Source organism: Anastrepha ludens, chromosome 4 (genome assembly GCF_028408465.1).
Source record: "Anastrepha ludens isolate Willacy chromosome 4, idAnaLude1.1, whole genome shotgun sequence".
Classification (NCBI taxonomy): Eukaryota; Metazoa; Arthropoda; class Insecta; order Diptera; family Tephritidae; genus Anastrepha; species Anastrepha ludens.
In genome coordinates, this window is record NC_071500.1 from 44,631,789 (window position 1) to 44,703,877 (window position 72,089).

At 37.0% G+C, this 72,089-nt stretch overlaps 1 protein-coding gene across 1 annotated transcript; it reads left to right on the forward strand.

The window, feature by feature from the left end:
* Window positions 1-8,525: 8,525 nt before the first annotated feature.
* On the forward strand, window positions 8,526-51,339 carry LOC128861812 (acid sphingomyelinase-like phosphodiesterase 3a). Its single transcript, XM_054100188.1, has 5 exons — window positions 8,526-8,586; window positions 9,420-9,488; window positions 15,955-16,114; window positions 43,388-43,596; window positions 50,584-51,339. Exons 1-5 carry the CDS (start codon window positions 8,526-8,528, stop codon window positions 51,018-51,020), a joined length of 936 nt encoding a protein of 311 aa, XP_053956163.1. The 3' UTR covers window positions 51,021-51,339.
* Window positions 51,340-72,089: the final 20,750 nt, after the last annotated feature.

Here is a 72,089-nt window from a genome sequence, read left to right on the forward strand (position 1 = left end):
TATGTACTGTACATATGTACGTCCATATGTAACTAGCGACTAAAGTAACTAAGCACTTTTCCAACCGCCAAGATGAGCACAGTTTAGTTGATTTAGTATAAAAGCGCAGCTATGTTGTGTAAGCCCCAAATGTTAGTTGTTTAAAGTTGATTTTAGAGCTCCGTTATCCAAGATTTACTGGGATTACCCAGCTGCTTTGTTTATTAGAGAATTCACAGAGAGAACGTATGTTCGAATCTCGGTGAAACACCAAAATTATGAAAAATATTTTGCTAATAGCGGTCGCCCCTCGGTAGGTAATGCCAAGCCTCCGAGTGTATTTCTGCCATGTAAAAGCTCCTCATAAAAATATCTGTCGTTCGGAGTCGGTTTGAAACTGTAGGTCCCTCCATTTGTGAAACAACATCAAGACGCACGCCACAAATAGGAGGAGAAGCTCGGCCAAACACCCAAAAAGGGTATACGCGCCAATTATATATACATATATATTAAAAAAAGAAACATTTTTAATTGCAAATTTCTCAAACTGTTCTGAAATATCAAAACAATTAAACGAACGTGATAGTGCAAACTAGCATTGCATCCAATCTTCCTTGTATTTCTCTTTAAAAGTTTGATTATTTTTCATTCACAATAGATATTAACAAAAATATTTCGGGAATCCTCCTGGTCCACTTAAATTATGAGATTTAAGTCTAGTCAATCCACATTTTTTGCACTGAGTTCCTGAAGCAATTCCGAATTAAGTCATTAATCCCGATTAACCCCACCATCTATCTAGGCTATTAGATTCTACTTTCAGTTTTCATAGAAACTTTAGGATTTATTCAGTAAGTAATCACGACTGCACCAGCCATATTGGCCATCCTCCATGTTTACAATGTTTTGTTTTATGTATTTGTGTGCTTTGTTTTTTTCCCGCTTTAATACGTTTCTACATATTGGGTTGGGAAAGAAGTTGGCAGCGATTTTACCGAAGACTTTTATTTAAACAAAAAAAACAAAGTATATCAATTAGTGAATCAATTATATGTTGCTGATTACAACCTCTTCCCGCCTCTCCACCAATTTGTTGAGGCCGTTCCGCCAAAAATCGCATGGTCTGGTGTGAAAGAATTTGATGAGTCAGTTTTTAAGGACCTCCTATCGAAGGTAACGCCCTTCATATGGTTTGACAGGGAGCGGAAAAGTTGGTAATCGGTCGGTGGAAGGTCCGGGGCATACGGCGAATGCTGAAGGACCTCCCATTCGAGCTCGCGGAGTACGGCTTTGCCGACTTGTGTAACATGGGATCTGGCGTTGTCATGAAGGAGTATGGTTTTACCATGTCGATCAGGTCTTTTCAGTCCCATAGCCTCATTCACGTGGTATAGCTGGGCAATGTAGAGCTCTCTGTTGACCGAGGTACTCTTTTCGAAAATTTCCGACTTACGGCGCAATTGCGGTCAACATTTGAAAGGGATTACTTTAAAATATAAATGTCATAAATGGTTCTACATAAAAATAATAAAGCTTTGAATTTCAATTTAAAATCCCATACTTTTAAATTGATCACCATTTACTTTGTTGTTATTAGGACTCGCTAGAAAAGAAAAGACTTGCTGACAAAATTGTTCAACTTTGTTTAATTCTCTTAATAATTTTTCAGACTAAAATCTTACTTAAAGGGAATGTATTATGTTTTAATTCTTCAAGCAACATCGCATTTATGTACATACGTATATATACATAAGTACTCGTATACTTTTATGTATTGACATACATATGTAAATTCATCTCTCAAGAGCATAAAACTTCAATAAGCAAATTAAGCTAAGTACGTTCAACATTTAAGAGCTTTAATTGTAATCGAATTTTGAAATAAAGTAGACAAATACTTATTACGCATAGAATTGAATATAAATTATAAAAATGTTGAATTGAAATCAATGTCTTTTATTTAAGGAAGTGAAGTGTGTCGCCATGCGTTAGTGAGGTATATGGAGGAAAGAATTCAGAAGGTGTGACCAACATCAGACCGTTAACTGACTCAGCGACTTTGAAGGAATCAGCTGATATGCTGACACAACCAGGCTTATGATGGCGGTTTGTTTACTGCAAAGCTGAGATTGTGTTGGTGGAATGAAGAATAAATCAAGACTGTTTCCACTAATGTTACATCGTTGCCGTATAACAACAACTGATTGGATGAGCTTAAGAATACCTGGGGAATGAGCGGGCAGAACTTTACTCTCAAATCCCTTATGACGTGGCAGTCGAAGACACGCTCACAAGTTTGCTTCGGAAGGGAAAACCTGGTAACCTATCATCCGTGTGCGGGGTAGTAGGTTTATTGGATATAGGAAAGTGTGAGGCGCAAAAGCACCAGAATTTCAAAACCATCTACGTGGGTAGTACGCCCTGCTATCAAATAGTAAGCTTACCAGTACTAGCGAGGTGACTGACGAATTGAAAATGTTAACGTTAAATCCGGCAATTGCAAGGGAAGTGGGTTGGCGCAGGACTAGTGCCGACCACTGCAGTTTAGTGAAATCGTTAGTTCAGAACTATTTACATACATATACATATGCATACATAGATGAACCCAGAAAAGGCTTTAATCTGCTAGTCTTTGAAATAACGCAGACAACTTCAAACAATGTGTTTTTGCCATTCCCTGTGCACATTCGAATTTTCTTAATTTTTTTTTTTGTTTTGTTGAGTGGCTTCAGGCAGTTTCGCATCCTTTTACTTTCTCCCACATGCATATGTGTGTGTGTACATTGATGTTATTTCGCGTTTCCTTTCAGCGTATTTGTTCAGTTGTTCCACGAATGTCTTTGCTGCTGCTGCTGCTGTTATTTTATTTAAAGTCAACTTGGCAGTTTGTTTATCGTTTTATTACTTGCTGCTACTGTACTTCTTTCAGTATTGTTTTTGTTTTGTTGTTGTTCACTTACTAGTGTTTTTTATTGTGAAGCAATGTGTTGTTGGACAAAATATCCGCTTGCAATTAAAGTCACATCAAATCGCATGTCCGGAAATTTGATGTCATTTGCAGAAATTTGTGTTGAAATGCAATCCAGTTTTTTTTGGAATCGTTTTGTTGTTATGTAGTTTTTCGCAGATAAACACAAACAATAACAAATAATGTGTATAACCATGTGCAAACAGATGTCGAAAAAAGGAAGTAATTAAAAAGAGGAATTGCAATACGATTGAGACAGCGTTGCCACATTAAGCGAAAATGTTTTTTCATAATTTTTGTAAAGATATACAAAAAACCCGAAACTTTATTAGGTTGAGAACGACCTTCTGATCCTTGTAGCGCGTTTATATTTCAAGCATTTTTTTTTTGTACTTTTTATGACTGATTGTCGAACTGATTTCTGCAATTTATCAATTTAAAAAGTTATATATTCATTCATGATTTTTTCTTTACTTTTGGTATATTTCTTTATACGCTCACACACAGGGTTATGAAAATCGGACGAAGATGATGTCCGCAGCTTATCGCTTAGTAAGTTTTTTTCCAAAAAATGTGATAATCACATACCACTATTTCATTTTTTAAAGAGATATTAACCTGTGGTCTGATACAAGGTTGTTTTTTGCAGCAATGATATATTTAAAGCTCAATTTGCCCCTTCTGGTAAAGATAATTTTACTCACTTTATTTAGATAAAAAAACCCACTACCCCATAGATTGAACTGAGATAATTGGTAGCTTCAGTGTTGTCAAAATAAAAATAAATAAATAATTATCGCGTACACTTCTGTCAGGTGCTTGGGCGAGCTTCTCCTCCTATTTGTGGCATGCGTCTTGATGTTGTTCAACAAATGGAGGAACCCTTAGTTTTAAGCCAAGTCTGAACGACAAATGTTTTTTTATGAATAGCTCTTTCTTGGCAGAAATACACTCTGACGTTTGCCAATGTCTGCCGAGGGGCGACCTCTATTAGAAAAACTTTTCTATCATTTTGCCATTTCATGCACTTCACTTTCGAAAACAATCAAAAACATATCGCCATCTGAAGAGCAAATTTTATAAATGCAATAAAAACGCGAAGGTAAATTTTTAATTCATGATTGGAATAGAAATCGTGCTCCATAAATAATGGGAAAGTCTGCTCCTTCGAACAAACTAATAATATACACAAAAAAAATAATTTTTGTTCTGTTTTTGGATATCAACCGTCCTCTTGTATGGCCCATCCTTTACATTTACAGATGCACTTGGAAAGTCGGAAGCCATTATTATTCAGATAGTTTCTGATGGATTTGGTGATATGGCATGACGCCAAATCTGAACCATTTTTGAGTTATTTGATTTCAAAGATTATTTAAAACTTTTTTTTCTGTATGTCTACTACCTTCTGAGCCTACCCGCTGAGTTGGAATATTATAACTTTTTGGATAGTATTTAAAATAATTGGCAGAATAGTTTCCATGATTTTTTTCTCAGTTATATTTTTATTAAGTAAGAAATATTTAGTGAAAAATGAAAGCTCGTGAGCACAGCACTTTATTAAAGTTTTATTAATCGGTTTTATTATTTAGCATACCCCTTATCTAAAAACAGGAGACTCCTTGTCTTGGCCGTCTGCCCGATAATATAAGCTAAAACTTTCATTGTCTCTGAGTTTTGTTTTATTCCAAAATGCCAGGTAACCAGTCCAAATTAAATTTTATTGAGATGTGCACGAGTACATAAAGCTCTGACTGAATGTAGCAACTTTACTTATTTCAATTGCATTGTGCAAGTTCAAAATTTGGGCAAAGATTTTGACAGGTAAGACCTTAAGTAAGACCTGAATTGAGTCCTTCGAAATTTAATGGTGTTTTTTGTTGTTTTTTTTTGTAGGAAATTTTTTCATATTAATATACCATTATCTCGAAAACTGGAGCCAATCTGACCAAAATGGGGGAGCTGTTGAGTTTAGAAGACCGCAATTAAGTACAACCTACTATCGAAACGTACTATCGAAACTAAGTAGAGTTTTGAGCACAGCGTTATTATTGACAAACTTAAGTCCTCGGTTTCATTTTCTTCGCCGGTTTCGCTTGAAGTTGTCACTTTCCCTTTTTGCTATATTTTTTATTTGTCCGGGTTTTTCAGCAATTCTGCGATCTCAAGAATGTTAAAATGCAGGATTGCACAGATGGAAGAAAAAAATGGAACGGAATTTAAGGAAAGCACGAACAGACTGTATGACCATACTGGAAGTGTTTACTTTTATTGCCATTGCCAAAACTTAGCCCCGCCCATTTCATTTTAATAAGTTCTAATAACAAAAAGCCGAGAAATCACATTTTAGGTGTAAAGCAAAATTGCCAATTGAAATCAAAAATGAAAATTTGCAAGTAACTGAAGAATACATACATAGACATAGGTTTATGTGTGAAAAAAAATATAATAATAATAATAAATTACGTCATAAAATCACCTTATTCTGTGAAATTCATTCAGAGTGGATTAGCGGTTCACGGACCACACAACCTTCCGTATTCCCTTATCCCTTCTGCCGTTTTATAATTTGCCGGAAAAAGTCCTAAGTTTAGTTTTTTGAAGTGAAACTTCTTACGCGTCGATGGACGAGCGAGAATGGAGAGTAAAATTTCAAGGCCAGCCACGTTTTGGGCATTTTCGTTCCGCGAGAGAGAAAAAAGATATAACGTAGAGGAAAAGTAGAGAGAGAGGCGCTTGTTTGTTGGTGCAAACTTGTAGGAAATATATTTTTGGGGCCTACTTTTTGGTGTTATATTTCCTTGGTGGATACTGTTTGGAGCGTTTTTTGGTTCCAATTTTTTTGCCGTTTTTTTTTTTTGGTGCCTACTTTTTTTTCGCTTGTTTCCGTTTCCTGACTAGTGCTTGCGCGCACTATAAAGTGATATCCATTCCGGCGGCGCATTTATTGTTATTGCCTTACGGTAATTTGTGCCGTTGATGCCGTCCTGGAATCGCTGTGTTTGTGCGGGTGATAAACGCTCGGAGTAGTATGCGTTGTTGCCACGGTTTGTGTCCGGCGTTTACCTACACCGGTCGACCCTTCTCCGTTTTTTGGTAAATTTTGCCTATTTGTATTCTCTGCGCAAATGTTGTGAATTTATTTAGATATATTTTCTTTCTCTCTCTATCTCTACTCTCTCATTCTCTCTCGGGCCTCTCCGTCTTTCCTTGTCTGCCCTTAAGTTTCACTTCTGTTATGTGTACTACGCTACACGCACTTTTTTCTTTTTAATATATTTTATTCTGCAGTTAAACGAGTAGTTTTCTATTTCCCCTTAGAATAATAAACTTTCGAAATATTTTAATACTTTGTCATGTTGGACATCTCTCTCACTCAAACTTTTACGATTCATTTGCAAGAGGAAACATTTTGTACCCATTCTACTTTGTTTCTTAATCACTTGGTCTGTCTAAAACATATGCACTTATTTCTGAAATTATTTTCGCTCATACTGAAAGTATAATATAAAATTGTTCGATATAATGGGAGAAGTCATCCATACGGTAGCCCCGATAATTGATATACATACATATGTCGACATAAAATGACAACGAAACATCAAAAATCTTATAGAACAAACCTTAGCCCAAACAATATATTTGGTCTAAATAATACATTTGGTGTAAGCAATAAAATTGGTCGAAGCAATATCTTTGGTCTAAATAATGCAAATGGTCTAAAAAAATTATGCGGTATCGCCAGCCTTTAACGAATGGCGATATTTTAAAAATGTGATATCCGTGATATGTGTAATATCAGCAAATAAGGGTTCAAAACACGGACGAGGGGAAGATCAATTTGTTCAATGTAGTTAAAATTTGAGAGTTGCGTTTCAGAAAGCATTAAATATTCTTTAGATTAGTAAATTATATTTCAAAACTCATTAAATGCTCTCCACAGAGTGGCACAGGCAATGTGAGTGATTCATATTTATTGCAAAAAATTTAACATATCTTTCAAAACGAAGGACGTTGCTAGACATCCAGTGTTTTTCTGAAGTGTCTTTTGGAAGTGTTTAGTTTGAACAGCAATCACAGTTCTTCTAACAAATTTTAAGCAGAAAGTCTACATTTTACTAAAATGAGTTCAGTTTTCTCAGGAACAAGTAGTTCTTTCTATGAATCAGTCAAAATGATGGAAATGTGATGTGATGCATTGAGGCAGCGCAAAAATTGATAGTACTGCAACATATTCTTGGTGAAAAATATATGAATGCGGGAAAACCATGATTCTGATGGAGGACATTTGGCGGCCCCGTGTTTCAAAATTTATTTTTTATAGTTAAAACCAGGCACTGAAAATGGCAAAATGAATGAAACGAATGGAACTTTCTGAATATAGCTCAACTTATTTTGTCACTTTTAAAGGAAAATAAAGACTGGAAGCCTCGCTAAGCACCTACTTTAAATACCAGTCGTTTCGACTGGTTTTGGTAGAAATAAGTACATTCAAACAGTTCGTAAATCTAGTGTTAATTTCGATTTTCGAAGACCATGTGCAAATCGATAAATGTTGGTTTGGGTATGGGTCAAGTAGAGGCGCCTTGTTGAAATCAAATGTCATCTGTATATTACCAAATATTCTATTTCAATGTAATCGGTTAAATGGCCCGGTAACATCAGATCGTTCAAACTTTCTGACCGAAAGGCGTTTCAAAACCTTTAAGTTTATCCCATTTATAGCTTTGTAAGATGATAAAGAGAAATCGTCAATATAAGCTCACCAGACGTTTTATTTTTACAAGCATATTTTTGTATTCCATCTCATTCTCAAAATTTCTTAACTTTTAAAGGCTATTTATTTAAATTTTCTCTTATATTGGACACTCATTTGTTTCTTGAAAGATGAAACATTACCAGGTTTGCAATTTAGCTAAGATGAAAAAGAAAATTTTGAGGGGAACTTTGGCTGATACGTCACTGGGGGACTCGAATTCTCCACAATAATTTCACACCCATTCGCAAACTCGTCCAATCAGTCGTTGTTCAGCCGGCAACAAAGTGTCATTGGTTGATGTTTTTCGTATATCACCAACACAATCTCGGTTATTTTGTAAACATACCTCAAGTGACGTCAGCCCATCAGCTGATTCTGTTAAATTCGGGCAGAGCCAAAGAGCTCACTTTTGAAATATTTTCATAATGGTCTTTCTTGTTAAGCTTAATAGTAACGTTGCATACGAAAAATCGAGAACAGCAAGCACTATGTCAAAGGACAAAGATTACGTTCAAAAAAGAAAATTAACGTTCCCTTATAAGAGTTAAAAGTAAAATAGAGCCGAAAGTGGCCTTTTGCAGCATTTTTCTAATTAAATATATTATTCATTAAATAATATATTCATACTAATAGCAAAATCAAGTTATAAATATCTTTTAGAATGTAATGCTTTCTTTAACGAAGGTGTAAAGGTAATGGGAAAAGTCAAATAATAAGTTGATTAAATTTATTAAATATGCATGAGACGTACAGTTTGCAGTTTTCAATTATTTTTCATTGGCGTTGTGTGGCAACTCTGCCAGCAAGAATACAAATGAAATGAATGCCAAGCGCAGCTCCAATGTGAAGTGTGTCCCCGGTGACGCTGATAGCTATAATTGTAATGGGCTTATTTGTTGTCACTGCTCTACAGCTTCTATGCTTAGTTGCTGCTAGTCCTTTTACGGTTGCCAAGAATGTAAGTAAACATACGTACACATGCATATACGTAGCCTATTCTCACTGAGCGGGTTTCTCATGCTCATATCAATGCAGCTTGTTTAACTGTCGCTTACAAATTGTAATACGCTTGTCTCATTTGTCAATGCGGACACACAAATGTGTACATACTTTTACATAGCCATGTACACATATCTAAATAAGTACATATGTAGGACTACAAATTCATGGAAGCTCTGCTCAATATACCAACTTAACCCACATACATATACACATACGCAGCTTTGTATTCCCAAAGCTGCTGATCTGCGCCCATATAAATATATACACATAAATACTCTTACACATACATATACTTTTTTGTACACATCAACCTTCCCACCAATTTTATTCCACTCGCTTCAACTTTTATTCTTCGTTTATTTCCGAGTCCGTATTGTCTTGATTTCTTTTCAGCTTGTCGCCTTGTGGCCTTAAATGTCCGCTCTGACGTTGAGTGATATTTTAAATTATTTTACTTTGAGATGGTTGCTTGCCGCCATACATATGTACATGTGCATGTGTAGTTGTGAAGTCTCGGCGTTGGGTCAAGTGCTCGTTTAACCGCATTAAAATTTAATATTCTATTTCAAATATAAGTTTATTTTGCCATGAAAAGTACATTTGGTAGTAGAGTATTTTGTGGACAGCTTGTGGACATCTTGTCACATAACTTCTTCTGATTTGCCTAGCTTGCATTTTCTTAAATATTTTATTTGTTTCTTATTGTTCCAGGCTACTTTTGGCACATCACAGATTTGCATTTGGACACATTTTACTCGACGCAAGGAGATGTTATGCACAGTGAGTATACAAGTTATAAACTTCTGCATAAAATAAATTTACATTCGTTGAAAAAGTGTCACATTGACACCTTTGCATATCATTCGTATAACAAAACTGGAGGACAGAGAAATTACGTATATAGAGTTATTTAATAAGAGGTGTTATTTTGATATTCAAAGAAAAATGCAATTTTTTAATATAAATGATCGGATGCTTATTTCATTATAAAGAGGAAAGTATGCCGTTAATACTGAAAAATAACATCAGGCAAATGAAAGCGTAGACGTGGCATGCTTATGTCCTCACGAATTCCATCTTTGAGGTCTTGAATTGACCCTGAGCTGTTAGCGTAGACCTTCTCTTTCACATGGCCCCAAAGAAAAAGTTACAAGGTGTAAAAGCATAAGATCTCGGTGGCCAATTGTGATCACCTCTTCGAGAGATAACACGGTCCGGAACATTTTTCCCCGTAAATGATCAATGGGTTCGTTGCTTGTGGGGCACGTAGCACCTTCTGGTTGAAAATAGACGTTGCCCAGATCAATACCATTCAATTCCGGCCTTAAAAAATCGTTAATCATCTCTCCAGCTTAACGCCTAACACCTCTTATTGGAATAGAATCAGGGCCGTCGAGAGAAAATTCGGGCCTGGGACTAAAAACTTACGGATACTTATACAAAAATTTAAATAAATTAGAAGCATGTGACCAAATAAATGATTTGCATGGAAAATATATTTAACGTGTAAAAGCAGAAACAGTCAGCATCAAGCGGAATACCATATACCATATTTGTGATAAAAGCCAATAATAAAGGAGTAGTTTCTAACAAAAATGGGGGAAAATATTTTCTTCCACAATATCTTTATTTTTATTTTTATTAAGTGCTGTATGCATGTAAAAAATGCTGGAAATTACTTGGGGTCTATCACCCTCTCTGATGCATTGGCGCTACATGGTAGTAGTTAGGCCGATATTGCTGTATGGGGCCTTAGTATGGTGGGCTGCGACAAGAAAGCTGGCATACTTAATGCCACTGGAAAGGAGTCAACGACTCGCTGCTCTGTGCATATCAGGACCAATGAAAACCACTCCAACGGCGGCGCTGGAAATGATACTCAGCATGCCACCTATTGACCTTATGGCGAAAAATCTGGCAGCGAAATCTGCGAGGAGGTAAGTGGCTGCTGGACTTGTAGAACCTTCGAAACCTTCGAACATAGTTCAATAGGAAAGAGGAGTTCAGGTTCCATAGACTACATGACTCCGTACTTTAATTAGGAGAGAAGCTTTTGTACTACAATTGAAAAGGATGGATGGCACAAAGGCATGAAGTCTGGCCGTAGGACTTTTCATATCTACACAGACGGCTCTAAAGCTTCGGACGGAGTGAGAGCGGGCATTTACTGCTCAAAACTAGGGATTAGGCAGCCTATCAAGCTGCCAGACCAGTGCAGTATTTTCCAAGCGGAAGTTTTTGGAAGAACTCAATAATTAATATATACATGGACAATCAGGCAGCAGCAATAAAAGCAATAAGCTCATATTGTATCAAGTTCAAAAATGTTCAAAGGAACAGGAAGGCCATAGAAAAGCTAGCCGCAAACAGAAGGATGCACATCTATTGGGTACCTGGTCACAAAGGCATTATGGGAAACGAAATAGTAGATGAGATAGCAAAAAGTGCTGTTAGACTACCATTTGAGCAATATACTAAAACCGCTATATACAGTATACAACGAAATAGACGACTACATGAAAAAACTAGTGGAAGATAGGTGGACTAATCTGACCATATGCAAAACAACAAAAGTCTTGTATAGAACTAACGACAAAAAACTGACTCAATTCAAACTAACGCTCTCGCGAAAGGACTACAGAACTGTCGTAGGTATACTGACAGGTCATAATCTATTGACTGCACATGCGTACAAGATAGGGATTGCTAACACGGAAAAATGCAGCAAATTCAGAGAGGATGTTAAGGAAACTTCTGTGCGTTTGGACGGCATTAATAAAAACGCGTTTAAGATGCCTGTGAGCCCCACTGTTTGAGGGTCTGGAGGACGTCTCAAAAGCGGATCTTCCAGCTCTGCGTAAATTCGCCACAAGCGTTGACATCCTACATAATGTCTACTTTCAGTATTCATAGAAGTCGGTATTCACCTGGTATCGCTTGGGACCAAAAAGTCTATGAGTGGCTTAATACCAACCCTTATTAAGCTGTAAATTTGAAATATCTATAAGATAAGTTCAGTTCTCCAAAAATATAACTTTCAGCAAGAAAAAAAAGAATGCCCAAATCCAGCGCAGCATTGCTTGCATACCTATTGATCCTCCACACCTTTGACGAACTATTCCATTGACTATATCGGACTGCAAAAGCACGATTTTAATGGTGGCAATATCAGCCGCTCTAAATGTTAGCGAATGCGGCAACAATTGTGCACACAGCTCTCAGAAACCCAATAATTCAATCACATTATATACTCGACGATCTCCGAAAATGATATCCTCTATATTTTCTCAGATTTCCGGTGCTGCTGCCCTTGACGTGGATTGTTTTCAAGATTTGTACGGCCACGTTTAAATTCAGCACCCCATCTTTCTACTGTACTAATTGATAACGAAAAGTCCTTCAAAGTTCGAAGGATAGAACATTAGCTCAGAAATTTTCTTTACTTTTAAACCTTCCAAAAATAAAAATTCAATCACTGTACGATACTTGATTTTTTCCAGTCTAGAAAATACTGTGGCGCGTCGACTGATAGATTGAAATGAAAATTTACATACGCTCAACTGAAGAGTGTACCAACTTAATAAATAAAATGTTTGCTTGTGGCAACACCCTCCGCAAAACTTATGGAACAACCTAGTAATCGCTAAAAAACTTATAATCGCCACACAGTTATTGTTTTAGATGCACTGTTTGTACAGGGTGTGCAAGGTATACAGGTGGCAGAATTAATAATAGAGATCTTAATTCAAAAAATATTGTTAATGATCAAAATTTGCAAAATTCAATCACTTTCGCAAAGAGTGGGCAACAGTTTTTTTTTGTTTTAATTATTGATCGTCGGATACATATAGGAATCTGGCCTCCATCCTCCATGTCAATCGTTGGAGAAGTGATACCGGGATAACCTCGCGAACGATACTTCCTTATAGTGTAGACTTTCGAAGACTCTACTTGTGAGAAATCCCCACAGTCTCTCACGGCTCTCAGCAAATTTGGAAGAATCGGCTGATGTAACCAGGATCATGCCAGGGGTTTGTTTACAAAAATACTGAAATTATACGAATATACGAAACAAATTAACACAGTCTATAGCCTTCGTTGTATTCCGCTCAATTTCTTTTTTCACTGAAGCTGAAGGCCCAATCTGGTAATCCGTGGACCGAAGCGGCTTATCAGTTTGTTAGGGAAGCAATCACGCAGTATCGCCACGGTTTCTCTGGCCGTGTGCGATGTGGCGCCATCTTGCTGAAACCATGTGTGTCTATTGAAGGAAGGAAGATTTCTCATTATTGGCAGAAAATAATAGTTCAGCATGCGCCGATAAGAGACACCATCCACAGAAATTGTTTGCCCTCGACGGTTTTCAAAAAATATTCTTCAATTATTCCACTGCTTGACAATACACACCAAACCATCACTTCGCGACTGTAAAGTGGCTCTTACTTTTGCAATAGTAGGTTTTGTCCTTTAGGTGACCAATAACAGCAATTTGTTTTAATTGAATGAAGGCATGAAGTCTAAAATTCGTCCTTAATATTTTATGAACAATAATTTTTGTAGCTGGGTCACAGCCGCTGTCTGTTTGCCATCCAACTTGTTGCCGGGATTCTTTGTTTATACCCCCGGACACCCTTTACAAGCTACAACTCTAGTTGCTTATAAGTTTCGTAAAAGTTAACTGGCGGCTCGAATTAAAGTTTACTAAAATTTGTATACATATAAAGTTCCGTCTGGGTCATATTTCTCTCTCCCCTGCTTCTTTTTTTATTAAAATTATTTGAAGTTCTAAAAAATTGAGCTATCACCTTGCAGTTGATTCTAATGCTAGGTATTGGGTTGAGGTCAAGGAAATAGCTTTTGCGCTATCGCTGAACTGAGGACAACTCCTGCTGTTGCTACTTCTTCCTTTAAGATTGAGAACACTTTAAAAGTTAAGGCATTTGTTATGTAGCAAGCATCACATGCATTCCATCAGCATCACGTACATTATTCACTTTGGACATAAATGTGTCTCAAAAATCTTAACCGCCGATTCTCGGACTTCACTTAGAGTCGATTGGGACACGGAAACGCTTCTTTTCCAATGATATTATATTATTGGTCTACTTAGTGGAGTTTGACGCACAGCAAATATACACATAAACAGCATTTTTTTTATATTGCCTTTGGCGATTTCGATTCGATTAATGTAGAGTGAAAGTAAATACTTAAAAATATTATACAAAAAAAAAAAAACAATATTCCAATAAGTTGAGTCGTCTTTGATTTCTTGCATTTTGGAAATTATTTTATAATTTTTAGCAAATTTTGGCTCTTTTTTAAGTTTATCCAACTTATGTCGAAAAAATCTTCCGAGAGAGATAAGCTTCAAATTCAAAAACGCTGTGCAAATAGGGCTGCAAAGTCCCGGGCCTAACACATAGATGGCAATAGATTTTTTCGTCCATCTCTTTTTCAGTTAGTACTAACCTTAAAAATAACACTGTTAAAATTTCATAATATTCATTTATCAGTTCGTGAGTTATTGTGCTAAAAGAGACGCTACTTCTGTTATCTTTTAAAAAAAGGATCAAACAGAATTTCTGGTTTTCATTTTACACTTCTTCTTCATGGAGAAAAATATCGTTCAAACAAAGAAATGGCTTGAAAAGTGTTAAGGGGGCTCAGCTTCATCAGAAACAACAATAGTTTGCTGGCTTTAAATGTGGTCGTAGAAACACGGCACAACGCTGTAAACGTTCAGATGAAGCGGTAACACCATAAAACGTCAAAAAGTCTACAAAATCGTTTCAAATGATCAAAAAGTGAAGTTCCACCAGTTGGCAGACATCGTAAAGATATCAAAAGAACGGGTTGTCTATATATTGTTTGATCATTTGACTATGAAAAAGCTCTGTTCAAAGCGGGTGCCGCATTTTTTCACTGTTGATCAAAACCAAGAACGTGCTGATGATTGTGAAAGCTGCCGAAACCCACATGAATACGGTCATCAAATTTTGCTCCCTGCGACTACTGGCTATTCGCAGACATAAAAAAAAGAATTCTCGCCGGTAAGAAATTTTGCTCAAGTGAAGAGGTTATCGCTGAAACTAAAGCCTATTTTGAGGCAAAAAGTAAATCGGTCTACTAAAGTGTTATTGAAAATGATTGCGTTGTTCTTGATGGAAATTAAATAGATGAAAAAAGCTAATTGTAAACAAAAAAACCCTAGTTTCTTTGTTAGGCCCGGGACTTTTCGGCCCGTGCGTTATGTACATATTTTGGGACTTTATTTTATAAGATGCAGATATGTACCTGTAATTCGCAGCTTTAGTTTTCATTTTGAAATTTGAATTCTGCACATTAAAAAATGTGCTTCACCAAATGCAAATTAAATATTTCCGAATAAAGAAATGAAGGGCACTTGTAATTCTCAAAGTAAAAAGCTCGTGGAAGTTGCTATTTTAACTTGCAGCAAAATTAAGTCATCTACTTAACTGCCAGTTTCCGCAAATGCCAACACCTTTCACTTTCATTTTGGCACCAGAATGTCCTACAGAGCTCAAGCACTTATTTGCGTTTGTAAATTGTTATTGTTTCAATCAAATTAAAATTTTATTTCTATTGCAAATTCCAAACAGCACTTTGCGCTTTTCATTGTTCCCTTCTCTTTCATTTTATTTGGCCTCTCATGCACGAATTACTCGTAACCTGCCTGCATTTGGTTCAGTTGTATTCGTTTTTATTTGTTATTGCTTATTTTCCTTTGTGAGTTTGGTTGTGCCGGTCAATGGGGCAATGTGGCAATGTGGCATACATTCCGATTCTGGGGTGCCCATTTGTGTAAAATGAAAAGGAGGCGGCTACGGAAGTGCCTGCAGGGAGTACAGCAAATCCCACCAAAATTGTGCTAACCATTACGACAATGAATGGTCGGTCATATAGCTTTCGGCATTGTCAGCAAAAATACGTCTGTTGTTACATGCTTGCAACTTTCCAATTTCATTTTGTGGCCGCAGCGAAAATCTTCCATACTTTTTAGTGCTCTTAATTTTATTAAATTTACTTCTTCTTTTTTAATCTGACAGAGGGAAGAGTGCTGCATACCTGGATAGCCATACCAATTTTTTCTAAGACTTGTTTTCTTACTTTTTTAGGTTTTTGTTTTACATTTATATTCGCCAAAGCACTTTGTTTATTTTTCCGGTACGTTGATAATCTTAGCAAGTATTTCTAAAACGGCCTTTTCCATTTGCGCTTCTTTCAGGTTGCTGGCGCATCGACGGTCAATCGCCAAGCGCTTCCATTCGTTCACCGGGTCGCTTTGGTGATTACTTTTGCGACAGTCCTTGGAGTCTAATTGAGTCGGCGGCGAAAGCAATGAAATCGCGGCAAGGTGACAATGTCGAATTCGTGCTATGGACAGGGTAAGTAGTAAAAATGAGAGGTAAAGGTGTTATGGAAAAGATTAGAAAAAATAAGCTTTGATTGCGTTTTTGTGCATACATACAAACGAACATATTTATTTTAATGAAAAGTTGACGTCAGTGGCTTAATCGAATGGTTGAAATTATTGAAATTGTGTGTGTTGAAATTTGTTCCTCCGTCGTAAAATGAGTACCTCTGGGTGTAATGTACATACCGTCTTTTTCCGAAAATAACTTACTTACTTATAACTTTCTTTTTTTTGTGCTTTTCTTCTATGCTTATTTTCGGGAGAGGGCAAAAATAAAAGTATATTTATATATTTTTAATTTAATATTTATTTTACTTCGAATACAGAAATTTAAATTTATTCAATTACAGTCTTGTCATCTTCTTCTGGAACATCATCATAAATAAAATTCTGAATTATATTCTGATTTTCTTCCAAATCCATTTCCTGTTGAATCATTGGTCCGACCCTCTCATGTCGTGCGATATAGCTATCGTTAAATGAATACTTCTTGTCTAAGAAACTATCGCTTATTTTGTCCCATAAATTTTTACCCAATCCTTAACTTCTTGTGAGCCTGATTTTACAAAATTACATCGATCATTTCTCAACATTCTGTTTTCAATATATTCATTGATTTCTATCAGCAAACGATCCTTCAATGGCTTTTTTATTGCAATGTCAAGTGTCTGGAGGTAGCCAGTCATTCGGAATCATCATTTGATCAACCTTCCTCCCAGCTAGAAAGTTTTTCACGTCTTAAGCGCGGTGAGTACTGTCTGAATCCCAAACTAGTAAACCTCTACTCTAACCCTTCAACAGTGGTGGCAGCATAAAATCAACCAACTTTCTTATAATTGCTTGAGTGCACCAAGCTTTTTCACTTTCAATGATATAAGTTCCTGAAACATGTTAGCGATTAAAACTGGCGATACTTTCTAGCCATCTAGACGAATCGCCAAAATACAGGTAACACGTGCACTATTCGAACCGGTAGAAGGAATGTAAATTGACGAAGAAGCCTTGTGGTACATTGTCGTTAGAGCTCCTTGGCCTAGAAATACCGCGGTATCATCCATACCAATCATGTTGGAGAGTTGGTATTTCAAAAAATCGATGCCATCAACAAAAAGCTTAAACACAAGTGCACGCTTAACAACCTCATTTTCTTCCAACTTAAACAATGTTGTTGACCTCCTTCACTTCCTATCGTGCAAGGAAGTTGTCCAACCAGTTCAGTCCTGCGCACAACCAAAGCTATTGTTCTCCTGCCTGCAGTCCATTCCCAGATGCAATCGTCCAGCTCAGAAAATAACGGCTGCTGACCTAATCTTACTCTGCGTTTTTTCTCATTTCCTTGGTCCACCAGTTGGCACAGGTAATTGCAGCCTACACGCTATTTACGAACCATAAGGAGATCCAGCATATTCTCTTTACAGAATGCTACAACCCCAGATTTGCAACCCTGGAGTCTTCCACGATTCCCTTTTTGTATTCGACCGAATAACTCTTTCGTTTTGTACTCGTTTTTAACGAATTTACAAAAAGTTTCGAAAATCACAATGCGGCTTATTTTCGGGGCATGTCTTATTTTGCAAAAAGTTCCGAAAATCACAATACGGCTTATTTTCAGAGGTTGTCTTATTTTTATTTTATTTTTAAAGACGGTATTAAACTAAACATTCTAGAATTTCACACGGCGCGGCGATGCCTTGTGAGAGTCATGTGTTCACACAAGTCGCCATAATGCAAACCACGACGCACAGAATACTGTATAGAAGGGGGAGCCTTCCGAAAGCCGCTACTTTATTTTTGGCTAATCTGAAAATTGTCTGCTATCACAACAAAAAATAAACAAATGTATGTAGATTCAGATCTGTGTTTGCACGATTTATTCTATGTTCTCGGCTTTCCACTCAATTTCGCTTATTTTGCCGCTTTGTTTGTTTCTTTTTCTGTATTGACGTCACGGCCTTGGTAGGCAAAATCTGGTATTCTAGTAAGTGCCAACATTTTACTCTTCCTGTGATACATGTGAGATTCTGTTAGTTGGTGTGAAAGTGTGGTTATACCACGCTCGAGTACGAAAATTCAAACATTCTTTGGAATTTTTCTGCGGTTTTACTAATAAAGCGAGGAAAAGTTCATTTTAGACCCTTATTTAGTTCATCAAGAGGAGCTCATAGAATCTTGTTTTAATAAAATATATAAAATGGCCTCTTCGAGACACTTCGAATACATACACTTCTTGTATTGTCCATTGGTGAACACTACAACAAATTTTGAACAGCCCTTAGAACAAACAAACATATGTTTCTTTATAGAAAAACTCATACATTTCTTTCGCAAAATACTAGCAGTTAAAAAAAATCTAGGTGATGAAGAGCCCAACAAAACGCAAATTCGAAAGAAAGATAAAGTTTATAATAGGACTATGAATAAGTTCGTGCGGTTTTTTTTCGAAATTTGAAACTTTATTGACGTAAAATGGTTACAAATTTAATATTCAAAATATTGTCCATCGCTTACTACTACTTTCTCCCATCTTTCTGGCAATTCACGGATTCCCTTTGTGAAAAATTCGGTCGGTTTTGCCGCAATCCACGAATCGATCCATTTTTTGACTTCATCGTAATTACGGAAGTGCTGGTCAGCCAGGCCATGTTGCATCGATCGGAAGAGATAGTAATCGGATGGCGCAAGGTCTGGACTATACAGCGGGTGGGGTAGGACATCCCATTTGAGCGTTTCTAAGTATGTTTTGACCACTTGTGCAACATGTGGCCGAGCATTGTCATGTTGCAAAATAACTTTGTCGTGTCTATCGGCGTATTGCGGCCGTTTTTCTCGCAGTGCTCGGCTCAAACGCATCAATTGTCGTCGGTAGACATCCCCCGTAATCGTTTCATTCGGTTTCAGTAGCTCATAATACACAACACCCAGCTGGTCCCACCAGATACACAGCATAACCTTCAGGCCATGAATATTCTGCGCCGACGTCGATGTTGAAGCATGGCCAGGGTATCCATACGTTGCCCGACGTTTTGGATTGTCGTAATGGACCCACTTTTCATCGCCAGTCACAATTCGATGCAAAAACCCCTTTCTTTTGTGCCGTTGAAGCAGTGTTCGCATGCCATAAAACGGCGTTCAACGTCTCTTGGCTTCAATTCATACGGCACCCAATGGTCTACCTTTCGGATCATTCCCATGGCTTTTAAACGTTTGGAAATGGTTGATTGATCAACTCTCAAAGTTTTTGCAACCTCTTCTTGCGTTTGAGCCGGATCTTGATCGAGCAATTCCTCCAATTCGGTATCCATGAACTTTGGCGGCGCACCCTCGCGTTCTTCGTCTTCCAAGCCAAAATCACCACTTTTAAAGCGTGCAACCCACTTCTGGCACGTTCGCTCAGATAGAGCATGCTCACCATAAACTTCCACCAAGATACGATGACTTTCGGCTGCTTTTTTCTTCATATTAAAATAATGAAGAAGAATTCCCCGCAAAAACACATTATTTGGCACGAAATTCGACATTTTCAAGTGTGGTAAAAATATTGTTGTTTACACTTCAAATAAAAAACTTATACTGACGTTTGTGCCTTACGACAGTAGCTCTCCAATGAATGTTTGGAAATGTGGATCGATGGAATAATAATCAAGTTACGCCATCTGTTGTAAAACCGAAACGAACTTATTCATAGTCCTATTATTAAAATATTCAAAGTCTACGAAGAACTCTTTGTGCAATTTACACTGCTAGTAGAAGTTTTATAACAACAAATTTTACAAAGAACCCTGTAAGACATAGTCCGTGTTCTTCCAACAAATTTATTATGAGCTCTTGATATTCTCTCCCTAGAAGAGGCAAATCATGCAGTTAAATTGCACTGACAGAGAGCTTTCATGAAAAAAAAACACCAGTCTAACGGTTAGACGCGATAGAAGTGAAACCTTCCGTAAAACAAACTGAGAGAGAATAAGACGAAAGCAGCATTAGGAGCAAGATAATTATAGGTTCATTATAATATTGCTATAAAGTTCATATTTTATTTTCTTCATTTTATTATTATTCATCCTCAATGTTTTCAATTTCAACAAATGATACGAGTGGCTTATGATAGCTAAAATATGATACAAATGCTTTGGTTTCGATGTTGTCAACATGTCTTTGAAATACCGCGTCAATGGTTGTTTTTGATCGTGTTGTCGATTCAGTGCGATTGTTACACATTTTTAAATTGAATGTTGTACTGAGAAAGTCAATTAAAGGAACCGCTGTATCCAATGCAAAATTTACGTTAAAATCGCCACTTAAAATCATTGGAACTTTATCGTAATCTTTTCTAAGTATCCGCGATACTTCTGGTATATACTTTATTAAATTTTCGTGAATGAATTCCGTGATGCTGTTTATTGATTTTTTTTTTCTGTCGATATTCACGACACTTTTCTGCATTATTTTTCGGCATAATTGCGGTAAATATTTAAAAATGAAAATATTTACGAATATAAAAATACACACGCGGTTGCTATTATGAGCGTCCCCAGCAAAACCTGCGTGACCGAAACTCTAACACAATTACATTTTTTTGAATGTTACAAACACATATGCACGCAGGTTTTGCTGGGGCGTGACCGAAACTCTAACACAATTACACATACATGTGCACTCGTATTTGTTTGAAAATCGACTTTTTTTTTTTGGTTCTCCGTCACCTTTGGAAAATGTGTAAACAGTAAGCAAACTTTATTCATATATTTTTCCTCATTTTTGCATCAGTAAAATTAAACAAACGCCGTAGCCGAATGGGTTGGTGCGTGACTACTATTCAGAATTCACAGAGAGAACGTCAGTTCGAATCTCGGTGAAAACACCAAAATTAAGGAAAACTATTTTTCTAATAGCGCTCACCCCTCAGCAGGCAATGGCAAAACACCGAGTGTATTTCTGCCATGAAAAAAAGCTCCTCATAAACATATCATAAAATAAAAAAATAAAATAACTGAATAAACAAAATTTTTTTCTTGTGATTCGAACCAAGGATTTTCGATCGGAAGCTCACATTGCTAGCCGCTCGGCTATCGCGCCATGCTGTCGGCGCTGGCCTAAAAGTTATTTAGTTCGTCGCTACGTGTATATGTAATATTCGTAACCAAGAGTGTCGCTTTTTTCGTTTCACTTTTTCTCAAATCACTCCCAACGATTCTAAAGAAGTTTTCACTTCAAAATCCCTCATGACATAAATAAACTAAGCGCCTCAGAAGTTAATCCAAAAATTATTAAATTTTTTCTGTAAGTTTGGCTGCTCGAATTCTCTAAACATCTGCGTCTCCTTTGTGGAGTTGTTGCTTCCACTTACGAATATTTAGAAACGGTACTAGGGTCACATTAATTGCTATAATGAGTTCTTAGTGGTATTGCTTAAAATTTGCACTTATAGTTATCTTATAGAGTCATTAGCCTGGATCTTAAATAAATCATTCTCATCTCAACAAATGGTTGATCTTCAAAAAAAACGATGAAAATTTTGTGTACATTTACACTAGAATACATGAATTTTTATTCCGAAATGTCCCATTTAATGAAAAAAAAAAAAATCTTCTAATGAAGGTAGTTCAATACATATTTCTTTATACACCCAAATCTTAAGCTATAATACACTCAACTGAATTGACTAATATGTCAATCGGCAGGAAGAATAATATCGTTAAATTCAACCTCGAACTATTTTGTTTCCACTTTTTTTCTACCATAGTTTTAGTAAAATAGGCAAAAGATAGTAAAAATATAGATTTTCTTGAGTAAACATTAAATGAATTGAGCAGGTACGGGCAATTTATTGAGCCCACACATACCTGGAGAGTGAACACCAGTCGTGAAGATCTGGCGTATGCAGTCGACGCTATTTAACTCTAGCGTTCATATCAACATATGGAAATGAAATTAAACTTGCTTCAGCCAGAGTCCATAAAAGCAGGACTCAAAATTAATATTCAAAAGACGGAGTCTATGCGTATAAAAACTAGCAATGCAGTGTTGTTTATAATTGGAGAAGACACTTTTGCTGACTTTGACAGTTTTTAATATTTGGGAAGTATCATCTCCATAGACGGTGACGCAAAAAGGGACAAAAATGACCGAATAAATAAACCACGTGGTGCATTAGATAAGCTTCGAAATAACACATGGGCTGAAAAAAGCCGGACCTAACACGTATCTGGCACATAGATTAGCACTCAGTTAGTGTTACCTTAAAAAAACTGCAGGTAAAATTTCGTGGTATTTATTCAATAGTTTGTGAGCTAAGAGCGACTCTACTTTTGTTATTTTCAAAACAATGGATCGAAAAGAATTTCGTGTCTTAATTTTACAAAGCTTTTTGAAAAATGTTTTCAAGCGAAGCTATAGCTTGAAAAGTGTTTTGTAGACTCCGCTCCATCAGAAACAACAATGAAACGATTCGAATTACTCCAACATCCACCATATTAGCCAGATTTGGTTCTCGTCGACTACTGGCTGTTCGCAGACCTAAAAAAATGTTCATCGGTAAGAAATACCGCTTGAATGAAGAGGTTATCGCTGAAGCTGAGGCAAATATTTATTTTATGGTATTGAAATATTAAAGTGTAGCTGGAATTATTGCGTTGTTCTTGTTGGAAATTATGTTGATGAATAAACTTTTCGAAACTTTTCAGCCCATGTGTTATATGGCACTCCAATAACATCAACACTTGTACAAAGTTTAAAATTTTTAACATCGACCACGAACTCAAAGCGGGAAGCGCTTATAAACAAGTATCCGTGTAATATACTTGAGATATGGTGGCCAAGTGTAATAAAAAAAGAGGGGTTCTGGAGAATTACAAGAAGAAAAAATATGGATGAATAGGGCATACTCTGTCAAAACCTTATAATGAAATATTGCATGCCATCTTGGCACTCGCAAGGAACGAAAATAAGAGGCAGACCACTGATAACGTGGCAAAGGACTATTCGCAATGCCACTAGAAAATCGTTGAACTGAGACCTACATATCACTAGAAATAAAAATGTTTGCAGAATTTTCGCCGAATACTTAAGCTCCTAAAGGGGTATGAAGTAAATAATAATAATATAAAAGAGGGAGCAGGTCAGTCCATAAGTTCGTGCGTATTTTACCCATAATTTCACTTTTGTACGATTTTTGCATACAAACAATTATTCGCGGAATATAACGGAACTACTTATATTTTCTTTGAAATATTGTGCATTCAACAAGCGATTTTAATCGCGGATAGAAGCACGTGTTGTTGAAAAATAAAATGGAATCTTCGAACGCGTATAAGAGGTATATTTTTATTTTTTTTTTGAAGTGGTAAAAACGCAACAACTGCTGCTGCAGAAATAAACACTGTTCACGGAGAGAATACCGTGAGTGCAAGTACTGCGCAAAAGTGGTTTCCAAATTTCGAAGTGGTAACTGCGACGTGGAGGATGCCCCGCGCGCTGGTCGTCCAGAAGTCTTTAACTCCGACGCCTTGCTCGAACTTGTGGAAGCTGAGCCAAATTTGACAGTCCATATCATAGCTCAGAGGTTAAATTCATCGTATGGAACAGTTCACAGGCACCTGGTTCAGTTGGGAAAGATTTCAAAGCAGGGAAAATGGGTTCCGCATAGACTTTCCGCCGCCAACCTTCAGCTGAGAGTGAATGTGAGTTCTCAGCTGCTGCAACGGTTAGAAAATTAAAGTTTTTACTGGTGATGAAAAATGGGTCCTTTACAATAATCCTGTTCGCAAACGCCAATGGTTAGATAAAGATGAAACATCAGAACCGACTAGAGATGGCCTTCACCCCAAGAAGATATGACCGGTATTGTTTATTATGAACTTCTGGAACCAAACAAGACGATAACTGCTGATTATTATTTCCATCAGCTATCAAACCAGAATGAGGCACTTAACAAAAATCGACCGTCTTTAGTGAATAGACGCAAAGTTTTGTTTCACCACGACAACGCAAGACCTCATACCGCAAGGCAAACATTAGGCAAGCTGAACAAGCTCGGATGCCGCATCCACCATACTCTCCGGATATTGCACCTTGTAATTATCACTTTTTCCGTGGACTTCAATCCCATATGAGTAACAAGAACTACTCCTCGAAAGAAGTTATAAAAAGGGATATCGAAGCGTATTTTGAATCCAAGTATGTACAAGAAATGGTTTGAGCAGGGAATTAAAAATGTGGCTAAACGTTGGGAAGACATTGTAAATAATCAAGAAAATATATATTATTGATTAATAAATACTTTAAACATCTTCTTTGTTAATTTTAAAACCACAGCTTTAGAGTTTTTCGAAATTTAACAATTTTAATAATATTTATGTCCAATCCAAATAATTTATCAAAGCGACCAATTTCGCCTATTTTCATTACCAAAGCACCTTCGACAAAGGGTAGTAGTGTACCAAATTTGTTTGAAATATATTAATTGTTGATCGAATTATCGTGCGCACGGACGGACAGACAGACATGACTAAGTCGACTTCTCTCATCATTTTGAGTTTGATTGGTGTATATATCTACTATGTATATCTATCTAGACTTATTTATGTTTTTGTTTTTACCATTAACCGTTATGTTAACAAATTTGTAATATCCTTGTGTAGAACTGTGCGTGGGTATACAAAGGAACAAAAAATGCGAAATGCAAATATTTGATATTGTACATCGTTCAAAAAACAAAACCTGATGTAAAGTTTTGTCTAAATTTTCAACAAATATTCCCTTTCCCACACACTCCCGCACACACATTTTCAATAGTTCAAATATCTGCAGGCTATTTGCTTTGGAAAACCCATGTGTGTAGTTGCTAGCGGTAACAATAAGGGCATACGCAAACGTGCAGCCCCGTGTGTGCGTTACCTGCGTCAGAGACGATGCTACTGTTTACAGGAATCAAAGAAAATAACCAAAACCACATCAAAGTAAAAAAACCCAATCTAACTTATCTTGCATATTACGAGCTGACAAGCTGGTAAGCTCACACGCATACTTATATCTATTTATATGCTCCCTATAGTGCAAAGCCAAGGTACTCGGCAAATATTGTAGTTCATGAACTGGCAATTGACGGAAGGAGTCATACTAGCTCGCGAGCGAGTAGAATTGTACTAGTTTCAAAATTACAATTAAAACTGTATGCGCAACAAGTATCCTTCTATTATGTTTATTATATTAAAAACAAAAAAAAACCATATTAAATAATTTTTATTTAAAGTAAAATAAAATTTCAAAATATAAAGGTTTCAAAAATAAATTTTTTTTATGACGTCAAAAATGTCAACGTTCGTCCCGAAAAAATAGCATTTGCGGAAAGTCATGCTTCATTATTACCCTTTAAAGAAAAGTGTAGCTCAAATGTGTCGTAGATTGATCGATATTTACGGTAATCACGCTCCATCGAATACAGCTTGTAAAGAGTGGATTCGACGCATCAAAGTGGCAATTTCGACGTGAGTGAGAAAGACCGCGAAGGGGCACCGAAATTTCGAAAATGCGATGATACTCAATTACAACAATTATTGGATGAAGACGCATGTCGAACCCTTGATGATATATATAGAGAGTTGGATGTTGACAGATCAACCCTCGGTAAACGTTCGCACGCGATGGGAATGGTCCAGAAAGCAGGTGCCACACCAATTGAAGGAGAAGGATATCGGGAGACGTTTGGTGCCGTGTGAGATGCTTCTTGAACGGCAGAACCCATTTTTCGTGGAAATGAAGAGTTGTAGCACCTTTACAAAACACTATTCACCAAACCATTACGTTGGTCACGCTGAACCCTTGGAACAACATTTTTTGCGTCTTTAGAAGTTTTAGCATAGATTTTAACGTTTTACTTATTAAAAACTTTTCCACCAGTGAACATTTTTTCATCTACGAAAAAAATATGTTCATGGCCGTTGACTGCGTGCTACCGAAGAAGCTGCTTGCATCTGTCGAGTCTAATTTTCTTGAAGCGCGTTGTGAAAAGATGAGCTGTTGAGCGACGGGAGGCTTTAATGTGAAGATCATCTCTAATTAGTCTTGAATTTCCCTTGACATTATTTTCTGCTTTCCAAGGGGATTTCTGCGATTTTTTTCTCGAACGGCTTTTATATCAGGTCAGTCTATAAGTTCGTGCGTTTTTCAAAGGTGGTTTTAAAATTAATAAAAAAGGTGTTTAAAGTATTTATTAATCAATAACATATTTTCCTTCATTATTTACAATGTCTTCCCAACGTTTAGGCAAATTTTTAATTCACTGCTCAAAAAATTGTTTGTCCTTGGAGCCAAAATACGCTTCGATATCCCTTTTTATAACTTCTTTCGAGGAGTAGTTCTTGTTACTCATATGGGATTGAAGTCCACGGAAAAAGTGATAATTACAAGGTGCAATATCCGGAGAGTATGGTGGATGCGGCATTAGCTCCCATCCGAGCTCGTTCAGCTTGCCTAATGTTTGCCTTGCGGTATGAGGTCTTGCGTTGTCGTGGTGAAACAAAACTTTGCGTCTATTCACTAAAAACGGTCGATTTTTGTTAAGTGCCTCATTCAGGTTTGATAGGTGATGGGAATAATAATCAGCAGTTATCGTCTTGTTTGGTTCCAGAACCTCATAATAAACAATACCGGGGATATTCCACCAAATAGACAGGAGAATCTTCTTGGGGTGAAGGACATTTCGAGGGGTCGGTTCTGATGTTTCGTCTTTATCTAACCATTGACGTTTGCGAACAGGATTATTGTAAAGGACCCATTTTTCATCACCAGTAACGATACGGTTCAAAAGACTTTAATTTTCAAACCGTTGCAGCAGCTGAGAACACACATTCACTCTCTGCTGAAGGTTGGCGACGGAAAGTCTACGCGAAACCCATTTTCCCAGCTTTGAAACCTTTCCCAACTGAACCATGAACGATGAATTTAACCTCTGAGCTATCATATCGACTGTCAAATTTGGCTCAGCTTCCACGAGTTCAAGCAAGGCGTCGGAGTTAAAGACTTCTGGACGACCAGCGCGCGGGGCATCCTCCACGTCGCAGTTACCACTTCGGAATTTTGAAAACCACTTTTGCGCAGTACTTACACTCGCGGTATCCTCTCCGTGAAGAGTGTTTATTTCTGCAGCAGCAGTTGTTGCGTTTTTACCGCTTTTATAAAAAAAATACAAAATATGACTCCTATACGCGTTCAAAGTTTCTATTTTATTTTTTAACAACACGTGCTTCTATCCCCTATTAAAATCACTTGTTGAATGCACAATACATCAAAGAAAATATAAGTAGTTCCGTTATATTCCGCGAATAATTTTTTGTATGCAAAAATCGTACAAAAGTGAAATTATGGGTAAAATACGCACGAACTTATGGACTGACCTAATAGTATTCAATTTTTCAGCAATTCTTAAATCTCAGTTGCACTTTTACCACACTTGTGTAAGGCAATCACTGCAATGCAATTTTCCTTAGATCCCCACTCCATTCTTATGGATAGACAATGAGGACGAAAAAAAGCAAAATTAACGAACTTTTCTCTGCGAATTTATTCTCGCCGTATGCATTGTAAGCCTCCTTCATAAAGGCACCATCTTTTAACTAGTTCGATTCCCTACTAGCCACGCATGTTGAACTGCACGCTTATGATGCAACTTCTTATACTTATGCACTTTGAACTCTGATAAGCTTTCCACACCGGAGTATTGTACTTACATAATATTGTGACGGATACTAAGTACAGCAAGCAACTAAAGGCAGATCTGATAGGCGCACGATCTTGTGTATGATCACAAATACAAAACAAAAGAAGTTATTTTTTTCCTAGTTTTATATTACACCAGCACCCTTGAGCCGCTTAAGTTGAAAGCCATCAGATACTTGAATTCTCATATAAGAGCTTCCACGCCAGCGTTAGCTAGTGGGTGAATGCACAGCGAGAATGTTTAAACGCGATGAAAATGTTGATGCGTCACAGACACTTTTTTTCATAGAGAGGTACTCTAATATTTTGTAAGTTAATATGACAAGTTAAAAATATTCAAAGAGGGATGAGGCTCACTTTTAGTTAAATGGTTTTGTGAATATACGACACTGACGATTTTGATGTAATACTAATTCACAGGTGACTCATCAAGGTCATCAGCGACACATTAAGAAAAATTAACTTTACTGCGATTTGTTGCCCAGGGACCCATTTTCCCTTATAATCAAATAAAAAATGCAAAGATAAATTTTATTGTGCCTTTTATTTAATTTCCTAAACTTGAAACGGTAGATGGACCAAATTGTATGTTTTCTTTTAACTTACCGGGGATGTAATTTTATAGCGCCTTCATGTGAATGGTGTTGATTTTCTTAAATCGCATGTTTTCAATAGGTTCTTGCTTTGTTGCAAGCATTTTTGACTTCATAGTGAGTACTGATTTTATCGCAGTATAAAGTTGAACGGAATGGTCAGTTCAAAAGTTTTCTATTAAATTTTTCCTTATCTATCCATTTCTTCTTTTTGATCTACCTGAATTAAATTTTTTTTCGCAAAATTTAGAGACCATTTTCCCGAACGTTTGCATCGCTTTTCAAGTATTTTGCACAATACGAGCACCCGATAATGATAGAAAAGAATCAATCTTCCGCTATCTGTTGTGGTTTAAGCTGCTTGGATTTGGCCGGGGTTAGAGAATACAGAGGAGGAATATCGAGGAATGTCGAATTCCCCGTAGAAGTATAAATTAATGTAAAATTTGGATAAAATAAAAAAACAGTGGAATAATTAATATCGTCAGTGTGTTTTTAGCTTTGAGCTTTAGTGAGAGATACTTCTGAATTTATTCCATCTCTCCCTCTCTCCCTCTCTCTCTCTCTCTCTCTAATCTCTCGTCATGAAATGTGTTGTACTGGACATAGATTCTCATGAATTGTGCTCATTTATGGAAATATTTTCTTCTCAGTTTGGAACAGAATTTCACTTCATTCCTGTCTAGCCCCTTTTAGAAACCGACACTTTAATTGTTGCATACAGTGAAGGTGAAATTTCGGAAAGGTGCTGCATTCTTTCAACGACACACAAAGATTAACATTAAATGCAACTTTGGAGTATTTATTTGGTCCTGCGAATATTAAAGTAAAATTTTTTACCCTTTCGAAAAGGCACGTTTTCCATTTTATACCCAGTATTTATATGTTCAAGTTAGAAATGAAGACAATGAAGAAAAAGTCGCAACGAGGTAGATCGGTTGAATACAGGGGGTGTGGCAGCAATTCATGCAGTTTGGCGGCGACAACTCCGGATGTGCTAGTGCGTTGTGGTGGTGAAACAACACCTTCTTTTTCGTTGTTACTGTTGTTGTTGTTGTAGCAGCATACACTTACATCCTGGGAATGCTGCTGGAGTGACTTGGCCGGATATAAATCTGGGTCGTTTCGGTAACGTATAACCGGCTGTCGTGGAAACTGGCTTCTTTTTCGTCAAATGGGGCGGTGAAAATGGTCCAATAACTCACTGTTGTATTGTCCAGTGATAGTCCATCCTTTTTCTAAAAATTCCATGAGGATGACGCCATTCGCATTCCAAAAAATCGTCGCCATGACTTTTGCGGCCGATGGGACTGTCTTCGCCTTCTTTGGAGCAGATTCACCATGAGAAATCCATTGTCTTGATTGTTGCTTAGTTTCTCGTTTAAATTGCACCAAACATTGCTTCGAAGTTAACAGCCGCAGCCGCTTGTTGTCCACCGTGAGCAATCGCGGCACCCATCGTCTCGACAATTTTCTCATCACCAACTTTTCATGTAAAATATTAATTGCCATTCCGATCGACCTATGGACCTCTGTTACTTCGCGCACTTTCGGTCTCCGATCAGCGAAAATTATGTCGTGAAGTTTTTGAATAATTTCATCGGTAACCACATCTGACAGGCGTCCTGGCCGCTCCTCGTCAAAAACGAATGCTTACCCACGTTTAAATTCATTGTACCAACATCTAACTGTAGTCGTAAATGGCGAAGCGTGCCCATAGACATCATCCAGCTTTACTTTTTTCTCCTCTCATTTTTTTTCCATTCAAACACAAAAATGGAATTTCCGAACGTCACTGCTCTTTTTCCATCTCATTGAAAATCACGAAACACGTCTTACGAATAGCTTCCAAAGCCAAATTAACCTATCAATCAGCCTGAAATTTGTTTTTCCGTCGTCTGATAGATGGCTGCACACGATGCTAATATCGAATTCCCTGAAGAACACCCTCTATCACCAAACACGGGTACTTATTGGACCGCCCTCGTATGAATATAGTTGGCGTCCCATTACATATATATATATTATATATATGGCGCGTATATTTTCTGACATCTTTTTGACCGATCTTTTTCTTCAAATGATGTTTTTCTAAAACTGGTGGACCCTGAACTTTCCTCCTCCTCGGAATGCCGGATGTTTTTCATTAGACACTTTTCCATGACTGAAATGCATTCGGTTTGCCATTTCCTGTTGAGAGGAATCGCTATTTGAAAAAATTCTTACATCATTTGGTCTTCCATGCCCACTCTGAGCTACGAATCCAAACCCTATCGAATGGTAGTCATACGCGAACTCATTCGGCTACGAAAACCGCCACGTCAAGTAGCTTAGAAAAATTGTAGCCCACATAGCACTTGGATTAACCGTAATCTTGCCATTTAGTGTGAAGGGTAAAAACAAATTCTTAATTATATTCAATTTCATCTTCAGCACCATATTGGAATAATTTATTTGCTTTACTTGAATAAAGAACTTTGAAATAATTAAAATATCATTTCTTGAAAAAGTAAAAAAAAGAACAGATTTCGTTTTAATTGTTGAGTTTACGTACTCGCATTTTTACAACATAATTTATCACCGAAAACAAACAGAAGCAAACAGAAAAAAATATTTTCAGATCCTTCCACTTGCAGGCAACGCAGCACCATATAGTCATATCTCATTAAAGCACTCCCAAGTGACACATTAAAAAGGGGAAAGTAAAACATATACATACATACCTACATATATATTTTTTATTTTCCCCACATATAAAATACTTTTTTCATTAAACCACGACTATGCAAAGCAAAAACAAAAAATACCTGCCTTATAGGTTGTAAATTCACGCCCAAGTGTAACTGGATAGCCAAAAGGGGACAAATGGGCAACAAGATACAAGAAAGGGCATAAAACACGCCAGTGCACAAAATAATTAAGATAACAACAGTTTTATGATTCATAAAAAGCAGAACTTTACTCTTTACTAGCAACACCGGCAAGGTGGCCAAACTCTCAGCTCGTTCAGTTCATATTCTACACTGATCCGATATACATAAGTAGTCGAGCCCAGCATCAGGTGAAGGCATACAAATTATTGCGCTGTCCAGTCAAGCATGTTCGCTCAACCAGGCAGAGTAGCAAAACGAAGAGAGTAAATATGTAAGTCATGAATGGCTCTTTGGCTTTGTAGTTGGTTTGCTGGACTGCGCAGCTTTTACTCCGGCTGTTTCCCTTGTACGCTTCTGCTGCTTATCTTGGGTATTTTTTTCTGCAGCAGTTGTCGGTTTTTAATTGCATACCGTTACAGCAAATTAAATTAGAAAATTCCAACGTATGAACAATTATGGTTCTTGATTTTGTAGTTGTTGTTACTGTTGCAAGTATCGCCAGTGGTAAATTAATAAAGAAAAATCCACCCTATTGAATTATTGCAGGACCAACAGTTGTGCATTGATATGAAATGGCATAGATAGCAAGTTATGATTAAGACATACATATACACCAGGGGGATCCGCTACTTGTTCCAATTATGTTGTTTTTAAATAAATTCACTTCTGCCACTTCAACTTAAAAACTTTAAATACAAATAATATTGGATTGGACTTAGCTCTTCACTCGATGCTAAATAAATTAAACGCAGTATAATTTGTTTAGCTGCGGCGAAACATTTGGTGCAAATATTTTTGCGCACTTAAGCGAAATATGCACCTATAAGGATTTTCTTTACCAGCATAAATGAGTTTTTTTTTTCTTTTGTGTTTTGGTTTATTTTCCTTTTTTTATCAATATTTCGTTTGTTTTTTGGTCATAAATGTTCACTCAAAATTGTGATTATTCGTTAGTTTTATTTAAAAATGTTAGTTTTATTTAGAAATCACATAAATCCCTTAAGGAGGGCAACTACTCCAGCCCTTTCAAATTTTCCATTTTTGTTTGTGCTTTAAAAATTCATTTACAATCTAAAGAATATCTTTTCAATGTTCTAAACTATTAAGGGCCCGCCATCTATCGTTACGGATTTGAACTAGGTATTATTTGAAGAATGGTAACACTTAGCTGTCATCTGATTTGACAGAAAATTAGTTTTATTCTTCCGCTGAACGAAAATGGTTGTGTATACAAAGAACGCTGGGAAATATTGCGACATGACTTTGAAAATCATGATAATGTTGCAGTTGTGTACGAAAATTACGTACGGCAATGGGAAGAAGAAAAGCACCGAATGAAGCGTATGTGCGTTAATGAGCGAGGAGTGGCTGTAACCGTCAATGAAGCTGCGATTTGACGCCGTTGGATTATTATCTTTGGGGTGCCGTCAAAGACCAGTGTTATGCCAACAAACCAGCAACAATTGATGCACTGAAGACCAATATACGCGATGTCATAGCTGAAATACAGCCGCATACAATCGAAAATGTGTTGAAAAATTGGACCGATCGTATGGGATTGTGCATGGCTAGCCGAGGCAGCCATATGAATGAAGTTGTGTTCCATCATTAACCGGAAGGATTGTACTCCAAAATAAAAAAAAACAGTTTAGAAAAATATTGAGTAGTTTCTTTTTTATAGCATTTCTAATTCCGTAAAGTTATATGGCGGACCCTATATAAGCCCCTATAAAATCAATTAAGTGAGGAACGTCGAACGAAAGCTTTAGTCACGTTTTTCTCGAAATACTTTTTTTTCCGCGCTGTCGAATATAACTCTGAAAGTAATCAAGATATAAATTTAAAATTTTACACGGATTTTCTTTAACATATTGGCTTTTGCATGTACCTCAAATTTTATATTAATTATCACTAACAATATTGCTTCGATTAATTTGTTTATAAGAAATGTGTAACTTTTTTCTTTTTCTCTTCAAATTTTAATTTTTTGTTTGTTTCGTTAAAAATAGGTAAGTGCAAAGCGGAATAACTTATTTTTTATCTGATTATAAGAGGTTGTACATTCCACAGCGCAAATTAAATTGGTCATGTTTGAACAGCTGATTTGATTTTTTATTTAAAAAAAATAATGTGTATTCCATTTAAGCATGAATATTAATATGTTATTTATTTTAAGATAATATTTAATAAACCATCTCAGTTTTTTGCAAACAATGATTGAAAAACTCGTTGTCTGGAGGAGCTGCCCCCCTTAACGGGTTATATACCTTGTGTTGGACTAAAAAATCGAATATTTTTTTATGGCAGATCCTAAGGTACATCATCATAAAAATATAAACTAAAAAATCATAAAGATCGGAGCATTAGAACGAAAGTTACAGACCATGGAAGCGCGCGACCTTTCTTGGAACGAGAAGTGCACCCAAAATTTTAGACGCGATTATCTCGAAGTGTCAAGTGACAAGATCACGTGTTTTTTGAAAATTACCGGTGATCAATATTTATCAAAAACTATTTGACCGATTTGCATAAACTTTTTTTTAAATTATTCGAAGTTACAACCTCATGAATCTAAACGGTTCACTTTTTATAAATATTTGCATAGTTAACTGGAATTAATTTTCTTTTTAATCTTTCAACTCCTCAAAAATCGTTTTTTTGGTGCAAAACGGTTTTCATATCGAAACAAAATTTTTTTGGGTAAATAAACCGTTCAGGTTCACTAAAAAGCATTTTTCTACAATAATCGTTTAATTTTTTTGATTTCAGTTGAGCTGCTCATGCGCTACCGTGATCACCGCAAGCCCCTTCTAAAACACGGCGTTTCGGGGAAGGGGCGATATCAACAATAAATAATAACATTTTTTTCAGAGTTTACATTTTAGTAAATTTAATGCGATGTCAAAAGAAAGTGATTATTTATTTTGCAATTTCAATTATTTTATATATAAAGCAAAGTGTTGATTTTTGTATAAAATTTGTAAAAATTCGGCCAATTTTCGTCAAAATTTCATACTTTTTTCAAGTGTATAATTTTATAGCACATCAAAGTGCACAGTAGAGTGCAAGTTGCAACTAGGTCAAAAATCATTTAAAACAAACATTCAACGCCTAATCTAAATTTTTTTTTATATGGAAGAAAACACCCAGCACCGTCTGCAGAAAAAATTGTCAACAATCAACACGATTTTGAACCAATTGAAGCTTACACTTTGCTATACCTAGATTCAATGGCATATAAAACTGCATACCTAAAATTTTTCTAAAAATTCTGAGTAAAAGGTTTGAAATTTGAAAAAGTGCCAAATTTTTACCAATTTTTTATATTTTATGTTGTAGTACAAACTACTTTTTTATATTTTTCTTCTGACGTCGACTGTATATGCAGCTGTAAGTGTGCGAGTGACATTTTGATTAACATTTTGAGGCATTAAGAGTACAAACGCTTATTTAAGAAAATCAGTTATTTTACTCTGGTTGAAATTTGTATGGAAATTTTTAAAATTTCATCTTCAGTTGCAATCAACAAATCTCTATTTCTCGTGAATTTCTTGCAAAGATCATATTTCCTTGTAGGAGAATTCACGTAATTATTGCTGTCATCACCTCCGTTCTCATCCTTGCTATTGTCACCAACACTTTCCGAGTCATCTCAGTCTTAATTTCAAAACATAACTGTTCTGCATGCGGCACTGTTAGGCATTTGATCAAGAAAAATATTCTCGATATCATCTTCTGAATCCATTTATTAATTTATTATTTTATTAAATATTTTTTCATTCATTATTTATTTTAGCAAACTCTCATATGATAGAATTATACCCATTTTGGTTTTGGAATCATTTTATGATTAAATAAAACAACGGGATTTTAGTTAAGAGAAAAAGATGATATCCGTTAAGTGGTTGCCGGCCGCCGGTTTATCATTTTCGGTGATAAACAAATATTCTTCTTAAGGGTTGGTATTGCCTGAGACTTGTTGGCATAAACCCTAGACCTCAAGTAGCCCCAAAAAATAAGTGATGGATGGTTAAACGGGCGATCTTGCTAGCCATGCGAAATCGATAAAATGGAAGATTACGATATCTAATGTGGCGGGAAGGACATGTAGTGTTCCCCAGAAACAGTGACCGCATTGCCCATGAAGTCCTAAAATAATTACGCCCCCATCATTCCTCCCGTGGGAACGCCACACCACAGAGTAGATTTGAGCGGATGTAATGACTTTTTGTGCATCTACGTCACACGCGGAATTCGGGTACCCCAAAAATGAGGATTTTACTTATTGACGTAACCGCTTAAGTGGGAATGCGCCCCGTCGCTTATGATGATGATTCTCGACACAAAATACTTCTGTTCGTTGTTACGATTGAGAATGACTTGACAGTAACTCACAAGCGACTGACGGCCAGCAGACATTAACTAATGCACTATTTGCCCTTTGTACGGGAACGTTTGTAAGTCTTTCACTAAAATTTGCTATAGGGTCTGTCTGTTGATGCTTAATTGCGTGGCTCGACGTCTGGGTGATGTTTCTTCGTTCTCAGCGACATCGGAAGCCACAGCCGTGAACGGCTGAACGACAAGCGGCAAAGCCTGTCAAATCTGTTGTTTATTATTTCCAAATGACCATGACAACATATAGGAAAAAATGTACGCGAGTAAACAGTAAATGCATTTTTATTATGAACGATTTGAGGATACGGTTATCTCCCTCTCGAGGGGTAATTTAATTCCTAGTAGGGATGCCTGAAATTTTCGGCCCTTGACAATAACCAGAAATCCACCTATACCGTTTAAGCCAACATAAGCCAGGTCATTTATCATATTCAACCGGATCCATACAGAATTGTCATTGGTAATGGAACTTCTCGGATCCGTATTACCCTAAGAAGCCACCCTAGGATATTAGAATGATATCAAATTCCATAGGCAATTGCATTAGCATACTTACACACATAAGCCTTTGAGATCTAAAATACACCTTTTTTATTCTTTTTTAAAATTTATCCGCCCTTGTTGGAAAACCCTATATTTTAAAAATCCAAATGTAAGCACAATCCAGTCCAGAGGCTTACACAATCACGTACATATGGACTTATATTCTACATTCGAATATACTTACTAGGATTGATTTGCGCACTGCTTTGGTATTTTGTCATGTCAACAGCGAAAGCAACAACAATAGAACACGACATAAGTAATCTAATAAGATAATGTTTGTTATTTGTCAGACTTAAGCATTAGTAAGTGGCATTGCAATTACAATGACAAATATCAAGTGGAAGCGCACATGACGCGACACATATCGAATGGCGTACAACCATACAATACATGTTACATATATACAATAATATCGATGTCGATAAAAAAATACGAACAAAAATACATGAACACTCCTGGAAAGTAATCCAATATCTAAATACCATACCATGCGTATATATGTAATATGCATAGAGAAAAGCTGGAGAGAGAAATACTCCCATAAAATGTGCGTACATGTACATACGTATTTATGATAAGTAAAAGAATGCAAACAAGTTCTGAGAATTTTTATCGATAAGCTTAATAGTCACTACTTTGCAGCCAAAAGTTCCAGAGAAAAGCTCCAAATCCCATTTAAAATCGATCGATGAATCCGAAAATCTATATCTTTTTTTTTTGGTTTTTTGCCATGAGGTTTTTGAGATATCGCCAATTAAGGATATTGGATTACATTCGTTGAATTCGTAACTTTTGTATGCTGTACTGTACTCAGTGATAAGGCCGAAAGTGTTTTTGAATTAGAAAAACCCAAACCTTTCTGCGCGAATCAAACGCTCAGAAAATATTGGGAAAGATAACTTACAGCCTTAACAAGTTTCAAAATAGGAGACTTGATTAAATTTATGAAGGAGTAAAGATAGTTTAAGGAAATGGGTTACGGTAGAATTGTAAGAAATATTATAAGAAAAGCCTTACAAAATTGCTCATTGTAGAAGTAACTAATTGCAGAGTAATTCGGTTAGGTAAAGTTAACTGGGCTGATCAGCAATGATCTCACATACAATGCTGCAAAAGAGACACTATGTATGTATAGTGAAGTGTACGCAGCCGATTCTCTGTTTAACGATATATCTCAATCATCGGAAGAATGCAGGACATAGTAACTGATCTGAAATATGTAGTCACTGACAGAGTCAGAGCTCCTGGGTGCGCTTAACATGAACTTTGTTACAAGCTAAGAATATTTCACTCTGGACTAGGCCTAATTTGCCGCGTGAGTTGATGTAAGACCATTGGCCTCTTCTATTCGCCACTTCTCTGCTCGCTATTTCTACACTCTGCTCACGTGACCAAAAATTTGCATGTGAAATGAACAACACAGTTATCGAGCAAGATTCGCTGCTAGCGAATATGGTTAGACCATAAAACTGGTACAACCCACTATTTTAAAAACAAACGCAATTTTAGGCAACTCTATTTCAGCGCTGACAAACTAGATTTATTTATACCAGTTGTACATCTATGCGCCACTTGCAAGCCCTTGACGAAAAAAGAGGTCTAATATTTTGTAATTCATGATTTTTACATTTATTTTTTTCCAATTTCCCCAGTCTAGCTCTAGTTTAAGATATCTTAACCTTCCTATACTCGCGCCAATTATTGTAACATCTATACTCGCGCACGGTTTGGATGTTACTGAAGACTCGGGACCATCTAATTTACATATTTCGGCGAGCAGGAGTCTTATGGTTCTCGGCAAGGATGTATTCAGAGCTCGACATCTAAGATGCGGCTTGATCAGATCATATGCTAAGGCTTCAAGAAAGACCCTACGGCTGATAAAAATATAATATAGAGCAACATACACACATACATTTTACTATACGTAAGTCATAAAGTATTCAAATTTTTGTAAAAAAATATATAAATTCAATAAAACTTGCACTTATACTCGCGTCGGTCTCACGAACCGATTGGCGCCAAATACTACAACACGTACGCTTCGCACGAATGCACAGCGTGCACTAAAACAAGTCCGACAGCTAGCATAGAGCTCGGCTTCTCCAGATTTTCGTGCATAAAAATAATTACGAAAATGTGTTTCGTCGGTCTCAGAGACCAATGCGCAAGTATGGGAAGGTTAAAGATACACGGGAAGTTGACCAATGATAATCTTGCACCGGTTTTGGTCAGTATATCAGCCCACAAAATCACCTTGTTTTGCCTATTTTCATATTCTCGACATTTCAAGTGTTTTACCTCGACTAATTATGTGCTATAACCAGCACAGAATGGTAAGGTTTTCACCTAATTTTAGAAGATTACATATGAAAAAAAAAACAATTAAGAACAAGGGAGTAAGCGGGGAATTTGGCTTATAACGAACTTTATATACCTATGTACATACCTGCGCACATTATATATATATACATATATATTATTGGCGCATACACCCTTTTTGGGTATTTGGCCGAGCTCCTCCTTGTTCCGCAAATGGAGGCATCTGCAGTTTCAAGCCGACTCCGAATGGCAAATATTTTTATTAGGAGCTTTTTCATGGCAGAAATACACTCGGATGTTTGCCATTACCTACCGAGGGGCGACTGCTATTAGAAAAATGTTTTTCTTAATTATGGTGTGTCATCGACAAATGGCAAGCCTAGTAAATAAAGGAGGATGTCGAAGAGAAACCGAAGAGTAGCAATCGAGAGGGTTCGTGAAGCAGCTACCGATTGCAACGTCTGAATACTCACTTAAATTATACCTTTTCAATATTCAATTAAATATTATCCTTTGTAACTTAAATATACACTCTGATGATTATTATAAATCGCGTTTATTAATTATTCGGAATAGTTTAACAGGTGTTTCACCGAGATTGGAACGTACATTCCTCTCTGAATCCCGAATGGTAGTCACGCACCATCCCATTCGGCCACGGCGGCCGCCCATTTTAATAACATTTAATTTGGACTGGATTCAAATAAGTCGTATCAAATATCGCCTACAAACGAAATAATAAATAATTAATTTTAATTCTTATGGAAAACATTGAAATTCATGAATTTAATAAATTTAATTGATTCAATTGTATATCACATTTTCTAATGATTTGTGAATTTGGTTGGACCGTGCAAATGCTTTGTATGCATGGCTGTATTTTTATGCGGGAAATCTTTCGCAATATTTAAATGAATTATTACATTTATTGAATATACATTTTTTTAATTTAAAGCATTTATTTGAGTATTTTTCACAATTTTACCACCACCTTCAACAGAACGCAGGCAAACGGAAAAAATGTATTACACAAATTTCGTCACATCCAATAGTGTTTTTTGAATAGCTGTCACCTAACTCTCGCGCACTCTTATAATTCGTTCATGCTCAACTTACTGCTTCTTTGATAGCGACTACTCACCTGTAGCAGTGCTGCCATTCCAGAGCCTAAATTTAAGCTCTATTTAGAGTTGACCACAAAGGACGCCGACACCAATCTTAGCACCCATTCTCCAATTATGCGTGAACAAGTTCACTGAACATTGTTCCCAAGTATTATAGCCCACCTCATTCTTTCTTTAGAAAATGATCAGCTTGCAATCCACATGCACCTTTCAAGTTGTACATTTTGTAGGGTATTTGTTTTTTTTTTTTTGGCATACAAATATTAATATTCGGTCAATGGAAAAGCTCTCGAAAAGTATAACTGCCACTTGTAGAAAAAACTATCCCATTTATTTATACACATTTCAACTCATTCAAAGGACGCAAGCCTTTCATCAAAAGAAATATATTTTCTACGCAGCATTTGTAAGGCTTGTTATTGATTTTCTCTTTACTTTAATATCAAATGTTTTTATTTCAGCTAATGCTTGCCTAAGCATCGTCTGTTCGAGTGTCAATAATTTGTTCATTTAGTCATTTATTACAACCCTTCAAGCGGCATGCTCTTGAGTTGCGTTACAGCTTTTCTACATGTTTCTGCTTTGTAAGTAGAAGCATGATGTTTTGCTTTTCTAAATGCCTGATTAATTTACCCGTTTTATTCCATTTTCCAAAGAAAATTGCTAACATGTTGTTTTTGCCACTTATATGCCAACGGAACATTTGCCTATGGGTGACATTAATTGGCTTCTATAGTATTTATTTGTAAGATCTAGTTGACTTAATCCTATTTACAACTGAAAGTCTATTGGCAATGTGTGTGTATGTGTATGTATTCAGAAGCAAATGACTAGGAGCTATGAACATGTACAAACGCTCATATGTGCCAAGGCCTGTTAGCGGGAATGTCGTCCTAGATATTTAAGAACATAAAAAAGTATAGTACTTAAAGAAAAATAATTAATTCGTAGGAGGATTGCCAGCTCAACTAGTGCAAGGTAAAATAAAAGTAAAGGAAGGAAAACGTTTAAAAATGCGCGCCTAAAAGAAAACTCTTAACAATTTAAGCTTTTCTATTCATTATAATTTATTCTCCTCCATTTGCGTAAGGTTCGAATATCCGTATATGTAACAATAAAATGGTATAAAAAGTTTTTCCTAATAGCGCTTGCCCCTCGGCAGACAATGGCAAGCCTCCGAGTGTATTTCTGCCATGAAAAGGCTCCTCATAAAAATATCTGCCGTTCGGAGTCGGCTTAAAACTGTAGGCCCCTCCATTTATGGAGCAACCTCAAAACGCACACCACAAATAGGAGGAGAAGCCCGGCCAAACACCCAAAAAAGGCGTAAGCACCAATTATACATAGCGTCTCTTATTTATGACGCGCACCTTGAAGTTGTTTCCCATATGGAATAAATATTTCAGCAATGCTTCCTTCCGCGATATTAGTTCTGCCTTTTCTAAACTGGGTAAAGTTTCAAAGCGAATGGGTCTGGTGGTGAACGAGGACAAAACGAAGTAACTCCTGTCATCAAACAAGCAGTCAACGCACTCGCGTATCAGCACCCACGTCACTGTTGACAGTTATGATTTCGAGGTTGTAAAAGACTTCGTTTATTAAGGAACCAGCGTTAAATCGATAACAATGTCAGTCCTGAAATCCAACGGACAATCTCTCTTGCCAACAAGTGCTACTTTGGACTAAGTGGGCGATTGAGTAGTAAAGTCCTCTCTCGACGAACAAAACTTCACACTCTAGAAGGCTCTCATCATGCCCGCCTTAACGTATGGCGCAGAAGCTTGGACGATGACAACATCCGATGAAGCGACACTTGGAGTGATTGAGAGAAAGATTCTGCGCAAGATTTTTGGATCTTTGCACGTTGGCAACGGCGAATATCGCAGGCGATGGAACGATGAGCTGTCCAAATGGCAAGCCTCCGGGCTCTGAAAGTATTCTATGCGCTACCAGCTGGTTGTAGTAAAGGAAGAGGAAGTTCTCCTCTGCGTTGGAAAAATCAGATAGAGAAGGACTTGGTTTCACTTGGTGTGTCGAACTGGTGCCTGTTAGTACGAGAAACAATCGTCTGGCGCGCTTTGTTAAACTCGGCCAAAATCGCTTAAGCGGCTATCGCGTCAATTAAGAAGAATGATAGGTATATCGGGACCATAAATAAATTTATAACCCGTGTGCTGGAGTTTTCTTTTAACTGCATGATTTCCACCATTTATTGGTTCCAAGCGTTTCTTAAACTTCCCAGATATTTGGATTGTATACATTTTTGACTGATCTTTTAATTTCCGTTTCAAAAATATTAGGCTTTGCTAAACCTGATCTGACTGCTAGGAAATATTCATTGAATATCAGATTTATTCTATGATCGCCAAGAAATTGTCGAAATCTTTTACATTAGATATTTTGGAAGAAGTAAAATTCTCATTTAAAAAGTTTAAAAGTTTCTAGTTTTCGAATAGTTTTCTTGATAATTGATCTTAGGGCTGTATCTAAGCCAATAAATTATTAGCTTCAACTTCTAAAATGTATTTAGAAACAACTGCTTTTGATAATATTTTCAATAGTTCGGGTATATGAAACTGAGAAGATGATGAGGCAATGAGAAAGGTACATATGTATATAGACCAATTTATCGAATCATTGCAATAATCTTTTTTATTATACGCCCTCCATTGTGGAGGAGAAGACTTCACGTCTATCAAAACTTTGCATCCATCAACATGCTGAATAACATTTCGAAAAAAGTTTTTATTTTAAATATTTTGAGTCAGAAATCGATTTCTTTCATACAATTCGAGGTGCTGTTTTTAATTTGTGCAAATTCTAACTTTTCTTTATTTGTAGAATAACTTTGGATATATGCATGCTCTCCTATCAAAAAGACTAATTTTAGGTCTTATCAAATTATCTTCTATACGGCTCAGCGCATATGTGTTTCTGGTCAGCAAAAACTAAAGCGAGTCCTTTAAATTGGTATCCAGAGGTGCTTACATTTCGTCAGAAACTATGATCCGATGGCTAATGTCCACGTTTTCCACAGCAAAGAATCGTTTCCTCGACACCTAGATTTAGTTCTGAAAATCATAGAAGGAGTCAAATAAGAAGTGGTAGAATGATTGGCGGAAAAGTCATTGCGTGAGGGAAGCTAATATCAAATATAGACTGAAACAACGCTGCGCCTTCAATAGATGTCAAAAATAAAATGGTTATTAAAACTTGAACCCCAATCCTTATTAATTTGAATCTTGTGCTTCCGATATGAAGGAGTATTCGCTAAAAATTACAAAGCTTCCATTATCTTTGCCAAGTCGTAATTGTATTCCTTTCTCCTTCTTAAATGAATTAGTATGATTTGGGTTTGGTCAAATGAAGGCGAAAGAGGGGTAAATTTATTGTTTACAGATATAGGCATGTTAACAAGAACACTTTTAAGAAGCTCTGACCCTGGTACCCCAAAAAACGGCGTTATTGAGTCAGTTTCTCTCATTATTCTCGGCATTTGGGCATATGTCTTTTATGTATTTCAATTCCTTTGTGATCTTACAAACAATGGTTATGTCAATAAAATTGTAAAAATAGTTCGTATTTTTATACATTTTTATATTAATAGGTATAATTAATTTTTTTAGATCCGTTGAATTGTGAATTTAAATATTTTTATCCAATTGTTTTATTTCAGTGATGGCCTGTCGCACTCAGCGCTGAAAGAGTCAGATACAAAAAGACTGGAGATCCTGCGCAACATCACTGATTTACTTGGACGTACATTTTCATCTCAATTCGTATTTCCGGTGCTTGGTCATGAGGACGGCACAACTAATTTTCGACATATGGGTGAACTGTGGCGGCATTGGTTGCCTTCGGAGGCACTACATACGTTCGAAAAAGGTACGAATACATACAATATTTACACATAAGAATAAATGTAGTGTTAGTACCTCTATTATAATAGCAATCCCAAGTGAAAAGAACTGCAAAAATGAAAAACATGGGTCACTTAAAGCACATAATCAGCTTCTATAAGGATCCTATGCCGATTTCCCATAAGAATATGCAGAAGTGGGAACTTTGGCATTCATCGACTATTTTCTAATATCTTTTAAACGAATTGCTCTTCGCATAATATTCCAAAAGAAATCTTTCAATGGTTTGGAATTTAGGCAGTTAGTATTGCACTTCTCTTATCTTCGTAGAAATCTCTCTATCCTCAAACTGGAGTTTAAGGAAAGGAGGGGAAAATATATACCGAGGCAGGTACATCTGTCTTCGCCCACGCAAGAGAGACTTTCTCTAAATCAGCCAATGTATCTATATTATTATTTTTTAACTGTTGAATACTACTAGTGGTTTTCAGATCCTGCCATCCAGCAAGCATGCAGAATGGTTTTCTCATAGTCAAGCTGCGATCAATGCTCTGACGACGCCTTGGTGCAAATCCAAACTGATCAACTTGGTTCCAGAACATACGAATATAGAGGAAAATGGAATTGCTGTTGAGCTTGCCAGGAATTCTACGACTGAATTAGTACCAGAGGGGTCCCATCAGGTCATCGGCGGCCAATTGACTGTTGTTAAAGCGGAATCACATAACTGATTGCTCAAGAAAGTGCAGCTGCATTTCCTCGTGTGCTATTTCGAAAACTTTTTGGTCTCACTACAATAAACGAAGAAACCCAGATAGTCTCTGTGGGACGACATTCAGTTTTCAAACTTTTAGTGGTCATTGGACCATAAGTACACACGCAGAAAACCTATTACCATTTAATGGCGTTGCTGAAGCTGTGGGATGTTTTCAGAAAGGATGGTGTTCGTTGGATGTTATTCGTTTCTTTCTCTGACTTTGGTCTTGGTTCATTCGGAACTCTTCACTCTGTGTTGTACTCACAAACCCATGTCTCATCTCTAGAGATGATGCGTTTGGTCCCTTTGGAAACAACTTGGCAACAACTCTACGCAAACCCAAATCATTAACTTCAATGTCCTGAACGGATCCATCAAACCAATATTCAAGTCTGCTGCCAGCTTTCTGAGGATTATTGATTGATTTGCGGTTATTGATAAACTTTTCTTTCATTTTATGGAAGTTTTCATCTGTTTTCGATGTAGACACCCTGCCACTACGTTCGTCATCCTGGATGTGCGCACGATTTTTTCTGAAGCGTTCCTGTCCCTTGTAGACGATTGTTTTCATTACCGATAGAGATTCCCAACATAGGACTTTCTTACCATTGAATCTGCCTCGCATTTTTAAGGCAACATTTAATACAAACTCGTTGTAAATTTAAACCCATTTCTAAAATTGTAAAAAAACGAAAATAAATGCAGAGGTAGATTTACTAAAGACGGCGTAACTCTTACAAATGCTGAGCAATGGCGATAAGTGGCGATTTTTGAAGGGATGCCAATTATAGACAAAAAATAATACAAAAAAAAACCAGAACTCAAATCAGTTAACTTAGAGCGTTACATGACGGAGGAACTTTTAGATCAAGGTTATATTTGAAAAATATTCCAGTTTATTTTACTCACATCCCGTCATTGTCTGCTAGTAGTTGGCCAACTCCACATTAATACTTCCTAAATTTGTGGTAAATTGTCTTAATTCATATTGTTGAATTATTAAAGATATTTGGCTATCAAAAATTAAAACAAGAAATATCTTTGCACAATAATTTTCTTTACGAATATCCATTGACCCATCTGCAGTTACAGAGAATAATGAAAATAATAGTAATGATATTGTGGATGTGAAACGACATTTGTAGACACTTCCCTAAAATGTCTGATAGCTCAAACGCCATTGTAGCATAAACAGCTGCCTTGTTGTAATCAGAACATATTTCGCTTCACTAAATATTGATTTTCATGCTGTTACGTTTTACGCCACCTGAATTAATAATGAAGGCTGAAGGATGTATGAAATTGCAGGTAAAAAAATCGTTTCAACAAAGGTTATTGTTGTTTGTTTTTCTTTTTGCCACAAACCTTAATGCTTTGAAAATGTATGCCGCCAGCACAATCACTTCGATTCACTTCGAGCATGAATGAGTACGAAAGCAGACAGACGACAGGGCGTATACGTGATCGTTGCTAAGTATTCTATAGTAGGAATTGGTATGGTGACGAAAATCAGCAACAAAACTAAAAAACTGCTCAGAAAGAAATCCCAGAAAAATATTTAGTTTTTATTGATTATTGTTGTTACTTATTTGTTTGCTGGTTTATTGCAATCAGTGCAAGGTGTGAAAATATGAAAAAAGTAAAATTGACGAGTATCGCTACCAAGCCGGTACTTCCGATTGATTTTTGTGTCGTCTGTATGTCTGCTATGTGGATGGTCAAGTACTCTAATACGACTGCCTAAGAAATGTTTATGTACATATGTATGTACGGGGGCCGCCGTAGCCGAATGGGTTGGTGCGTGACTACCATTCGCAATTCACAGAGAGAACGTCGGTTCGAATCTCGATGAAACACCAAAATTAAGAAAAACATTTTTCTAATAGCGGTCGCCCCTCGGCAGGCAATGGCAATCCTCCGAGTGTATTTCTGCCATGAAAAAGTTCCTTATAAAAATATTTGCCGTTCGGAGTCGGCTTAAAACTATAGGTCCCTCCATTTGTGGAACAACATCAAGACGCACACCACAAATAGGAAGAGAAGCTCGGCCAAACACCCAAAAAGGGTGTATGCGCCAATTATATATATATATATATATATATATATATATATATATATGTACATTAGGGTGGCTCGATCGGCATGGAACAATCTTTTTGACATCGCTTCTAGAAATTTCGTGTGCTACATAAAATTATAAGAAGAAAAGTATAGTAGTGGATACCCTTAAAATCAATTTTGAGCCCCGTCAAATTTTAAAAGAAGCTACACTTGTGGTCACACTATTAGTTCGGTTCATCCTTTTACAATCTGTGCAATATTTTTCGTTCCAAGCTTTTTTCTAAAATTTTTGATAAACATAGAGTTCATTATAAACCCAAAAAAATTATCATCAAAATTTTTAAATATTTTAACCACAGTCTTCAGAAATGCCTGGGTGATACGCTTCAGACTCAATTAGCACAAAAGGTGCCATTTTGGTACACCACTACTTGAATCAGTGTCGTTATTTAGTCAAACCATCTTGATTTGACTATAAATCTGCCTATGTAGTTTTTTTTCTGCAATTTCTACCAAGTTGTTCATTGAGAATTTCTCCAGTATTCTATGTTGTAGAACACCCCGGCTTGGGCACTCATACAGATAGTGGAAGACTCTCTCTCTAGAATCCTCTTAATTGCAGCTTCAACATCTATCGTTATACGGCTACCTCCTCTTCCCAGCATGGTCTCCGATAGTTTTCAACTTGTTGTACCCTGGCCATGTTTCCTTCGCTATTTTGCGGGTATCGGTGTTGGTCCATCTGTTAACAGCCTGTTTCTGGAATTACCCTTTGTAAGCGCTTCGGGAACAGCCTAGAGTTATCACTCTTGATACCCTAGAGGAAACCCACTGTCTTGCTAGCCCATCAGTTTTCTCATTTCCTTCTATATGCCTATGGCCAAGTACCGAGATGAGAGTGATGTCTGTCATGCGTGCTAAGGCATTTAATTCTTCCTGGCATTGTCTGACAATTTTTGAATTGGATTTTGGTGACTTTTTAGCTAAAATGGCGGCTTGACTATCCGTAAAAATATATGCTTCTGATAGTTGTTGAGGATGATTTCTAATTATCCTGAAAGCTTCCCTTATTCCGAGAACCTCTTCTTGAAAGATGCTATTCCAATTTGCCAGGCGGAAGGACTTGGCAGTTTTGAGGCCTTTCGAATATACCCCTGCGTCGATGCCGCAATCGATCTTGGCTTCATCCGTGTAAAATGCAGTTGTATCTTCCTTGACTACTAAGTTTAACGCCCATTTCTTTCGCGTGGGAAACTTTACCTCTAAATTTAGCCTGAAGTCTAGGGTAGCGGTAATGTAGTCTGATGCATTGCCGCTTAGCTCCAGACGATTAAGGATAGTACTACTGTAGGTCCCTCCATTTGGGGAACAACATCAAGACGTATGTATACCCAAAAGAGGGGTACGCGCCAATTATATATATATACATATTAACTTCGTATCAATTAAAGATAGAATCTCAAAATTGATCCTAAAGTTCGCTAGTTGACTTGGAGTCTACTGGGTGCGACGACGAGAAAAATTGAGCCGCCCTAATGTGTACAAGTGCCTTTGATGTTGGTGAAGAAAAAAGTGTCTGCAATTACCTCAAATTAAAATTTTGTATTTATTTCTTTTATCCTCTATTATATTATATCTACAAACATATATCCCATTTAGCCCCAGAATATTTTGTTACATTGAGCCAGCAAATCGCCCTTCTGGACTTAGCAGGACGATGCAGCCATGTCCAGCCGTCTCCTTTCGATTTCCGTTCCACTACACTCAGAAAGCACTTTCTGTATGTATGTCACCAATAATGGACTACCACCCCGTCTCATTCATTAACTCTGGATATGGTATCCATATTAATGTGTGTCTCACAGATGAAGTTGTAACTTTTGATGTAATAATCAATAGGATTCTCGCAGTAGAGATTCAACATTCATAGCTACTATTGGTTAGAAAAATATCTGCAGTGAAAAGCTGAATTGCTAGCGAATAGCCCAGTTCATGAACTTGTACGAAATGTAAGATACCGTATTAGTTCGGAGTGACTAGAATTAGACCAGTTGCAAAGTGACCGACTAGAGACTTAGCAAGTTAGTTAAAGCAAATGTCGATCATGTCGAAATCCCAGAAATAATAGAAGTTCACCTGCATTTTAGTAGTCGCATCATCACTCAGGAGCTAAAGATTGACCATAAAAAATTTTAAATGGATACGATATAAGGGATATTTAATAATATATTCCTTTTTTACTCAAAATAAGAATACTTCAGTCGTTAAGAATATGCTCAATGTGATGGAGCCGATCATGTACTGGTTTGTCCATTAAGAACTAACTCCATAACTGGTATGATGCTAATGCATGGGCTTACCACTCAAATTATGGAACATCGCTATGTTAAAAATACCATTTGCTAGCATTGAAAGAAAATAAAAGATGAGCTAATTCATCTGCTAATCAAACTCGTAGTAAAGTACGGACGAAATTGCTGTATTTGCTGGATGTCATTGTAAAAAGAGTTCCTTTTTGACGTGATAACGTCTTATAACTCGATTTAACAGGCTGCACGCACGAAAAAATGTGTCGTTACCTTGCTCATTAGTGTTACCTTGCTCATTAGTGTTACCTTGCTCATTTGTCGTTACCTTGCTTATTTATCGTTACCTTGCTCATTTGTCGTTACCTTGCTCATTTGTCATTACCTTGCTCATTGCCGTTACCTTGCTCATTTGTCGTTACCTTGCTTATTGTCGTTACCTTGAATGAACTGCAAGCGAAAGCGCGGAACGAACGACAAAGCAAACAAAGCAAACGAAAGGCAACGTTCGACATCTTGCTCTCTCCTATTTAAGTGAGCGTATATATGTATGTATATGCTCAAATGTACATATATAAATTCCCGTATTTGTATTTGCATATGCCTTCTTATTGATTATTATTAATTTGATTTACTAGAAGAATTTAAAATAAAACCAAGTTTGATAATAATACCTGTTGTTTTAATGTTATTATTATTAATTTTTTTATTATATATGAAGGAAAAAATGTATGGTAATACTTACCACATACCTTATAAGATATGTTGTATACGTATACTAATATATGTATATAAACATACATATACATATACAATATCGCGCAATTTTCAAAAAGATTAAATCTATATGTAAAGATGCATACAAATCATATGGACATATCAAATATACGAATCTATTCCGTACGCAAGCAAATGTAAGCTAATGTGCTTGAACTGCAAGCGAGAGCGCGGAACGAACGACAAAGAGCACAATCGGTCCCAGCGTGCATTGTATATAAATTCACATACTTGTATTTGCATATGCTTCTTCCTGTGTGCATGGTAATGAACCAATTCTCTGTTGAGAATTAACGATGATAGGAAAAATAGGAAATTAAAGGGAGTGTTTAAAGTGTAATGTGTCTTGAGAAAGTCAAATCGATGATGGTGCCTCTTAGTGTTGTTGACTTATTAACGTCTGATACACAATCGAAATTGAAGATATCTTTCATGAATTTGATAAATGTTTCGTCATTTTTCACGTTTGTGTAAATGTAACTTGATCAATTTCATTGTGATTCCATTTACCTCCTTCTCTATATCCATACAAAATATCTATCAAACAAATAAAATTAAAATTTTGTTTTGAAAATTGCAAGCATTCCATCAATATTTTCTTATGACGTTGTCACGTTAAACTATCGTCAGTAAACCGACTTTACAGACAACCTCTTTTTTTTTTTTTTTGTTTTCGATATGCTCTTGCCGCTCTCATACACCGATCCGTATGTTGATTGAATATCTTTAAGATAGATTTTCTTCATATAAGCTCAAAAAGGCGCTGCGCACAGGGCAACAGAGCTTGTCACTGTTGCCGTATGATTGATTTGAGGACCGCTGATGTTAGGCATTAGCCTCCAAAACGCACGTGTAGCTTTGTCACTTATTGACTGTAGATGCTGCTTGAATGTCATGCGCGAATCGAAGGGGTCCCTTAGAATTTTGAGTTTTAAGATGTCTTAAAAACTAAAATTATATGCTAATATTTAATTGATATGTTTAACACTGCAGCAGTAAATTTTCTTTATATGAGTTTTTTACCTTTTATTATCTACACATTCCACATTTATCGCATCGTACATCATATTTTGTTTTCTCATACTAACCACTTTTCTTTCACACATTACAGGTGGCTACTACTCCATTGAGCAGACAAAAAGTCGTCTTCGCATAATTGCGCTGAATACAAATTTCATGCGCTACGATCACAAATCCCAGCCGAGCCATCTGGCAGCAGTGCGACAGCGCACCCCAAATGCTGCTAATGGTAATGGCGATTCGGAATATAAGACCTATTACTATCACCACGGTTCAATACATCAGCATCACGGCCATTCGTCCGGCGACTGGATGCCGCATGGTGGCAACTATGGTGGCTATGGTGTTGGCCATCATCGTGGCATGAATGCAATACCGGCGTTAAGCGTTGGTGATGGTGGCGGACGGGTCAGCGCACTATCCGAGTATGAGACTCAAGATGCGGAAAAACAGTGGATTTGGCTGGAAGAAGTGCTGGTTAAGTCAAAAAATAACAAAGAAACGGTAAGTTTTCGCTGTGATTTTTAATTCATCGATACGAAGATATGTATTTACCTACATGTATTTGCACTTAAGTGTATATATTTATTCTAATTACAATATTGATTCCGTCATAAGTATTTCCTTTATTGGGTTCAAAGTTTTTAGCCATTGTGACTAAGTTTGGGATACCAGGTTTTAATTTTTTTTTTTCAATTACTAATTAAAATAAATTTCGATACCAGCCTTCCTCGAAAGAAAGATAGTACCTAGGGAAACAAGTGAAAATTTGAATAAATGAATTTGTGTTCGTGTTACTAGGCGCACGGATCAACAGTCGTGAAAGAAAAATTTTGTACGAATCCAATCCCACCGAAAAGAAAGTTATTGAAACATAACCAATTTTAGATGGAAGTTATTGAACCTTGTCGCAACACAACTCATTGCCAATAGAGCGAGGTGGGATGAGACACCCTATAACCAAATTTCTCGCCGACACAGCTCCTTGAAGTTTAGTTAAAAACAAAACCAATAAACAATTATCTTTTTCTTATCTCTGTGAAGGATTCATTTTTTATAGCAAATGTAATAATGTAATCAAATTGTCGTATTCAGCGTGTAATTCCACCATTAGGTAAGTCAAAAATAAGGTAAATCGTGAGATAACAACTTTTCCATTCTCTCTTTTACGAAACGTTCCCTTTTAAATCACTTCACTGTTACCAGAAAAAGTGGCAGGTGCCGTTGTGGAATGCACGGCAATGACATAAGACGTGAAGAGCTTTATCTTTCTTTTCTTTTTACTTACACCTTCTGTAGCATTACTTACACCTCTAGATATATTTATCCATCAGGCAATTCCCTGTTTATCCTCCCTTAGAAGAGAGCTCGCTCTGCCTGTTCGTGTCCGATCCCACTTCAAATACATCTGTCTGAAGATCCTATAGGCCATAGTCTTTTTCAATCGAGCTAAATATGGGGAGTTCCCTTAAACCGCTACGGGCATTCTACTCTAAATTTGGTACAAGTGAGCACAATCATCGCGAGTTAATCAAGTTTGTGGGAGACGCAACATTATATTTTCGAGTTTATTTAGTTGGCCTGATTGCTGATTTCTAATTTTTTTGTGTATGCGTCCGGACGGAGGCTCCTTAGGTATACATGCAAAGAATTACACGGCAGCTAGCAGCCGTTCAACTAGTGCATGCGAAGAGTGGTTTGCGCCATAGAAGGTTTTGAATCTTTATTTCTTCCATTATTTTTTTGTTTTTTTTTTCTTCTGCATACTTTTTCGCCTTGCGAGAAATCGTTGTTAGATCTGGCAATAAGTTGTCCACGTCAATATATTCGCTATAGTTTTCGCCGATCTTATTTAAAAATTTTGCCAATTAGTCAAAGCCGGTACCGTTCACTGCCGAAAATGGCTCGATATCCTCAATGACTCAAAACGCTCATTTTTCAATGGCCCCATTTTTGTCCAATGCTGTAACAGGTTTCAAAACTTTCGATTCCTTAATGTTTTTGCAGCAATTATAGTGATTCAAAGTAGATGTTTGGCAGAGAACGTTAATGTAAGTTATCATATATTAAGTTAATTCCCACGGCTGCCTTTCTCACCTAGACATCGCGTCAGCGGGTTTTATGCGAACGGATATTAATGAAATAGGAATATTTCATAAACAAGTGCAGAACACATGAAATAGGAATATTTCGTAAACAAGTGCAGAACACGGTTGCCAGCACACTTTGCGGTATCAGCGAAGTATCGACATTTGACACCGCTTAAAGTCACTACACCAACGACGCTACAGTTCTGCTAACGTCATAACTTGCCGGCGCTGCTCGACGTCGTAGGTTAAGTGGTAGCATAGTAAGAAATGAATTGTTAGTCCTAAGTTAGGCTCAACACCGAAAGCTGACCAAGACGGCAGCTGGGAAAATGAAATAAAAGTATATTAATTTTAAAAACGAATAACTGGCGCCCAACGTGGTTCCGCGCGCGATATTGAAGTGATTAAAAAATAAAGTGAAGTAACAAAGCAAACCAAAGAGCGTTGTTAACTTAACTTAAATCAATAAACGGTGGAAACCTAAGGTCTACAACATACTAAAGGAATCAACGATATTAAGGAATCAGCGGTAAAAGAAGGCAAATCAACGAACGGCGGTAACCTGAAGCCAGCAGCTTACAGTTTATTGAAGTCAAAAGTCATTTTTGAATCATAAAACACTAAATTCTAAGGATGATGAGGTGAGTGAAGTGCTGAATATAAATTTAGTAAAAAGTGCAAACTGAAAATTACTTGAAAATTGAGAATAAATAAATTAAAAAAAAAAAAACATACACTTTCTTGCGAAAATTATACCAAAATCTGGTGAATGTTAGATGAGCGAGGCATTAGAAGACCTCTTTAGGAATTTAAATTTAACAAGTAGAGAAGCCACAATGAACGCGGAACAAGTCAGTGAGGTAGTGAAAGCGGAGGTTAGGAGAGCACTAAGTGAACAAAAAATAGAGTTTGATAGAAAGCTACTTGCTTTACAAAATCAGGTAACAATAAACAAGCCGAAGGTAGAGAAGTATAATAGGGTAACAATTAACCCTTTGACAAACTGCGACATTACGCTAGACGCAATAAAATCCCTTCCGGAATTTTTTGGACTTCAGGGCACTTATGTGTCTTGGCGCGAAGCCGCACATAACGCATATGAATTGTTTAGAAGGTACGATGGTAGTGAACGCCACTACCAAGCCGTCACCATTATCAGAAATAAAGTACGGGGTGCTGCCGACGCAGTACTTTCCTCTTTTAACACAGTGCTCAACTTTAGTGCCATAATCTCCCGACTTGACTTCACCTACGCGGACAAACGTCCGATATACATATTTGATAGAACAGGAACTGTCCACATTAAGACAGGGCCCAATGTCATGTTTAGAGTTCTACGACGAAGTGGAAAAGAAGCTAACCTTATAAGCAAACAAGACGATAATGTCTTACGAAAGTGGTGTGGCAGACACCATTAATGAAAAATATAGGGCGGATGCGCTCAGGGTGTTTATTTCAGGGTTAAGGAAACCCTTATGTGATATCCTGTTTGCATCTAGGCCGTCAGACCTCCCGTCAGCCTTAGCTCTGGCACAGGAAGTAGATGCTAATAACGAACGATACGCTTTCGCGATGAATTTCGCAAATAGATTTCAAGAGAAACCAATCGGGAGTCAGAATCCTGTTAACTCTAGGTCACCTAACCTTGAACATGGTGTGGGCCACAAGAATCCGCATTATTCAGTAGGTAAACAACAGAATAAGCATGTCAGTCGCCCACAGAATTACGGAAATACCCAGAAACCATTTACCAATGGTAATTACTCAAGCCAAAGACGCGTGGAACCTATGGAAGTAGATCCTTCCATATCTCAATTTAAAAATACAGCTAGTAATCCCAGTCAAGAACAATACGGTAGGCCACAGGGGAACATACAAAAACGCGCGGCGAACTCGGGACGATACACAGGACCTAAAATGCAGCGCGTAAACCATCTCACCGATGTGTGGGAGTCGCAGAACGAATCCACATACAATAACGAAGCGGAGCAGATGACAGAAAATATAGAAACCGATGAGGTTAATTTTTTAGGGCAAAATCCCTCCTTCCTTGGACTTCAAGGACACTAGGAGGGAAAGAGATTAAGTTCCTTGTCGACACTGGGGCGTCCAGGAGCTACATCAAGCCCCTCCCAGGACTGAAAGGAATAAAGCAGGTGGAAAACCCATTTGCGGTAAAGTCTATCCACGGCGTTACCCTCATTAGAAAAAAATGCAACATTAAAATTTTCGGAGTAGTAGCAGAATTTTTCCTACTGCCCAACTTAACGTCATTTGATGGTGTTATTGGTTTAGACCTACTCAACAGGGTACACGCCTCTATCGACTTAAAAACGAACGTAATTACACACGATTTTGGTAAAGAGACTATTTTATTCGTATCTAGCGAAGATATTAGTCACCTACAGCTGCAAGCGAGGAACGTCCCGCAAAATCTAGAAGAAACATTCTCTGAACTGATAAGTAGTATAAATGGAGTGTTCGCAGACCCTAACGAGGCACTACCATATAATACAAATGTAGTGGCGACAATTCGCACTACAAGCGAAGACCCGGTCTATTCGAGACTGTACCCTTACCCACTAGGTGTTTCGGACTTCGTAAATAAAGAAATTCAGGAACTTCTGGCAAATGGCATTATCAGACCATCCAGGTCACCTTATAATAACCCTATTTGGGTAGTAAAAAAGAAAGGCCTCGACGAAAACGGGCAAGAAAAAAAAGACTAGTTATAGATTTTCGGAAGCTTAATGAAAAAACAATTAGCGATAAATACCCGATCCCGGATATCTCAGGGATCCTATCGAATCTAGGGGGGAGTAAATTTTTTTCCACCCTTGATCTTAAATCTGGTTTCCACCAGATAAACCTGTCAGAAAAAGACAGAGAGAAAACGGCTTTCTCCGTAAAAAATGGAAAATATGAATTTTCCAGGATGCCATTCGGTTTAAAGAATGCTCCTAGCATTTTCCAGAGGGCTATAGACGACGTTTTAAGGGAGCATATAGGAAGCAAATGTTTCGTCTACATGGATGACGTTATTGTATTTTCAAAGGACGAGGAGCAGCATTTAAAAGACATAGAAGCGATTTTAAGAAGCTTATTCGAGGCCAATATGAGAGTCTCAGCGGAAAAATCTCGATTCTTTAAAACAGAAGTCGAGTTTTTGGGATTCTTAGTAACACAAAATGGAATCAAAACATGCCCGGATAAAGTAGATGCTATCCGAAATTTTCAGGAGCCCACCACTCTGAGGGGGCTAAGATCATTTTTGGGCTTAGCAGGATACTACCGCTGCTTTATAAAAGATTTCGCCAAAATAGCGAAACCACTTTCAAGTATAATGAGGGGTGAATATGGCCGAGTTACTGCGTCTCAGTCGAAGAAAATCAAAATTGATTTGACCGAAGAACAGAAAAAAGCCTTCACTACCCTAAGGGAAGTACTGGCATCGGAGGAGGTGACGTTAACCTACCCCGATTTCAGGAAACCGTTCGAACTCACTACCGATGCCTCCTCGCATGCAATAGGTGCTGTCCTATCGCAAGAAGGAAAACCTATAACTATGATCTCCCGCACTTTAGCCAGTTGCGAGGAACATTTCGCCACAAACGAAAGGGAGTTGTTAGCCATCGTTTGGGCACTTAAAACTCTTAAGAATTATCTATATGGCGTGACGAATCTCACCGTTCACACAGATCACCAACCGCTCACTTTCGCGGTTTCAGATAGAAATCCAAACTCAAAAATAAAGAGATGGAAAGCATTCATAGACGAATGCAACGCAAAGCTTATCTACAAACCAGGCAAGGAGAATGTAGTCGCAGATGCATTGTCTAGGCAACACATAAATGCCTTGGATAATATGAGCACTGAAACGATTCACAGCGAGGAATCGTCGACTAACACAATTGAAAGAACGGAAAAGCCGGTTAACTGCTACCGCAACCAGATAGTGGTAGAAGAAGGAATCGAACCGGGGAAGAGAACGTTCATTATTTTCGGGAAAAAACCCGACATTTAGTCACATTTAAAAATAAAGAAGATTTGATTAACCTCCTGAAGGAGGCGGTAAAAGCGGATGTGGTCAACGCAATATATTGCGACCTACACACACTGGCCTTATTTCAAGACGAATTGGTCGGACTTTTTCCAACAACCAAATTCAGGCATACTGAAAAATATGTTAACGATATATCCGACCCAAATGAACAAGAAGAAATAATCGCGGCTGAGCATAATCGAGCGCATCGAGCGGCCCAGGAGAATACGAAACAAATATTAGAAGACTATTTCTTTCCAAAAATGGAAAAAAAAGCTAAACAATTTGCGGCCAACTGTCGCACATGCTCTAGGGCGAAGTACAGTCGCCATCCACAAAAGCAACCCATTGCACAGACGCCCATCCCCACATATTGTGGAGAGATACTCCACATCGACATATTTTCAACGGGCTCAAAATATTTTCTGACCTGCATTGATAAATTTTCGAAGTTCGCTATAGTGCAGACTTTAAGGTCTAGAAAAATAGTTGATGTGAAGCCGCAACTTCTTCAAATACTTAATATGTTTGCGGGTACAAAAACCGTATACTGTGACAACGAAAAGTCACTAAATTCTCATAGCATCAAATCCACAATAAAAAATCACTTCAATATCGACATCGCGAACGCCCCACCCCTCCATAGTACATCGAACGGCCAGGTAGAGCGATTCCATAGCACCCTGATGGAAATATCGCGATGCCTTAAACTCGATACCAACAAGGACGATATCGAGGAAATAATCCTTTTAGCCACAATAAAATACAATAGATCCATTCACACTGTGACTGCGATGAAACCTATCACTATTTTCCGTCGGAAAAAGGAGGGCAAACGAATAACATCTTGTATAAAGAACGCACAGGATAAGGAATTAAGAACCCATAATAAGAATAGGCAGGATAGGGAGTTTGAAATAGGTGAAAAAGTACTGGTTAAGAATAACAAAAGACTAGGCAATAAACTCACACCTCTCTATACCGAAGAGGAGATTGAAAAAGATCTCGGCACTACGGTGCTCATAAGAGGGAGGAGGGTCCATAAGGACAACCTTCGTGGAAGTTGAACATTATTAGTCGCTAATAAGAACTAACTTATTACAGGATTGTTTTGGTACTGGTTATGGTACTATCAGCGTCGCTATCGGCAGGACGAATACTAGACTACACGAACGCAAAGTACATCCCAGTAACTGATGGGGACCTTATAATCTGGGAAAACTTCGGACACATCAAACATATTACTAACTTGACTCTATACGAACTGTTACGAGATGAAATGTCTAACGCTACTGACCATTTTCCGCGAACGCACATGAGGAAGTTAATAGACGCAGATATAAACCAAATAGACAGACTTTTACAGCTGATAAATACCCACCATAGGCAGGCAAGAAGTTTGAACGCACTCGGAACAATACTGAAATACATTACAGGTACTCCAGACCACGACGACTTTGACAGATTGACCAACACAGCAGAGCAAATAATCGACTCACAGGACAGACAGTTTACTATCAACACAGAGGTACAGAAGGAAATTAACAGCCTTACTACTACAGTAAATAAAATTTTAAAATCAGCAAAACAGATCGAAGTAGATACAGGTTATCTCTACGACATACTTACGGCAAGAAACAGGGCATTAATAACAGAATTAGACAATATAATCACCTCCATAGCTTTTGCGAAAATCGGGACTCTTAATCCCATTCTTTTGGATAGCTCGGAAATAAATTCAGTTATGAAAACACAGCACTTCACAAGCTTCAACGTAGCCGATATAGTACCTTTAACTAGAATTAAGATTGTTCAGTATAATAATGCAATATACTTTTTAATAAAATATCCTATACCTAAGTTTAGATGTAAGAAAACAATAATTTTCCCGGTAGCACGCGGCAATCAAATTCTACACCTGCAAGAACCTACCATAGCTACATGTCAGAACCACACGATAGCCGTAAAGAACTGTAGCAACACAACTCCAGCATTCTGCTTAACATCATCAACCGAATCATGCGCGTTGCAACTAATGACGCACAATACCGCCAACTGCGGTACCACATTTAATAATCTCCCACCTATTACAACGATAGGCGACGGCTTGATTGTTATTAATGATCAAATTGCGATAACACTAGTCTACAAGGAAAAGTATCCGAAATAATTTAAACTAATATCTGCTTCTCTGTCCATGCAAAATTCGGATTGATAACTAAAATTAATTTATTAGTTTGAGTTTTCGAGATATCCTAACCTAAAAGTGCAAAAAACCCCATTTTTGCCCATATTTGAGGTTATGTAGCCTTGCAGATGTTTTCTTTCACCAAAATTAAAGGATGACATCTTTAAACACAATCCTTCTTTTTTCAAATGGCGTTTTGCTTGCTCAAATATCATTTTTTTTCGCATAGATATCGCATTTTGAAATTTTCATGTTTCGAAATTTTCCTACACCTGAAAATCGATTAAGATAACATAGACATGATATAGTCGCTTACTAATTTTCTTGGGTTTGAGGGCCTGAAATATATGGATTAATAGTATGTAAATTTGGAGTTTGTGAGAAAGCCTGCTTGCGGTTATGTGGGTTAGCCTGCTCGCGGTACGATAGGGGTGGTTTCTAGGGGTTAGGGCTGTGTGTGACTCGGTACCCAAAGGTTAGATAGTGTAGGGATGTGGTGAGTCAGCACACTTATGGTGTGAGACAAAATTTTAAGAAAAATAAGACTCAATTCAAGAAAATTAGTAATCGAATATATCATGTCTATGTTATCTTAATCGATTTTCAGGTGTAGGAAAATTTCGAAAAATGAAAATTTCAAAATGCGATATCTCTGCGAAAAAAAATGATATTTGAGCAAGCAAAACGCCATTTGAAAAAAGAAGGATTGTATTTAAAGATGTCATCCTTTAATTTTGGTGAAAGAAAACATCTGCAAGGCTACATAACCTCAAATATGGGCAAAAATGGGGTTTTTTGCACTTTTAGGTTAGGATATCTCGAAAACTCAAACTAGTAAAGCAATTCTGAGGCCAGATTTGGATTCAGCGCATCATAAACCTTCGGAAATATATAGTCTGGTTTCTGGGTCTGAATGTTGGTTAAATTTTGTCGGCCTGTGTAATAGAAGAAAACGACGAAATCCCAGTTACAGTCAACGGGACTTACTTGGTGACCTTTGAGAAACAGATGAAAGTCAACGGAACTTTATTTTATAACGAAAATTCCACAGCACCTTTGAAACCCGAAGTGTCATTGTCCCCAAATATCAACCTGACGCAGCACATAGAAATTTTAAGTGCCCCCTACCTTCACCACGTAAACCAACAGAACCTTCGACATATTAAACATCTGAAAGAAAGCATTGAACGCAGTAACATAACGAATTATGTTTGCATTGGAGCTTTGGTAATTATGGGATTACTCGCATACGCATTTCAGCGCGCAGTTGTAAACAGGAAGAAAATCTCCATAGCCAAGTCCGTCAAGGCGACAATTGAAAACACCACCACGAGGGCCGCGGACGCCCCTCACTTAGAAGGGGAGGAGTTATCATAAGTTAATTCCCACGGCTGCCTTTCTCACCTAGACATCGCGTCAGCGGGTTTTATGCGAACGGATATTAATGAAATAGGAATATTTCATAAACAAGTGCAGAACACATGAAATAGGAATATTTCGTAAACAAGTGCAGAACACGGTTGCCAGCACACTTTGCGGTATCAGCGAAGTATCGACATTTGACACCGCTTAAAGTCACTACACCAACGACGCTACAGTTCTGCTAACGTCATAACTTGCCGGCGCTGCTCGACGTCGTAGGTTAAGTGGTAGCATAGTAAGAAATGAATTGTTAGTCCTAAGTTAGGCTCAACACCGAAAGCTGACCAAGACGGCAGCTGGGAAAATGAAATAAAAGTATATTAATTTTAAAAACGAATAACTTGTATAGAGAAGTCTCAATGACAGGAACGTATGGAATTTCGAGGGGTACTCGTCTCGCGAAGACAATTTCACCATAGACACATTTTTCAACAAAAATTAACAGTGAGGGGCTGAATTATGTAAATTTAGCAGCAGTCGATAAGAATTTGTTGGTGATTAGAAGCAAAGAATGTTAGGTAGCTTTTTAATATGACCTATATATTTGAATTTTTCCAAATCATCCAAAATTATATTCATATGTTGTGTCTGTCTGTCTGGTATCTGTAAAACTTTGTTGAATCCCTTCAACTGAATCAAAATCCTCTATAGAAAACGCTTCATTACCAGGCGCACAGGAAGATGGCATATGCAAATGTAAATTTGTGAATTTGTGAATTTATATACATATGCGCATATGTATATGCTGTGTGTATGTATGCTCACTAGCGACAGCTTAAAATAAAACGGTAAACTTCTCAAGAAATCCAGCGCGCACTCATGGAGCAGCGCATATTCATAGGCACAGCATTGTACATATACACATATTTACGTACATATATTGATGCATACATATGTACGAAGCCGCGGGCACTCGACTTGACAAAAATTCAAGATTTATCAAATATTGGAAAATAATTCTACGCGAAATATTCCAATATTGACTATTTTCGAATTGTCGAGGAAATTGGCATATGGGCGGCTCGTTTTATGAATGAAAGTACGTGCTCTTAGAACTATGAGCTCGAATTTATAAATCAATTTTTTGATGATGGGTTTTTGTTGCACAGTACAATAGTTGAAACAGTTCGGCGCCGCCGCGACTATTCAGCGCTATGGCAACTAGAATGATGGCCGCTACGCCTGCGCCTAAGACTGCATTTTGTTCTTGTAGTCGCTAGGCATAGAATTTTAGCTTTGAACGACATACGCATTTTGAGGAATAAAGTGAGTGCCCTGTGTGTGTGGTTGTATGTACATGCGTATGTGTATATTAATAAGCATTGATTTGCTTGAATTCAATTCACATATGTATGTATTTATATTTGCATATGCCATCTTCCTGTGTGCCTGGTAATGAAGCGTTTTGTATACAGAATTTTTTGATTTGATCAATTGAAATTGTGAAATTCGTAAAGTTTTTCAAATCATATCGTAATAGCAGGGAAAAGTTGCTACATATCAATACAAATTCAGGAAAAAAAAAGAGATTTCAAATCGGTTAATATCTTCCGTTCGCGCATTGCATTTAAAAATTACAAATTTTATCCCAAATCCAGCTGATTTACGAAAACTTGTAGAATTTGTAAATGATTAAAGATCGAGCTCACTTTTTATACATAGCACTTTCAGCATTCTAATTTCCTAATCTATCCATTTCTGTGGTTCTGAGCGATCAACTTTCACCAATTTTATAACACATCTACTAAGGAAGGCTATGCCAAATGAGGCTTGCGTGAAAGCGGCTTACGGCTACTATAACACGTCTGTGCTTTAGATCGTCTTCCACTTGATTACTTGTATTTCATCGTCTTTCTTTTCATTTTGCTTTTGATTCTGGCATACCGATAAACGAAGTGCACAGAAGAGCTAGTACTCTCTGGTCATTACCAATTCTGCTTTCACTCTTGTCGAACAGCGCTGTTTGGTAAAAAAAAATGCTATTCGATGTTCTTTTGAATTACATAATTTACACAATTACTTAACATTAAATCGCTTCAAAGATTTTAATCAGGTCTCTTACTCGTAAGGACATACACTGCCCATTTTTGGGTGCACCTAAACCACTGCTGTCATCGGTCCTTCCCACTAATACCGACATTATACAATGTTGGCAAGAAGTGAGGTACAAAATGGCAGTAGAATCTTCTGCTGCCAGTTCTGGTCAGAAGTTAAGCTTCATAGTCGCAGCAGATACTGTAGCTAACCAGACTGAGTCCCTTTATTCCAAGGCTTCGATTCCAATAGTTTCCCACACAAGAGTTGTACAAAAGATCAAACATCTACATAATCGATATTACACTCCTCGTAAATCTTATTCAAGGGACAAAGACACACCTGAGAAACAAAAGAAGTACAATGATTTTATTGAACAATCTTCAAGTACATTATTTGACATTTCGTCCTGCAAGTGCGAGATGACACCCAATTGTTTTTGTCAAAAAAGCTTTGACAAGTGTATTTGTCCCAGGCCGATAACTATCAACTGCACATGCCCTAAAGATAGAAAGATACCGCCATTAGAAATCAAATTTCTATATGCTCAAAGATATCTCGGACAAGGTAAGATTGGAACAGTAGATACCAAAGAAACTCAAAAGCTTACATTAAAGTTGCAGAGAAAAGCTAGTCACTTAAGTCAGACCAACTTACCTGGACCTTCTTGTAGTAGCATTGATTCTGAAACAGAGATAACTCCTGAAATTGACAATGATAAGAATGATCCCGATTTTCAGACGCCACGCTCTATTTCATCTCAGTCAGCAAGTTCAAAAATGCACAGGTGCGCTTATCACTTCCAGCAACGGTTTTAACAAGTGATCGTTTTGGAGTATCTGATAGAGCAGCAGCAGCTATTGTGTCTAGTGCATTTAAAGACGTTGGTCTTATAACGGACAAACATACTTCTTTTGTTGTTGATCGAAGCAAAATTAGAAGAGAAAAAGAAAAATGTAGACTAAAACTTATCGAGTCGGGGAATGCAATAGAGCAATTAAACGACCCGATGTGTGTGTATTTTGATGGCAGGATGGATGACACTTAAGTTTTAGTTGAAAAAGGAAACAAACGTTATCAATCTATAAAAAATGAAGAGCACAAACATTCTTCTCTCGATGGTGATAGATGACAGAGAGCATGTCCGCGATCTTGGATTGAGGCGAGTTCTGAAAATAAAGGAAATCCCTTCAAAAGACAAAAATATTAGAAACTTTTTGGTTCCTAAACTAAACTTTGAAGCAAATAAATATTTTGAATTAATTAATTGGTCTGAAATAATACTTACCTGCCCACCAATTTTAGATAGCCTTTCTTCAGAAGATATCTTGCAATTAATTTCTGATAAAGAAAAACCAAAATTAACCATAGATTTTACAAATATTCCATGCCATACGCAAGTTGTGGAGCGTTGCGTAAAACTAGTAACTCAAGCGTCCCCAAAAGTGTATGGGAACGAGAGACGTGATGGGTTTATAAGAGCAACACTCACTTCTCGTACAGTTATGCCTCAATTGGACACTAAAGCAGACTTTGCCACTCCCGAATAAATAATTTTTCATTTTTGGTTGGTTGGTTGGGAAGGGAGTGGATGGAACTCGTAGTACAGTCACCTTCACGCGGTGAGTTCTGAGTCGTCCAAAAAGGGCGGGCCAAGAGCTGTACAAAACTTATTTAAGACAGTGTGGTTAGTGGGCGCGCTAAGAGGGGAATAATTTATTCTACTTATATACTCAAGAACACTTATACAAAAATTAAAATAGAGAAACTAACCACCCGCAATTACGTAAATTTATACAAAAAATGACATTTTCCACTTCTTTTCAGGGGCTGTAGGGGCTTTGATAGAGCGGTAGACGTTTTTCTTTTCAAACTATGCCTGATGTTGTAATAGTCTACAAAAATGAACTTTATCTAACATCATTTCCACCTCTTACAATTTTTCGAATATTTGTTCAATTTATTATAAAATTTGTAAATTTGAAATGCAATGCGCGAACGGAAAATATTAACCGATTTGAAATTTCTTTTTTTTCCTGAATTTGTATTGATATGTAGCAACTTTTCCCTGCTATTACGATATGTTTTGAAAAAATTTACGTATTTCACTTCGGTCTAATGCACATATGTCGATGCATATGCAGAAGAAGTTGTTTTAGCATTTGCAGGAATTCGATCATTCGAATATTTACACCCTAATTATTGCATGAAATATGATAAGGCGATGCTCGTGAGGTAGGTCATGTTGCTTCAGTGCATACATATGCGTGCAACACTATATTTATTAAAGATGCAATAGAACTTAGTTGTCCCATATATGCAAATACGTTTCTTTGAAGTTTTCCTTTATTTATTTTAAATTTCAAAGTTTTGTACTATCTATAAAATGCATACATATATGAATTATTCCCTGTAATATACATATGTAAATTAAAAAAAAATTCGTTTGGCAAAGGAACAAAAATGCATATTCAAATGTACATAAATATAATATGATAAGGCAATGAGTCGTGAGATAGGTCATTGTTGCTGCAAGGCGTGTGCACATACATACATTTGTAACACTATAAGAATTGAAGATGCAATTGAACTTTTGCACAAATATAACTAACAAAATATATGTATATAAACATATATTGATATACATATATATTCATCAATATATCGATATGCTCTATGAATTCTTGTCTAAAATTAATTTCGACTCGAAAAATTAGTAAAAATGTTCATCAAATTTACACTAAAACGCACACAACAAAATGTGAGGTCGTTTTATAATGTATTTAGTTTAAATTTTTCTTTTAAAATTAAAACAATAAACATTAAAGTTACTTTGATTTTAAATGTTGTCTTTTTATTTGGTTATATTTGTTTGAAAATATAGATTGAATAAATTTTCGTTTATCAAGGGGACATAGAAATGCACAAGCAAATGCCTTGCAAAATGCCGTCGGCATTCGTCAATTTGATTTCATACAGAAACCAAAAACTGAGCAGAGCCAATGTACTTGTACATAATTCACTGCAATCAGCTCTGTTAAGAACTTCCCCGCTGTCGAGTTAAGCGAGGTGAAATAGTGTTCGCGGTTTCACTTCATTTTTGACAACTCACACTATTCGTAGCTCGTGAGAATTCTCTATATTTAACGTTCTCTGTGTTTGGCTTCTGGATTTCAGCAAACACATTCCAAACAAAGCTCTTACCCTTTCGACGGCCGTTCAAACGGTAATAACCTCTTGGAATTCGTTCAGAAATGAATTCTATTGTGTCTGCCATCTCTACGATTATAAATCACGTACTTAATGACAGTTGATCAATTGCCCTCAGCGAATAACACAATTTGAAAATTTAGCAAATGCCCCATATGATCGCTGTTTAACTATGCATGAAAATACACTTAATATTCGAAGATCTCGAGTGGTTCGAAAGCAAAATGTCTCGAGCTTTGGCTGTGGTGATGGCGAGTCTGTGTGACATATACAATATTTCTATACTTGTTACTGAGCATAATGGTCTGGCCATTAAAATCCCAAGTAAATGATCGCGTGTGCACAAAATCTAGGTAGCCATTGCTGATCTCTGGGGCGTAGTTATTTTGATAGTGAAAAATTACAAAACGCCACACCGCTTTTCAATTGCTTTGAAGCAAAATCTTTCCCAGGAGTATTAATAAACTTACATGTCCATCTGACAGCATTGCATATGTGGAATCAAAATTATTAAATATAAATCGCGTAAACTTAACACATGATGTTGACACATAATTTCCCTGTTTAATAATAATCACAACAATTAATGTGAAAATGTGAATATTAATTAATATTTAATTAACCTTTGCAAATTTGTTTCGTAATTGCGTAAATACAGATTTTTCCGGTGTTTTTTTACTTCATAGCAGTAACGCATCCAGCCAAAATATATTTACATACATACATGTATACATTAGGGATGCCTATCCTTGAACTCTTAATCCCGGTACCCAAAATTCGGGAATTATTATAGTTGATACGAATTTCAGGATACAAATTTTTTTTTCTTGAATTAAGGTGTGCGAAAGTTTTGTAAAAAAATCTTCATGAAAATTTACTTAAGTGCAGTTCAGAAAATTGTACCTTTCACCGTTATGAGTGTGTAATAATTGTTAGGAAATTTTGTTTTTCTAAATTTTTGTTTATTCTAACTTTTTAAAATATAAATGATTTCGTACTTCATATAAACAATTATTTTTCAAATTACCTCTGCATTTTCAGCCGCCCGATGTGCCTAAACCCAAACTAAACGAAATACAGTGAAATTCCTTATAACCGGACACTCACCGTCGCAGTGTTTTTGTCCGGCTATGGGAGATGTCCGCTTATAAGGGATGGAGTCACAAAATATATAATGTTCATTTTCAAAGTGAATCTCGATATTTTTAATGTGCTGAAAAGCTACATAGTCATTTTTTGCAAATTGTTTCAAGCCCGCAACAAGTTTTAAAGCCTCATCATATGATGTTAAAGGCTCACTTATTTCTTCTGAAAATTCATCTTCTGAATCACTTATGTCCATAGTATCATCTTGTTGGTCAAATTGAATTTCTATATTGTTGTCCTCAGTGAAAACATTTTGATCCATTTGGAGAAAACCTTCCAAATCATTTGCCAAGTCTAGTCCTTCCTGAAACCTAGTATAGATTGCCAGTGGAATATCATCTTCAGAATCAAAATCTGGAAGATCCTAATAAGTTTCCAAAAATCCTGCTTTCGGAAGCAATTTCGGACGGTTGTGGCTTCTACTTTTCCCCAAGATGCTTTGATGAAATACACAGCTTCTAGTACATTAATCGATTTTGAAAGCTCTGAGGCTGAACTTGTATTGTTAATTTTAGATAGCAAGTGTTTTAAAACTAAGCTTCTATACAAAGCTTTAAAATTTTGGATTATACCTTGATCAAAGGGTTGGCTAACTGCCGTTGTATTTGGCGGCAAGAAAATAATTTTTATGTTGGTTAAGTTTAATTCCTTTGGGTGAGAAGCCGCGTTATCTAAAAACAAGATCATTTTTCGATTCTGGGCTTTCATTCTTCGATTGAACTGCTGCAGCCATTCACTCATTACTTCTCGAGTCAGCCATGCTTTTTTATTAGACTTCCAATCAACTGGCAGTTTTGCGATTGGAACATGTTTAAAAGATCGAGGACGGGCTGCTTTACCTATAACCAAAAGCAGCTCCTTATCTCCAGCCATTTTAGCACAGAACAAAATTGTGAGTCTTTCCTTTGACAGTGTACCGCCCACGCATTTTTCGGATTTAAGAGCGAGGGTTTTGTCAGGTAAGGCACGAAAAAAAGGCCACTTTCGTCTGCGTTGTAAATGTCTTGAGGCTTGTAACAACAACAGAGATGGCAGTTTTGTCCTAAACTGTTCGACACCATCCTGGTTTACATCTGCAGTTCACCAGATATGCATTTGAAAGCAACATTATTCCTTATTCGCCATTTGTTTAACCATCCATCTGAAGCATTATAATTATATTAGGTACACCCAGTTTGCCTGCAATTTCCATTGCCTTTGCTTTCAAAATGGGACCAGAAATCGGAATGTTTTGACTTCTAGCCTTAGCGAACCAATTAAACACATCTTGTCTATTTCAGAGCCGCCTTATTTAAAAAAGCTTCGCTTTTGATGAACATTAACTCCAGACTCCCATTTAGAATGCATTTTTTCTTTATTTTTATTGATTTCAGCAGCTTTTGTTTTGCCAATATTGAACCTTTCAAAGCAAAAGAAACGTGTACCATTAAATTTTTGGGCTCACTATACTTTACCTTTTTGCAATTCCACGTACTGATAATTTATCTTTTTCGAAAACATTAATAATTTCCATTCTTTCTTTAATAGAAAGAACCTTCTTTTACGCGCCATATTATTACGAACTTTGAACGCAACCATTCGCATACAACTGTCTTAACAAACTGAATGGAAAACTACTCTTAATTTAAAACACAAGGCTTGAATGTGTGCATACATGTTAAAAAGAGAATCACCTATTTCATTTTTATAATGAACAACAAAGCTTGCTTGTGATATTTTTGAATTTTGTCCGTTTATGAGAAATTTTTTTATGAAAATGGTTTGAAATACTTTGTCCGCGTCCGTTTATTAGAGTGTCCGTTTATTAGGATGATATTTGTATGAAAAAATGAATGAAAAACCTGTGTGCCCAAAATTTGTCCGGTTATTGGAGCTGTCCGGTTATAAGGACTGTCCGTAATGGGGAATTTCACTGTAATTATAGTTGAAAATTTGTCTGCCTTAAAATTTCAACAAAAAATTATTCAATGTCATCGGCATCTTAAAATGCTCTTATCCTTTACAAAGCGGCACAAATTTAGTCACCCAATCGGAAGATTTACACTATTTGAAAATGGCGTTTTACCAGTCATATTTGAGACTTGTGAACTATACAGCCGCAGTATACAAACAAATAAGTAACGGAGCGCGTATTAAGGATTTCCATTACTCAAAAACACAAGAAAGATAGAATAAGAGATTGCGCCTTCCGAATTCGCTATGACGTCAGGCTCCGAGAAGGAAGGGGAATTACTTATTTGTGAAGAGGACGAACAGGCGAAAGCAATAAAACTACAATTCAACGCGCGGCACTTCGTTTCCGTTAGTTTGTTCAGTTTAAATGCCGTAAATCACAATATTACCAAGCCATTCCCTGAATTTTCACAAACATGTAATTTCTCTCCTTTTGTTTGTTTCGGTCGTTTGTTTTGACTCACTAAGATGCCTGGCGTCACACTTGACATCATCGGGAAAAGTAACTGCTATGGGAAAACGCCCTTTCTGTATTCAAGTCGCCTTGTCAAAGTCGTGGTTTTTAGTTAATACATTTTTTTTTTCAAAAACAAGATTGGATGATTCATTTGGCGCCATTTTGTATAAAAAGCACTAATCCGGAATTTATGAGAAGCTGACAAAGCTATGGGTCAGCCTTAATCGCAAATATTCGGGATCCATAAATCCCGTAAACAGAAATTATTAGCATCTCTAATGTATATATGCATGATGCGGTATAAAACACATGATTAACTTTATTGTTTACTGCTTGTTTACTTTCGTGAATACTTATTTTTATTTACTGTATAAAAATACAGACACCCTTATATAAATATATAAATAAATAAAATATTTACTCTGCCATTGCGTGTCCAGTTGAGACTAACCGCTGTCAAGTTTCCACTACGCCAATGAAATGCAATACTTTTCATTGACTGTTTGAATTTTTGCGCAGAAAAACTTTAAAATTAAAAACAAAAATGTATAATTTCCATTTGAACCAATTTCAATATGCCGTGGTAACGGTAATAAAAAATATATTTTTTTAATATTCTGTATATTGTGATATACACAAACAACGCCTCAAAAAGGCTCCATAAAATATGCAACATTCGGAATGGGCTTTTTAAATATCAATTTTGGGAAAATGTTGAAATTTAATAGGTCGGGCAATCAACTTGGGTATAGTTTTTAATTTCAGTAGAAATAAAGTGAGATTTGATAAAGATAATTTAGTTAAGTTAAGTTAAGTTAATGACAATGGTAAGTATTATTGATCTAACTTAAGATAATAATGAGGAAGAAAACCAACCCTCCTCACAGCTGATTTATTCGATTTATTCAACTTTGCAGTAAACTAGAAAATCATTTTCTTATTAATGATCCCAATTCTGAACGATCTTTTAAATTACAACGTGAGCTGCAGAACTGCTGGAATGGATATTATGAGTTACATAAAAACTTAGTACGATCATTATCGCAAAGTCTAATACTGATTACATTGCCCGAAAAGAAAGAGCTGCACAGAACAAGAATGAAGCTAGTGAAAATCCATTGCCTTTACCGCAAATATCTGTTGCAGAAATGAAGGCGATTAGGAACCGCTTCGCAAACGGTGCAAGCCATTAACAGTCAGCCATAATGATTTAAAAATGCAAAACCATATTACTTTTTAATAAAATAAAACGACTTAAATTGAACATGAGTTTAATTTAAGCTTTTAAATGAATTTAGTTCAGACATTCGAAGTATTTTATAAGGCACTTCTTTTAATTTTTGCAAACTATTTTATGTGGATTTAAATTAATTTTAAGTCGTTTTGTTTTATGGTTTTATGAAATTTTAGAAAATAACGCAACGTATCCCTGCTCCTTCAAGGCAGTAACGTATTTTTTAATGCGAACTTTTTATACGCGCTTTCTGTGCAACGTATCCACAGCATAAAACGGGACCTTGTATATATATTTGAACATACTCATCGTAGGCTTAATGGCGGTCAATGCTCAGTGGGAACAGCTGAATATCATCGACCATACAAGTTCTCATAGTGCTTTAATTAATATTTGGATCGCTTTTCTCCGCGTGTCCTCCCTACTCTGAGCCAATATCACATCTCAAACATACTAAATAAAATTCCAAACTCATTTCCAAAGTGAGTGCTTTTAAGTGCCTTCCTGACCAAATTGACCCCGAAATATTGCATACACGGCACAACTGTTTATTGATTGAATGGAAACGAACATCAACTTTGTTGTCGCATAGACCATAGAACAGCTTAAACTGAACATCAAATTTTATTGTGAAGAGAAAGTGAAATTCGCGTACAAAATTCCCAGTTTACATTTACTTGTAAAATAAAAAATAATTTTTAAATGATGTACCTAATAAGTGAGTGAGTACAATTTTTTGTTGCTTTACTGAAATACCAAAACTTGTTCGTAAGCATATCGAACGCCCTTTGTGCCCATTACTGGTAGAGCAATTGCTAATGCGCGGGCGGCCGCTGTAGCCAAATTGGTTGGTGCGTGGCTAGGTTGAAATTTCCGTGTATGAACAAAAAATAATAGAAAAAGTTGTTTCTAATATCGGGCACGCCTTGGCAGGAAATGACAAATCTTCAGAGTGTATTTCTGCCATGAAAAGGTTCCTCATAAAAACATCTGCCATTCAGAGTCTGCGAACTTCGAACAGATCTCTCTATCCCAGAGTTTGAGCGTCGTGTTACGGCAATCTTTCCAAATAGGCAGCATTGGATCGAGGGGAAAATCTGCACCGAAGCTTGCACCTCTATCTTCACGGACGGTTCCAAGATGGAATTGGGAGTCGGAGCAGGGCTTTTCTCTAAATCAGCCAATTTATCTATCTCCTTCAAACTGCCGAATACTGCTGGTGTTTTTCAGAAGTCTTTGCGATCCTGCAGGCATGCAAAATGCTTGAGGAGCGCGGGAGCGAGGGAAATATTAACATCTTCTCCGATAGTCAAGCAGCGATTAAGGCTCTGGCGACGCCGGGGTGAAGAACGAAATTATATTAGTAAACTCCTGTAAGGAGGATATCAAATCTATTGGCTGTGCAGGTAATATTTATCTGATCTGGGCTCCAGGATATAGGAACTTAGAGGAAAATGACATTGCTCATGAGCTTGCCAGAAAGGGGACTAAGTTGGCCTCAGAGACCTCCTACCCGGGCATCGGAATCCCCCGGATAGTTGTAAAAGGGGAACTGCACAAATTATTTCAAAGGAAAGCGCAGAAAAGGTGGAGCTCCATTTCCTCATGTGCTATTTCGAAAACTTTTTGGCCCAGTGCAATATACGAAGGACACACAATGCCTTTTGGACTCCTCGCCATTGAATTTCCAAGCGGCCGCTGACTAGACGATCGGCATACACGCGGAAAGCTAGGGTAACTGTGTAACCGCCATCGCAGATGATATGGGGAACTTTCAGAGAAGGAGACTGTTGTGCACTTTCTCTGTAAATGTCCGGGTTT

What these genes read in the sequence shown, in the direction of transcription:
- LOC128861812 (XM_054100188.1), top strand. Translation starts at nt 8,526, where the DNA reads ATGAATGCCAAGCGCAGCTCCAATGTGAAGTGTGTCCCCGGTGACGCT. An exon ending in TGACGCTGATAGCTATAATT is followed by an intron (nt 8,587 to 9,419) that starts GTAATGGGCTTA and finishes TTATTGTTCCAG; the next exon opens with GCTACTTTTGGCACATCACA. An exon ending in GCAAGGAGATGTTATGCACA is followed by an intron (nt 9,489 to 15,954) that starts GTGAGTATACAA and finishes CGCTTCTTTCAG; the next exon opens with GTTGCTGGCGCATCGACGGT.